Consider the following 65,209-nt stretch of genomic DNA (forward strand, 5'->3'; position numbering starts at 1 on the left):
GGGTATTGAACTCCGGGCTGCCCAGGTAATTGACCCGGGTATTGAACGCCGGGGCTGTCCTGTAATTGGCCTGGGATTTAGGAGCCGCGGTAATGTCCCGGGTATTGACCTGGAAATTGTATGCCAAGTTTGTCTTGTGGTATATTTGAACTGGGTATTGAACTGCTGGTTGTCCTGGAATTTGAGCGCCGGTTGGCCTGGTAATTGACCTGGATATGAAACGCCTGTTTGTTCTGGTAATTTACCTGGGTATTGAGCGCCAGGTTGTCCTGGAATAATACCGTCCGGTTGTCCAGGTAATTGACCTGGGTATTGAATTCCAGGTTGTCCTGGTAGTTGACCGGGATATTGTGTTGCAGTTTGTCCTGGTAGTTGACCGGGATATTGTGTTGCAGTTTGTCCTGGGTATTGAGCGCTGGTTTGACCTGGCAGTTGTGCAGGATATGTTACTTGTCCATTGTATTGCTTGCTCATCTGTCCTGTAGTTTTTTCCGAGAATTGTACTCCTGATTGATCAACCACTTGTCCGGGATATTTTGCCGTTGGTAATCCAGATACATCTGGGGGATATTGTATTCCAGATTGACCCGCTGCATCTCCAGGTACTTTAGAAATACTAGTTTCTTTTACTTGACCTGGATACTGTGTTCCGGCTTGACCCGGTACTTGCCCTATGTATTGTGTTCCTGTTTGACCGGGAACTTGTCCTGGATATTGTGCTCCTGTTTGACCGGGTACTTGCCCAGGATACTGAGCTCCGGCTTGACCGGGAACTTGTCCTGGATATTGTGCTCCTGTTTGACTGGGAACTTGTCCTGGATATCGTGCTCCAGCTTGACCGGGAACTTGTCCTGGATATCGTGCTCCAGCTTGACCGGGTACTTGCCTGGATATTGCGCTCCTGCTTGATCGGGCACTTGGCCTGGATATTGCGCTCCTGCTTGACCGGGCACTTGGCCTGGATATTGCGCTCCTGCTTGACCGGGCACTTGGCCTGGATATTGTGCTCCCGCTTGACCGGGTACTTGGCCTGGATATTGTGCTCTGCTTGACCGGGTACTTGGCCTGGATATTGTGCTCCTGCTTGACTGGGTACTTGGACTGGAATTGTGCTCTTGCTTGACCGGGTACTTGGCCTGGATATTGTGCTCCTGCTTGACCGGGTACTTGGCCTGGATATTGTGCTCCTGCTTGACCGGGTACTTGACCTGGATATTGTGCTCCAGCTTGGCCAGGTACTTGGCCTGGATATTTTGTTTTGCTTGCTTGACCGGGTACTTGGCCTGGATGGATTGTGCTCCTGCTTGACCGGGTACTTGGCCTGGATATTGTGCTCCTGCTTGACCGGGAACTTGCCCAGGATACTGAGCTCCGGCTTGATCGGGTACTTGGCCTGGATATTGTGCTCCTGCTTGACCGGGTACTTGGCCTGGATATGGTGCTCCTGCTTGACCGGGTACTTGCCCTGGATATTGTGCTCCCGCTTGACCGGGTACTTGGCCTGGGTACTGTGCTCCTGCTTGATCGGGTACTTGGCCTGGTATTGTGCTCCCGCTTGACCGGGTACTGGCCTGGGTACTGTGCTCCTGCTTGATCGGGTACTTGGTACTTGGCCTGGGTATTGTGCTCCTGCTTGACCGGGTACTTGGCCTGGGTATTGTGCTCCTGCTTGGCCGGGTACTTGGCCTGGATATTGTGTTCCTGCTTGACCGGGTACTCGGCCCGGATATTGGGTCCCTGCTTGACCGGGTACTTGGCCTGGATATTGTGCTCCGGCTTGACCAGGTACTTGCCCAGGATACTGAGCTCCGTTTGACCCGGGTACTTGGCCTGGATATCGTGCTCCTGCTTGACCGGGTACTTGTCCTGGATATTGTGCCCCTGCTTGACCGGGTACTTGCCCAGGATACTGAGCTTCCGCTTGGCCTGGATATTGTGCTCCTGCTTGACCGGGTACTTGACCTGGATATTGTGCTCCAGCTTGGCCGGGTACTTGACCTGGATATTGTGCTCCAGCTTGGCCGGGTACTTGGCCTGGATATTTTGTTCCTGCTTGACCGGGTACTTGGCCTGGATATCGTGCTTCTGCTTGACCGGGTACTTGGCCTGAATATTGTGCCCCTGCTTGACCGGGTAATTGCCCAGGATACTGAGCTCCGGCTTGGCCGGAAACTTGGCCTGGATATTGTGCTCCAGCTTGGCCGGGTACTTGGCCTGGATATTGTGCTCCAGCTTGGCCGGGTTCTTGGCCTGGATATTTTGTTTCTGCTTGACCGGGTACTTGGCCTGGATATTGTGCTCCTGCTTGACCGGGTACTTGCCCAGGATACTGAGCTCCGGCTTGACCGGGGACTTGGCCTGGATATTGTGCTCCTGCTTGACCGGGTACTTGGCCTGGATATTGTGCCCCTGCTTGACCGGGTACTTGACCTGGATATTGTGCTCCAGCTTGGCCGGGTACTTGGCCTGGATATTTTGTTTCTGCTTGACCGGGTACTTGGCCTGGATATTGTGACCCTGCTTGACCGGGTACTTGCCCAGGATACTGAGCTCCGGCTTGACCGGGGACTTGGCCTGGATATTGTGCTCCTGCTTGACCGGGTACTTGGCCTGGATATTGTGCCCCTGCTTGACCGGGTACTTGGCCTGGATATTGTGCTCCAGCTTGACCGGGAACTTGTCCTGGGTATTGCGCTCCTGCTTGACCGGGAACTTGTCCTGGGTATTGCGCTCCTGCTTGACCGGGAACATGTCCTGGATATTGTGCTCCTGCTTGACCGGGTACCTGGCCTGGATATTGTGCTCCGGCTTGACCGGGAACTTGCCCAGGATACTGAGCTCCGGCTTGACCGGGTACTTGTCCAGGATACTGAGCTCCGGCTTGACCGGAAACTTGTCCTGAATATTGTGCTCCTGCTTGGCCGGGTACTTGGCCTGGATATTGTGCACCTGGTTGACCGGGAACTTGGCCTGGATATTGCGCTCCTGCTTGACCGGGTACTTGGCCTGGATATTGTGCTCCCGCTTGACCTGGATACTGTGCACCAGGTTGTCCAGCAAATTGTTGACTGGTTGGGCCTACACCTCCCACCTGCCCTGGATATTGAGCTCCGGGTTGAGCTCCTACTTGCCCTGGTAATTGTATTCCTGCTTGTCCGGGATATTGCCAACCAGGCTGCCCTGGTATCTGACCAGGCGGTTTTGTAATGCCAGGTTGCCCACTAACTTGTCCAGGTAATAACACACCGGGTTGACGGGGTACTTGTCCTGGGCTGGGTACTTGACCAGGACGTAATGGCGTTCCTGGCGCGGTTCCGGAAGGACGTCCTGGAACAAACGTAGTGGGCGGTTGCCATCCATCTGGACCTGTTAGACGATCCGGTAGTCCCGGTCTTGGCCTAGTATCTTTATCGACACTCACTCCTGGTGGTGCTGCATGGCCTGGTCTGCCATATTGCGCTAGTACTTCCGTGCCTGGTAGTCCTACATATGACATGAAATAATTTTTATAACTAAACAACTTTCATATTTTATTTTGTTAAAATATAAAGTAGATGAATAAAAATAAAGTTTTATATAATATTGCAAATACCTGGATATGCTCCAGGGTAACCTCTGTAGTAGCCATCGTACCCAACACAGTCTGCGCAGCTTCCCGCACTAGATTGACTTTGAGCTTGTCCCATGCCATTACTTCCAGCTATTGAGGAAATACAATTTGGCTAATTTTAGCAATTCGTATATTTGAAATCTGTGGCTCTTATATATATATATATATATATATATATATATATATATATATATATATATATATAAAATCCTCTATATATATATATATATATATATATATATATTATATATATATATGTATGTATATGATTTTTTTGTATTGATAGATGTTAGATGTATGTTTTATCTTACAGACAACTGCCCTGCTGCCTCCGCCATCCAGTGCTTCGGCTTCTGCTTTACCATCTTTATCAGGAGAACCAGCACCGCCGAAATTTAAATATTGGGCTTGAGTTTGGCCACGAAATCTGTGGAAAGCAAAAAATGAACGTGTTTTGGAACCACACTTAAGGTAAGATTTTCTTATTTATTCTTATATATTCTCTCCTGCTAAACGGCTAGTCTAATTTCTATGAATCATTTTGTGTATATCGAACTGATTTTATGGAAAATATTGAAGAAATTGTAATGATGTAAGGGTAAGGGAAAAAATAGTAAAAACGGACTTACTATTGTTTGCCCATGGGAAAAAATCATCATCGGAGTGTATCTCAAATATCAACAATAAACTAGTATTCTATTTACCTTCCTCGACGTCCACTTTGTGCATCAGCTTCTCTCTTCTGTCTGATTGGAGCATTAGTTTTCAATGCAGAATTTTGTGTATCAGTCCTGCCTTCTAATTTTGTTAAAGCATTAGTGTTTCCCACTAAATCTTCTTTATCACTAAAATTCATAATTGATATAATGTTTTGGCCTAAATTGGTCACAAGAGAATTTTACCTGGCGTGTTGATCAGCATTTTCAATACCGAAAGTTGGTTTTTCTTCTTGCAACAAATAAGTTTCGAAACCGAGGCAGAAGTCGACGATTCTTGAACCTGCTATTTCTTTTAACTAGAAAAATTTGTTAGTTAACATTCCAATGATGTAGTTAATAATTTATCTGATGGATTATTATAATTTTTTTTTTCATTTTTTAAGCGATATCTTACTACTACTGTTTTTTACTATAGTCACTTGGGGTTGCCGCCGTTCTGACGATAATTTCAATTATCGTTATACAGTAATATCGTGTTTTTTATCAGTTACTATTCTCAAAAAATTACTGCTAATTAATTTCCAGGTTTTAGTCCACATTTTGTTACCATAAATGCATCATTCTCCAAATTAAAAATTAATGTTGGAACTTGCGAAATGCATTGAAATGAACTTCAATGTATTTTTTGGTGACTGTGGAGTTTTCACAATTATAATAACATTGACGCATTCGTTGGTATTTCGTGTTATCAGTAGCCCTTTGAACGTAATTTTTTACAAGACAAACTTGACCTAATATTTCAGTTTACGTTATTTTTTTACTCGTATAAATTAGGTTTCTAGTTAGCAAAAATGTGAAAGATCAAACAACGTAAAAAATGTAATAAATAAGACACATAGAATTAATGATTTAAACCCTATTTAATCAAATATGTGAAGTATTTTTTAATAATTGTCAAATGATATTTACTTCTGAAATGAAAACTTATACTATTTTTTTATTTAGAAATGTTTACATCTGTTCTGAAATGGACAAGTAAAACTGCAGGAAAAAAATGACTGAAAATACAAAATTTTCTGAATATTTTTAGAGATTTTGAAAATTTATTGTGATCTGAATGTATTAAAACGATTATTAACATGCAATTGAAATAGTTCGATAATTTATAAAAATTACAAAAAATAGTTTTTAGACGTCATTCTGGTTTTTATTTAGATTGAATTATCATTTAAATTCTTTATTTAAACTTTTGGGTATAATATTTTTGGGTGTTCTATAGGTAAAAAATCATTTTTGATTAAATGCCTGAAACATCTGTGAAAATAGTCAGAAGATTTTGTATTTTCAGTCTTTTTTTATCGATTTCAGGACGTTCTTTTGTATAAACAAGTGTCAAAATATTATCTAGATTCCTCACATTAATTTCTTTCCAAATGGCTTCATATCGGTCTCAATAAATAAGTGGCCAAATCGGTGCAACTAGTTATTTAGAAAAAGATCTAAATTTAGCTTACACGCACACACATTCTTTTCATATTTAGTCAAACGATTCAAATTTAGTTGAAACGCTAAAGAAACATATAATTGGCAAATCGAAATTTTTGGAAAACACTTTATATATCTTACGGAAAGTTATAAAATAAAATGACACTGGCTTAATAATCAAGTGGAGGCCAAATCGGTGCAGTAGTTAGTTGCTTAGAAAACGTTAATAAAAGATTCAAATTTAACTCACATGCACACACATAGTTCCTGTAATTTGTCACTCGATTTAGATCGAGTTGAAACGTCAAGGAAACGTAAAATTAGCAAATCAAATTTTTTGGAAAAAACTATTTTATCCCACGAAAAGTAAAAAAAAAACATTGACACATGGCTTCGTATCGGTCTCAACAAATAAGTGGCCAAATCGGTGCAGTAGTTAGTTACATAGAAAACCTTAATGAAAGATCCAAATTTAGCTCACATGCACACATATACTTTTTATAATTTGTCAAACGATTCAGATCGAGTTGAAACGCCAAAGAAACATAAAATTAGCAAATCGAAAATTTTGGAAAAAACTATCTTATCCTAAGGAAAATTGAAAAAAAACCTTGACACATGGTTTCATATCGGTCTTAATAAATAGAAGTGGCAAATCGGTGCAGTAGTTAGTTATTTAAACTTACAGTTAGTTACTTAAATTAACAAATTGAAATTTTTGGAAAAAAACTATTGTATCCTAAAGTTGAAAAAAAAACATTGACGCAAGGTTTCATATCGGTCTCGATAAATAAAAGTGGCCATTTCGGTGCAGTTAGTTACTTAGAAAACGTTAATAACAGATCTAATTTTAGCTTGCATACACACATGTACACACATTTTTTTCTAATTGGTCAAAATGTCCAAAAAACGTAAAATTAGCAAATCGAAATTTTTGGTAAAAAATTTGGAAAAAATGTTATCCTGGGAATAGCAAATTTTTTTTAATAACTGTCTAAAACAACAAACAGCATTAAAATGTATATAAATTTTATAGCAATAGGTGATGTTTTATTTTTTATATTAGTGAATGAAAAAAAAAAACGTTTTGAATCTACTATTTCTATTGAACATCAAATATATTACATCGATCTAATTCTAATTCCCAGCCCTATGAATTATTACTAATCAAACATTGTACATCTCATAACCTAATTAATATCTATCTTAAACGAAATTGAAGATCATTATTATGTATGTTCGTCCAGTTGTCGCGATTTTATCATCATATTTGATTTATTTCCATAATTACCGAGTTCTGATTCTGATTACACAAACTACTACTGTATATAATACAGTGTTGTGAGTATTATGAACGACCCAAATTTAAAATGATACAAGTATTAACTGTTAGTTATTAGGATGATTTACACATGAGGCAAAATGCCACTTGCATCTAGTTATATATATTATCACCTGTATTTTGTTAAGGGGTTCTCCAGCTACATATAAAGTTCTGGTATCAAGGGATGTCTGGGCTTCCATTTCGCTCAACATTTGTTCTATGTAACAAGAACCCTCATGGAGGTCCTTGTAGGCAATGATACCCTAAAAATTGAAAAAAATTATAAATTGAAGGTATTTAGGAGCAAGGAATTAAATTTTGTTTGTATTTTACATTATCGTGGTCAATAATATGCCTCGTCTTGATAAATCCGGCTCTGGCTTCGTGTTCCAATAATTTGATCTTGTCGAATGCTTCCAGATTTAACTGTAAAAATATAAATTATTTTTAATAAAAATTATTTGTTGAATTTTTTCTTAAATATAACAAAATATAAAATTAGCAAATCCAAATTTTTAGAAAAACCTACGGAAAGTTAAATATCGGTCACAATAAATAAGTGGCCAAATCGGTGCAGTTAGTTACTTCAAAACGTTAATAAAAGATATAAATTTAATTTTAGCTCACATGCATACACGCACACACATATTGCTTAATAATTTTTTTTTTATGAATTTATTTGTTAAAATTTGTTTTTAGATAACAAAACATAAAATTTGCAAATCCAAATTTTTAGAAAAAACCTAAGGCAAGTTAAATATCGGTCTCAACGAATAAGTGGCCAAATCGGTGCAGTTAGTTACTTCAAAACGTTAATAAAAGATCTAAATTAGCTCACATGCACACACATATTTTTCTATTATTTGTCAAACAATTCTGATTGAGTTGAAATGTTAAAGAAACGCAAAATCAGCATTCTAATAAAAATAATAATAAAATAGTAATAAAATTATCTTTTATGACATGAACTTTGTTTCTTGAACGTTCGGAACTAAATATTTAGTTTATTGAAATTAATTCAAGTTTTACTATATAAAGCAATTGTAATGTTTCTAAATATGTTTTAGTTATCTAGCAATTTGAAGTTTTTCATGATTTTTGATTGCCCCCCACAAATAATTATTTACCGATAGAAAATGCAAGTTACACTAATATTTATTTTTAAATTATTTGAAACTTAAGTCCCTAGAATATAAATAAAATTTGTAAATATGTTAAGGTTATAAATTCATTAGCAACAATAGAGGTTAATTAAGGTTTTTTTTACTAGCTTTTTTTGTAGGAAAAAATTATAATCTTTTTTCCAAACTTTTGATGAAACTTGCCTACACACTCCAGTACATTTTTTAATGAAGAGTCCTTCAAAGTCGGTCAATTTCGACAATTTTAAATTCATAGTTTAACAAATAATTTAAATTCTAGAAATTTTATGACAATTTTGTCATTATGGTCCTAGGAGTTTTCTTTAAAATTAAGGTTCTAATATAAATTTAAATAAACTAAAATACAATACACCCGAGAAATATTTACAATTTGACCCAAGCCTTAATTTACTTACAAGCTCATAATTTTCATACTGCATGAAATAATTTTTTTCCCATAATAGTAACTCGATAATTTTTGTAGCTTTAGTAATTACTTTCTTATAAAATTTAAAAATACGTATATAACACCTAAATCAAGATATTCACAATACTCTAGGTACTATAACTGTATTTTCTTATTTATTTTTTTATAGTTAATGCATTTTTCTTCGGTTTTAAATAATCATTTTGTAGCTGTTTTAAAAAATCATTACGTCAAAAAATGCGGAAATATAATATTCCTAAAATTTTCGGGTCAAAGTTTAGTCGTAACATCAGCTGATAAGCCAAAAGAATATTACCAGAATTTTTTTGATCAAAAATTTATTTGATTTCTTTATATTGATTAAATTTATGACATGGAAACGTAAGATATTTGTAATTTTAATAATGGATTAAAATTATTTTTTTTTCTTACCTTTGCCCCATTTGATGATACTATAAAAGCACTAACAAGTAGTGATAATACTAAAAGCTTCATTTTTATGTATTAAATAATTATAAATAATTTGCACTTCAGGCAAATTTAAAAACACTTCAATACTTGCATCATGAATTTTCTGACTTTCTTTTAAATTTGAGGTTTATTATTGAATTTCACTCTGAAAAACACAAATATATCAATTTTTTAAATTTTGCTAACTAGATATTTATTAAGTTTTTGCTGTAAATAGATCGATTTGCTAATAATTTTGTTAATAATTAATATTCACTCTGAAAAACACCAAACTGTATATTTAATTTTACAAAGAGTTTATGTTTGTAAATCAAGTATTTGACCCTTTCCACTCGCGAATTCCGAGATTTATATGAATTTTTGTGCGATAATTATTATCGAGATAGTTAAGAATTTATTACTGTTTTTGTGTTTATACAATTTCTATTCCAAATTGTTTTTATAAGGTTTTAAATTAAATTCTCAGTTGCACTCCGTACACAAATTTCTGTTTAAAATTTTGTTTTAAACTCATATTACATTATTTAATTTAGTGACTTTTTTTCATCACATTTTATTTACTTAATTAACTTCAATAAATTCTGTGATTAACTTTATTTGATTGATAGATGTTGTAATTTATAATTTATTTATTTATGGACAAATGCAAAAGATTTGAGAATATTATTGGCTATGAATCGACTTTTAGAGATTTATTGTACTTCTAATAAATTAAATATGTTATTTTTATATATCATTCGAATAACCTGAATATAAAATTTGCTCTTTCTTGGCATAATAAAGTTTTTAGCCTCATTTGTTTTTTTTTATTCTTATGACTAAAAACCTCCAAAGCACATTTTTTATTTTTTAATTTAATCAAGTCACAAAATTATAGCATTTACATATGAATTGGATTTAGAGTAAAACACCTTATTTTTGTTGAAATATAAAATCATTCTCAACAAACTATCAGTTTTTTCATCAAATATGAAAAAATATCAAGGCATGTTTATTAAATTAAGATCATCACTTTAAATTATGAATTTTCTTTTAAACGAGTTGCCAAAAATACGAATTAAAAATTTAATGTAGATGATGAATTATATTTTTATCACATTGCTCCAACTCGTTAAATTTTCTTCCTGAAGCAAAATGAATCTACATCGTCTTATAGTTAAAAAATAAAAATAAAAGAAATAAAAACAGGATAAATTGTGCAATCTGGGATTTATTATATTATTATCAATAAAAGCCAAAATTGTTATTCTTTTAAATCTTTTAACGAATCAAACAAACTTTTTCTTCATATGCTTAATTCATATGCATTTTTTGAATTGCCCAAAAATCTCGAACAGGACGAATGTGCAACCGCTATTTCGCAAAGATCTCAAAAATGTACTTAATTTTTTTTAAAACACTGTAAAATTTAATATCACCTTTTATAGTATCTATAATTTTATTTTTCCGGAAAAAAAAAATTGAGATATAAATTAGGATGTTTTTCCCAATTTTAGTTGTTGGCAAGGCGAAAGATTTTGCCGGACTGATTTTGTCTCTAGTAATGTCCTACGATTTTGTAGAATTATTCAAAACAGTGAGTTCACTGTTTCATTTAGATCTTTTTAACGATTAAGAAGTCTCGTTAAAGACTTGTTATCAGTTACAAGAATTGTGTTACAATAATTATATACGAACGACTGTCAAAGATTATCTGAGGAGTCGATTTTGGAATTGAAATTTCGGGTATAGAAGATGATGTCATTATTATTTGGAAAACGTTTTTTTTTTTTCAATTTAATTTGTAGAAACACAGGACAAATACTGTAGTTACAAACTTTCTGAACAAGTTTGTTTTTGCTAGAAAATCCGATTCGCCAATTTTGTTTTCTCGACGTTTTAGGTCATTCTGAATTCATGTCAATTAGTGATAAGGTTCATGGTGTAACCGAACAACCGAAATTGAGTTTTAGATATTCAGATAAAATTTTCAACTGTTTTTTTCTAAATCTAAACATTGCGGTTTCGAATAGAATTTGCCTAAACACATTTAAATTATATGTAATTTAATTATATTGCACAGGCACGTGCTTGTATGTCTTAAAATTACAGCTTATTATTCCAAATTTTAATAAATTGACATTGTTTGACTTTTGATATCACACAAGCAACTTTTGACACAAATTTTGAATATATTTCTTAAAATCTGATGTTTAAAAAATAAACTACTTGACATAGGGCCGTAATATTTCAGTATGTCCATAAGACTGATAACTAACTTAAAATCGAATCGAAGGCGAATCTTTATAAAAAAACTAATCAAGTCGATTCCAACCAATATTTTTTTTGACTGAAACGTGGACGAATTTTTTTCACTTTTTTGCGTTTTACGAAGAAACGGCTCAGCCGATCGTCGCGTAAAATTAACAAACGCTAGTCCTTATTGAGTTACATCGAATAATTTTTAAATTTTTTAAATCGGTTCAGCCGTTTTTGAGAAAACGTCGACGAAAGGTCAAATTCGTCGACAAAAGGTCCAAAATCGATCTTATTCGGTTCAGAATTGCTTAAAACGTCGAGAAAATATAAAATTAGCAAATCTGATTTCTGGATGAAAACATAAACCTCTCCTTCGAGAAGTTTTGAATTTATTTATTCAATATCCAAGTCTACATTTTTTGTTGCTATAAATAAGAAAATTTTCACTTCACTGTATTTTTAATAGTTGAGAATATCAGATAGATAAATCTTCATCTATTTAAGTTCAATTTTAGTTTAATTTCCGAAAACTATTATTAAAATGTTGTACGGAAATTGCTGATATAAAATAAATTACTATAAAATACATATGTATGTATATATATATATATATATATATATATATAAGCAAATTAGAGCATATGAAATTATTAATGTTTATTCTACTTGTTTAAGTATACACTTTGGTATCCCTTATAAATAAATTAAAATAGATAAATTACAATTAATATTAAATTATATATATTTTAGTATTTCATAAAAAATTAAGTACGAATAATGCCACAATTTCTTGGTAATATAATAGATTTTATAAATACTAACTTATAAACAAAATATTTCTATTATTTTTATATCTATATATTGCTCCATTCCGGCCTTGATAGTAATATTATTAATAATTAATCTAAAATTTATTATTTATGCGAATAAAAATTTTGACTAGCAAGATTGACAAAAAACTGTTTATTTAAAAACATAAAAATCAAACTAAATCTAAGGATTTTTTTTTCATAAATCATAATTTGAGACTAGTCTTCACTCTGTCCGTTCTAAAAAGTAAAGTAAAATTAAAATAAAATAAAATGTTAATTATAATTAATATAGGTATGGATATTTTTGGGGAAAATTTCCGAATTTTGATAAATGTACATTTTAGGTTATAGTAACATAGTAACCTAATTTACTATTTTAAATATAAATCGGGATTTTCAGATATTTATAATTTCAAGATTTGCGTACAAATTTGCAATTAAACTTCTGGTTAAAAAAAAATTACAACGACCGTATAAATATTAATAATTCAAATGTAATAATTATCAGTATGATTTTTTACAAGCTTTCTCGTGAATGTCTTCATTTGTTGAAGATATTTTTTTTTATTTTTAAATTATTTATATTTCTGTTTCTGTAAAAATGTACTCAGTATTGAGGTTTTATTTTATTCCTATTTCTGCAAAACTAATTTTTTAATTAAATTAATTTAATTTAATTTTTAATTATGTTAACTTAAAATCTACAATTCAAAAGACACTTCGTGATCTTGTTGAATTTTTCGAGTATTATAATTAGGCACTTTGGTTTTAGCTGTATGATACTTATATGATAAATATATACTTAATAAATAGACTTACAAATAAAATTAACCATAAATTTATCTCCAGTACTAGAATCTTATCTTAAAATTATAATATCCTTAAATAAATCTGGGTATTAAAAATATTAAACCTATTTACTTTCTAGTTTTACAACGATATTGTTAGTAACTAAATAATTTATCATGAAAATTGTGAGGATTTAAGTACGGAAAATGACTACTATAAAATTATCTTCTTCAAATGTAATTTATAATATATATAATTTTATAGCATAATTCAAATTTTGCTCGTGAAGATTTTTACCGCAAAAATCTATTATAAAATATAATTTTTCAAATTTTGTTTATCCAATTCCATAATGCAAAATTTACTTCTTAAATTTTTTATACTATTCTCTTAAAAATATTTATTTTTAAAATTAATTTTTCTTATTTATAAATAGGCTAATTTTTGGTCCGTTATTCTAAAAGGATTATCACATTGGAGTTTTGGTTCCATTTTTATTTAATTTTAAACAATTCAGTTTTTGGTTCCATTTTTACATTATTTCATATGATTAAATTGTTTATAACTAAAATTTTGATTTTTTTTCCAAAAATTTCAATCTATGAATCCATATCACTAATTAACTTCCCATAGGGTATGTTATTGTAATCATCCCTTGAATTGAAAATGAAAATTTTTGCATATCTTTACGTTTCAAAGGTTTCTGAAAATTTTAGCATACCTTAGAAAAAATTGATGAATGTGTGTATGTGTGGAACTGTGGATACAGTTTTTAGTCAACGTTTTCGGGAGCACAAATCAACCGATTTGAGTAATTCAAAAAACATTCCACATTCTATTTAAAAATTAAGTTATATTTAAAGGTTTCGGAGATATTAAAATCATCAAAAAAATTTAAGTCATGAGTATTTTTTTCAATATTCAAATTTTTCAAATGTTTTCATAAATGTTTAAAAAAACACAATTTTTTTCGGAAAAATCAAACTGTAATTTATACATACATATGCACATACACGTACACACATTCATCAATTTTTTCTAAGGTATACTAAAATGTTCAGAAATCTTTGAAACGTAAAGATATGCAAAAAATTTCATTTTTCTAAATTTTGTATTTGCTAGTTTTTTTTATTATCTGGAAAATTAGAAACCGCTGGACCTATCTAAATTATTAATCAATTGTTAATAAAATATTAACAATTAATAATTATTTACAATTATTAATAAAATTGAAGCACAACGTTCAATATATTGGCTCAAATCTGATTTTTTATATAAAATGTTCATGAGTTAATGAAATTGAATTTTTTATTTCGGATCATAACAAAAACTTACTTCTGGTCCATTCTTATTTTATTCACCAAAAACTGAATAGTTTTGTTGGGCCTTTTGGCATTTCGATATTTGATATTTGATAAATTTTTGATAATTATTTTTGGTCGAGGAATAAATTTTATACACTTGGTTTGCTCGAATATTAAAGAATTTTTTTTTTGCTTTTTTGTCAGTGTTTTTAATTATATTTTTTCTCAAATTTACTAGAATTTTTATTTCTTAAATAATTATGTATATAGCAACTGTTGGGCTGATTTTTGGATTAATTTATCTGTTTTTTTTTTCAATTTTTTAGGGCTTTTTCCACAAATTATTCAGTAGATTATTTCATCTTCTTCATTTATTAGATTTTTTAATTATATTTTGCTTCAAATAATTAGAACTTCTTGAATAAAAATTGCAAACAGTAGCTAAATGGATTAAATTGTTTTGGTCTAATTTTACTATTAAAATATTTATCTAAATATAAGAAACAAGTCAAATTATATCTGGACATCTACTTCAAAACTTTCCTTGAAAAGGTATGGCTATTTTAAAACTGTTTTCCTACAATCTGTATGTTAATTAAAGATCTTTGAAGATCTATTACATAGCAATCTGCGTTTCATCATTCATTTTTAATATTTTGTTTTGTCTCGAATCATTTGATTTGTTCTTAAATTTCTTGAGAAAAAAAATTTAGACAGTAGTTAATGAGTTGATCAAATGAATTTTACTTGTCATCTTGGATTAGACCAAAGTCTAATTTCACTGGCAAAATATTTATCTATTTGTTTCGATTCATTCTCATCAACCTACAAATTTTGTTTGAAAATATGTTGCTTTTCTTAAAACTAAATTTTTTTTTAGAAAATTCAAGATCTATTAAGATTTTTTAAACTGCAATTTGTGCTTTATCCATATACCCACGATACTGTTTCACCTGCAGATTAGACGTCGAAAAATCCATAGGTTCTTCATCCTGGTACCTATTTTCAATCATTGCATTTTCCTCATAATTAAACTCCAAATTTTGGCGTTTGTTGAAAGAAAATACAGCATTTGGAAAATTGCAGTTGTTTTTCTTATTTTGTTGAAGCCGGTTTAAAACTTCTTCGTAATCAGGAGCTTGGCCGAGATCAGAAGTAATTTGGGTATATGGATTTAATATTTTTTGACTTGATGTTTGCTGCTTTGAAAAGTCTTCAGTTGTATTGTTAAAATTTATACTGGTTTCCTTGTATGGATTGTTTTGGGCTCCAAATGTATAATTGGTTTTACTTGGACTTCTTTTGTCTTCTCGTGGAACTACTTTGGGTAGCATTTTTGGACTAACAGTAGTACTCTTGTATTTACCAATTTCAATGAAATTTTTATCCTGGTCAGGCACAAATTGGTGACCCACACCAGAATCACTAGTTTCATTAGATCTTACAAAATTTTCCTGTTGGTTTTCATTTGGCTCATTTATTTCATTTATGTAAGTTGGGCTTTTTGCCACGACCGATTGATATCTGTTCTGTTCCTGGTTTTTGTTTTCATTTTTGGATGTCTGTCTGACACATGACGATTCTTCGTGTTTATACAAATATGATTTTAGAGCAAATGCCTTTCCACATCTGATGCAGACATGAGGTTTGGTATTGGAGTGCGTTTGGATGTGTGCCCTTAGGTTGGATTTGTCGGCGAAGGCTTTGGAACAGACTGAGCATTTGAAGGGCTTTTCACCTAAAAATAAAGGAAAAATCTTAAATTATCATAATAAATGATAGTTTGTGTAAGAATTTGCACTAAAGTAATAATTAGACGAGATTTGATCACGTTTGGTATGGATTAATACACAATCGACATTACGGTAATTGACTTTTCATAGGAGATTATTTTTTTGCAATAACATTGGACTTGCTAATTTTGCTTTTTGGTCACTTCAAAACATTTTGAATCGTGTGAGACTAAATTTGAAAAAAGTTGTATTTTTTAAATTTAAGCTATGTATTGGTATACGATAAGAAAGACTTGCTTTCACTATTTTTTTAGGCTATCGCCCGAGCAATAATTCTTATTTATATATTTTTTTTAATATGCAATTAGCAGAATACTCCTGAATCGATTTAAAAAATTTAAAAACCCTATTCCAAAGGTATCATTTGGCAAATAACTCATTAAGTGTTAGAAAAATCTAGTTTCTTCTATGCAAAAATAATAGTCCTACGAAAAGTACTTGAATTACATTGTTTTTATTAAAGTTTGGAATGATAGTTTGGGCTTTTAGGACATACAAGCTTGTATTTGTACACTATAATTAATAGTGTACAATTATTAATTTTTTTTAGAAAGTTTTTTTATCTAAACAGCTATATCTCATTATTACTGATGTTCGTGCAACAGTTTTAAAGTAAAATACTGCTTTCTGCAAATTTTCTGCAAATTTAAAAGTTAAATATTTTTGATGCACGACAACTTGTTATTTTCAATGCAATAAAGGCACAGAATTATTTTTTTTATATTTAATATTTTAGAATTTTTTCTGCGCTCGCTTTTCATATAAAATCTCGCCTAGATTTCAAAAATATTGATTTCGACATCTACTTATATTTTTAAAATCATGTAGTAATAAATAATTACTCTACCAAAGGAATATTTTACACAAAAATATATCATAATTCTAGCATTTTCAAATTATTAGTATTATTTATTATTTAGTAATTTAGTAATTATTAATTAGTAATAATTTTTCTAAGGTTGTTAAATTTATTCGTAATTTTTCTGTTTCTTTTGAGATACTTTTAACATTAGTGTTGAAATTGTTGAATGGAAATCAGGAAATATTTACGGTGTAAAATATTTCTTAATAATAATACATATTTATAAAAATAATCTCAATGGATAAGATTGTTCTCTTATCTTACAATCTAATCTTAACTGAATAAAATTGTTCTTATCTTACTATGTACTTGTTATTAGAATCAATTTTTTAATTGAAGATATAAGACTGTAAAAACAGTATTTCTTTTATATTAAAGTGAATATCTTCAAATAAATAAGGAAATAGTTTATTCATTTTTCTTCAATTTGCTAATTTTATCTTGAGGTTCCAAGTCTTTCTGAATATGCTGAGACCAAAGTTAAAAACGAAAGTATTTGTGTGAGAATATGAGCCAAAGTTTTTGACCTTTTGTTGAACTTTTTTCAAAAACGACTGCGCCGATTTTCAACGTTTTCTTGCAATTAATTGCTTTTTTTATTGTACTATTTTGATGATAAAATTTATGGTCTTAAAATAAAAACTACTAAAAATGTATGGGCCTAGGAGTCATGTTTTAACTATTAAAATCAATTAAAGTTAGATTATTCCGTCGCGTAAAGGTTTAAAAATTTTAACGTCATAAATTCAAGAATTGCTAAATTGGTTCTAGAGGATTCATTTTCATTTGTGCTTTATTTAAATCAAATGGAACTCTACTGACGAGCAAATTAGATATCTAATTGAAATATAAAAAGGACTCTACTGGCGAGCGAATTAAATATCTAATTAAAATATAAAAAAGATTCTACTGACAAGTAAATTAATAAAAGAATTCTACTGAAAAACAAGGTTAGATAGAAAAGGAGAAAAAGACTCTATAGACGAGCAAATCAAATATCTACAAAAGTGTCTTACAAATCTAAAATAATATCTAGATAATCTAGATAAATTGTGCAAAACTGATCAATAACAAATTAAAGGAACCAATTCTCCAACAAAATACAAATGTTATGGCAACGCCGTGTTTATAAAAATTGGTAGTAAAAACAGACAAAATCCTATGTATTATTTGCCTCAGGTGTTTTCGACACCTGTTTTTTATCCTACATTTGACTATTGTACAAATAATTACTCTCATGATCAACAAATTGCAAATTGCATCTTGGTTTCTTGTTATAGGTAATTTCCTGTTTATGGTAAAACTTTGGTTGGATGCATAACTTATTTCTGAAAACCGTTTTATTTATTTATTTATTTATTTATTTATTTATTTATTTATTTATTATACGCCAATCGGCTATATACAGTTAATTATATAGTAATGTAACATAATAATGTTAAACTATGTTATTTTTACAAACACACATACGGGCATTTATACATACTCTCGTACATACATACGTCCGCACATGCACTTATATGTAGACTCAAACACACTAGTAATGCTAACAAATTCTAATAAGTATTATTTCTTTTGACAATGTTGATAAATGTATTATGTGATGAATTTAGTTTTGAGCACTGTTCATTGACCGCCATTGCTACACTGTTCATTGGACCGTTTAATATATAGTTTTTCGTCGTTTTTGAAGTCTGCACAATACGGTTTGTTCTTAATCCTTGTCTCGGGCATATTAAATTAATTTTTTCTAGAATCTTTTCTTCTAGAAAAAAAAAATAAGATCAGTAATTTGCTGTCGTTTGCTTAGGTTATTGTCCTCGCTTTTCAGTAAAATTTTTTCGTTTTCAACCTTTCCTTTCGCTTTGGACAACTTTCTGCAAAATTTCTTTTACCATTACAAGAATCGATTTCCTGAGACTCTGAGACAACTGTTTTGCAACTTTGGTAACTTTTGTCAAATTGTAAAATTCGTCTATGGAATTTGGAAGGGGAATTGCATTTGTTCGATATTCAGTTTCTACATATTAAAAAATACTCTTCTATCAATTTTTCCACTTACCGGTATGAGTCCTGATGTGTCCCTGCAGCAGCCAAGGTCTGCTGAACCTTTTTCCGCAGAAGGTGCAGGCGCATCCTCTGGCGTGCGTCCTTACGTGCATCGAATAGGCAGGGACGGACACGTAAACTTTGTCACAATGGGGGCACCGCCGGGCTTTGGCGTCGGAGGCGGACCTGTGGGTTTGCCGATGACGGGCGAGGTTGGAAGACGTACTATACCTAGAGGAAAAAGATAATAGATTTAGGTAAAGGACTCTCTGGTGGTTCTGGTAAAAGTTAGTTGTTGGATTAAGCCTCGATCGTTAACTGTTAAGAGTAGTATAGATTAACGTTATGGCAAGGCTATGTTATGAAGAACTTTCCATACTAAATATTGACAAAAGCCGTGTGGTTGCTGTGCAGCCAGGCGTTTTTCTCAGGTTGTAAGATAGAAAATCTAACCTAGATATCGCACAAATGTCAACTAGTTGGTATTGGTATTTAGCCTTCAGGCAAGTTACATGAACTTCCCGATATGCGTAAATAATTAACTTAATCAATAATAAACAAATTAATTTATGAGTGATTAAAAGAATTCCGAGTGGATTTATTACACACAATTGAAAACGAACGAACGCGTTCACTTGGAGTTCTAAAAGCAAATTTTCACAAATCAATTTTTATAATTGAACCAGTTTTAGTAGGACGTTAATGGTTTAGTATGTTTATTAAGACCAAGTAATCTATCGTTATATACCAAGTAAATCATCTAACTTTAATTTTAACAAACGTCAACAAAACTACTCATTTTCTCAATCTTTGACGAATTTTTAAAATTAAACTACTTGTCGTAAGGCCGTAATATTTCAGTAAGTTCTATAAGACCATGATACACATCGCCAAAGAAAGTTTCATAAAAATCGGCTTAAATTTTTTTTCAACAGTTAATTACAGAAAAACGGCTCGGAGGATTTTCACCTAAAACGAATCAGTATCATTCCCAACTAATATCTTTCGAACAGTTTTTGATTTTTTAAAATCGATTCGGTAGAATGAGCTTAAATGTGGACGAGAAGTTTAACACTCTTTTTCAAATTATACAAAAAACGGCTCGGCAGATCAGTCTCACAAAACTGACAAAGTATAGTGCTCATTGAGATACATCGAATGGCTTTTAAATTTCTGAAATCAGTTTAGGCGTTTTTGAGAAACGTCGATGAAATGTCTAATTTTGACAAAAGCCAAAAAAACGATACCAATTTTTGTAAACTTTGACGAATTTTTAAAGCTAAACGAGTTGTCATAGGGCGGTAATATTTTAGTATGATCTAGAAGACCATGGTATCTACCGTCAAACAAAATCATAAAAAACGTCGATTTTTTTTAAGCTTTATTACAAGAAAACGGCCCGGCCGATCTTTACCAAAAACTAATCAGCACGATTCCCAACCAATATCTTTCGAACGGTTTTTGAATTTTCAAAATCGATTCAGAATTGCGGGCTAAAACGTAGACGAAAATTTTTTCACTTTTCTGCAATTTACAGAGAAACGGTTCGGCTGATCGTCGCGCAAAATTTACGGCAAACAATCTGTTCACACACACGCACACACACACACATACTTTTTCCAAACTTGGTCTTCTTCGATTCAGAATGGCTTGAAACGTTGAGAAAACATGAAATTAGCGAATCGGATTTTTTTATGAAAACATAAACTTCTCCTTCGGGAAGTTAAAAAAAACGATGTTAGACAACGTGATCTTTCTGACCCAGCTTTATAACATATGAGTGACGTTGCAATTTATATGTAAAAGCCTGAATGCACAGCAAATACATGACATTTTGGCAGTACTCAGTATGATTCAGTAGCATAATGTATCGAAGTTGGTGCGTAACATGGCCTTGCCATAACATTCGACTGTTGTGAGGCAGAATCGGCATAAAAATACCAACATTGTGCCGTAGCAATTCTAGAAATTCGTATACCCTAATTGTTTTTGATTATGTCAATTATTCACTTACACCTAGTTCTTCTTCTATTTACCTTTTTCCACAATCAGTGCAAGCATAAGCGTCTTCCTGGTGATTCTGGTCTAGTTTCCTAGCTTCATCCCTATCAGAAAAATCGTCTTTTTCGGTCTCGCTCGCCAAATCTGATTTTGAACCCACAGACTCGCAAATGCTTTTATTTTTCCTGGGAATTTTGTCGAAAATTTTATGCTCGTAAGCATAACTACTGCCTGTACTGGTGCTTGCATTGGACGTGTCGTCTTCTGATGATTCGGGGATTGGTGACTGCTGTTGTTTTTTCCATCTAATAATAGTAATAGCAAAATTAATGGTAAAAATATCAGTGATCAATATAGAAATTATTTAAGGGGCACAACTAGTGTGAGATTTTCAAAAAATCGAATTTTCAATTTTTCCATATTTCGATAGGTTATACCTTTAAAAATAACATACCAAAATTTTAAATCGATTTCTTGAATAGTTTTTGAGTCACAGCCATTTGAATAGTATATATATAGTATATAGTATAACGATCATTTTATCTTTATACGCGTTTTTCTCGAAACATCATTTTCCGAATTTGCTGCAGCGATTACTCAAAAACAAATGATCCTATCATTTTTTTTACATCTATATATAGTTCTCCGTATAATGAACTATCGAATTTTTGATTAGATCAAAAATCGAATTTTGGCAGTCCAAAAACGACCAAAATTTTGGGTAAAATTCGACTTTTTTTTTTAAAACGCCGCCATTTTGTCAATTTTTGATTTTTACTTTATCGTAGGTCATTTTACAGACAATATTATCTAGTTAAACGAGAATTTTTTTTCTAAATTTCATCCACGTAGAAGGCCGGAATCACTGCAGCAGTGAAGGGTCTTTTTTTTTCGCGCCGTTGAAGATCGACGATAACTTAAAAAATATTTAATTTTTTTCTTCAAAAATTTTACTATGTATTCTTAAAACATGTGTGAATACATTCTTAAAATGTTGAAGTGATTGATGAAGTAGTTCTTCAATATAAATTCCCAAAAATCACCTTTTTTAGGCGCTTACACTAGTTGTGCTCCTTAAGTGTGTTTATTCATATATACCTATATTTAATAACAGTTGTATTGCTCGTTCCAAAACTTGTGTTCAGGCATTCTTTTTCTGGATTCCTTATACAATCGGTCAATCTAGTTTCTTCAAAACGTTTATCACAAAAAATCTTAGTAAATTTATCCTGTATATCATTTTTTTCTCCATTTATCACTACATCACTTGCATTCCTAATGGGTGCATCTAATTGTGATGCACCAGGATTTGGATTTTTATTATTGGATACATGATCAACAAATTGCAAATTACATCGTACTGGATTTCTTGTGGTAGATAAATTTCTAATGTTTATGGTATCACTTATTTCTCCAAAATTTCTATTATTAGAGTCGATTTCTGTGTTTTGACTCTGAGACAACCGTTCAGCCACTTCGGCCAATTTTGTTAGATTATAAAATTGGTCCATGGGATTTTGAGAATTTGTAGGAATTGCATTTTTTTGGTATTTAGTTTTGGTTTGGTTACGAGATGCTTCAGGAGATCTGGCTTGGGTGTCGTTGGCTATGCTCACATTATGTTCTGGACTCGAATCTGAAAAAATAAATATAATTAAAAATCACATATATTAAGTAGATATTTATAGAAACTACAAAAAAATTAGCGCATTTTTTTGCAAGAAACTGTAAGAAATATGATGATCTTGGATAATGGCTAAGAATTTGGTTAAATTTTATCCAACCAAATAGGACGCGATGATCTCTATATGGACAATATTTTTAGTTTTTTTTTTTTTGAAACGTCCTAATTTGAAATCTCATTCATTAGTTTTTGGTAAAAGCCAGTACTTAATTTTCGAAATAAACAATTGAGAATTTTATACAAAAACTAGATGACCCGACAGACGTTGTTCTGTACCCATGTCTACATCTTTTTAATATAATATACTAATATTTACCGTTTACTTAAAAATAATAATTATTGTTTTTTAAACTGCTCTTTACGCCAAAATGCATATATATTTATAACATGAGCGATGTTAAATGTAGAACTACTTTAAATAAAATGATGAGTCTCAATTCCCACACTATATTGGAAATTGAAGTCTTTTAAGCGGTATAATATAACCATAACCATAACATAACGCTGGTTCTTCATGTTGGATTAAATTAATTTAATTTTTTATTATTTAAGATATCCTAAATTGCATTTTAAACTTCTCCTAACCGATATCGTGAGGGCCGAATTGTATGTATTCATCTTTATTTTCCCATTTGTTGTTAAAAAGTGAAATTTTTACGAATTTTAAAAATATTGTGGAAAGATTTGTAAAAGATGCGAAGAAATTATACATTGAAAAAATACTATATTGAAAAATCAATATCCGAATCTTTTGTTGGCGCCCCCTAAGGCGTGCGCTCGTATTGCATCGCATTAAAGGTAGGACCGGCCCTAATACTTAATTTCATATATTAAGTGAATTAATTTGTCATATTTGTTTATATGTGTATATTTCAATCTGACATACATATTCTGTATTTTATATTATTTTAATATCTGGCACATCTCAGCTGCTTTTTGGCAATAATAATGTAGACATTTCATTTTTTTTATTCATAATTGTGAATTTATTATACATATTCTAATATTGTCTAGGTACATAAGTAAATTGTAATTTTTGGCAGATGATAGTTTTCATTTGTTTTTAATGCAAATAATGACATGTCGTTTTTTGCAATTTTTTCCATTTATTTATACAATATTGCACATACATCACAGTACTTTTTATACACATACATCTTAGAAAATTTCCTTAACAAACGTCAGAAAGATTTATCAAAATCCGAATAATAGTTTAGGAGGAGTTTACAGTTAGTGCTTGTAATTTAATATGAACTTTATATAATAGCAATAAAGCTCAAAATGATTCTACGTTTTGGTTAGAAAACGTTTGCATGTGAAAAAGAAAAGGGCTGTTTTTAAGATTTTCCCGGCAATTATTCGATTTTTTCTCGCCGTAAGAACCATCTTTGGACTTCAGCGAACATTTAAAAAAAAGAATTGGCCAAATTGGTCCAGGCGTTGTTGAGTTATGCGCTTACCAACACATTTTGCGATTCATTTTTATATATAAGATATGATGATATTGGATAATGGCTAAAAAGTTTTGTTAAATTTTATCCAACCAAATAGGACACGGCGATATCTATATGGGTAATATTTTTAGTAATATAAGTTTTTTCTGAAACGTGCTAATTTGAACTCTCTTTCATTAGTTTTTGGTGAAAGCGAATACTTCATTTTCCAAATAAACAATTGGAAATTTTAACTGAAAAACTAAATCCTATAAGTCGATTGTTAGTATACTTGGGGCAAAATGCTACTTACACCTATTTTTATAATCTGCTAAGCAATTTTCAAAGACTTATCCAACAAAATCCCTACATTGTTTGTTGCCGAATTTTTTAATTGCATTTTCCGTTGTCTGAAAATGCGCACGTCATCCGGAGGAAAAGTCTAAATTCGGCCCAACGTCGTCCGTCCGTCGACTTTGTTCATGAGAATGCGGAAAGCAGACGTCATGCATCGTCTTCGTTTTCGTCCTACCACCTGTCTGTTTATCATCGTAAACATCACATGACGAATCTTATATTCGGACATTTAGTCAAGTCGAGACAAGTCAAGTCAAAATCCAATCTCTATTAATAAATAGATTCAAATGCAACAATTGTCTTTCAGAAGAAATAACGTCTGGTCGGTAGTAAAATAGAACCAAGACTATCAAAGATCAAGGAAATGGAATTGTCTTTAAAATTTAACAATTTGTCTTTAAATTTCAACAATTGTTTTCTGAATTGTTGAGTGGACAAACGTCTGGTCTTCAATAGAATAGAACTTGGTACACCATAAAAGAGGACAATCCACTTGTAGAGCATGGCATCGTACCTTAAGGCAAATTGCAGGAACAACTAGTATCGAAAATTAAATTTTTTATCTTAGTGGTGCATGGCATCGTGTCTTGAAGGCAAATTGCTGAAACTTTCTCTACTAAAAATTAAATTTTTTAAAAAGGCTTTAGAAGGATTTTTGAAAACTCTGAAATTTTTGAGATAACTTGTTTTTGTTGATTTTTTTTTATAACATTTTGATTTTTATTTACTTTTTTCAAAGTAGAAAGCTGCGAAAAAACAAAATATCGAAGCGCGATAGCGCCCGTTGCAGTCTAGAAAAAAACATTTGTACCGAACCTACAGAAATGTAAACGAAATTTGCACTTATTATTAAAATCTCTAAAAAAAATATCTGATTTGATGTGCTTATGTCTAATGATCAATTTTGACCGTTATTTTTTGTTTTTATTGGATCTCCAAACCGGCTGGACCTGCTTTTGCCAAAAACTAATCTGCACGTCTCCTCATCAATACGAATCGAATGCTTTTTTTTTTAAATTATTCAAATTGGTTTCGGAAAATTGGTAACCGCACACACAAACACATTCATTTTTTTTAAGGTATGACAAAATGTTCAGAAGGATTTGAAACGTAAAGATATATTAAAAAAATATTTTTGACTTTTTTGTGGTTACTACAACTTACCCTATGGACAGTTAATTAGAAAATAGAATTTTTATCCAAAAATTACCAGGAAAATTTAATGACAGGAAATAGAATTCTTATCCAAAAATTACCAGGAAAATTTAATGACAGGAAATATAATTCTTATCCAAAAATTATCAGGAACATTTTATGGCCATTGAAGTTGCTTATATTACTGATTTTTAAACATAAACATTATTTTATGAAAATTTTAATTAATAAATATTTCTGATAATTAAAAACGTATAGAACAACAGTACATGTTTTTGTGCCATACTTCCACCTATCATCAAAACAATTGATAAATAAATTTAAATATTATTATTGAACGCGTTGTTCACTGAGATATTTTATAATAAAACTAATTTTTCAGATTCTATTATGGTTCGATATTTAATTAATATTTTTGAACGAAATTGCCAGAAATTAATCATTGTTTTTTTTAGCTGTCTATTGTTATTATTATCTATATATTTATGCAAATACAGCAAATATAAATATTACTAGGTGCCTCCAGTCTAAAAAATCCACTTAATCCACAAGAATTGACATTGAGCTGTAATTATTAATTTTCGCTTTCACGAAAACTTAGCCCAAGTCCAAGTTATTAGTACAATTGATCGGGAACCTTATCACGAGATATTCGACAAAAACAAAGTTTTTTACGCAATTTTAAGGATGACCACTAGGTTGCCTTTTCATATGAAATATATTAGATACTAAATTTACACTAAAAATGTTTTTATTATAAATTATCATCAAATTTAGTACAAATTTTCATAAATTAGAAAACGTACCAATGGGTGGTTCTCTAAAAATATTATACGTCTCTCTATTAAATCCTAGATTAATTACTAAATGTCTTCTAATTATAAGACAGATTGTAATTTGAATAAAAAAAATTTGAATTGTTAATATTAGTCGAAGCGATTTTACACTACAAAGTGTATTTGTTTTTTTTTTTATTAGTTTTCATGCCTTTTTCGAATAATTCAAAAACTGTTCATTCTACATCAATAAAATTATATTTCATTCTCGTTATTGAGAAATAGTCGAAGAAAGAAAGCCTTACGACTTGTACTTGTCGTAGGGCTGCAATATTTTAGTATGTTTTTTAAGACCATACATTCCCAAAAAAATCGTCAAATTTTTTTTAGTAATATTGAAATTACGAAGAAACGACCAGGCTGATCTTTACCGAAAACTAGTCAATTTGAAATCGATTCAGAATTGTAATAAAAAATATTATTGAACATTCCCTCTCTTTTGTTTTTACTGTGCATCTATTTAGGTTCAATTTTTTATCAAAATTCTTTGATGCGACTTTTTTTATAAAATTAGGCATACTTTCAAAATTTTATATTTTGTTTAGGAATCCAATAATTAAATTTGTAATTCAAAGGAACTTTAAATAATTTGAAACTACATATATCTATAATATATCAAATATCATGATTGAAATATTATAATTATAATTTTTATCTATCTTTCTATCTATTCTTCGAATTTTTTAACATCTGCTTCACCTAACACTTGTTCACGAAATGGTATTTAGTGGGTTGATGAGTAATCAGTGAAATTTGCCAGTTGGAAGAAATATTTATACTAAAGTCCACTTGTTGCTCAGAGAGTCTAAAATACGACCAGTATTTTAGATTTATTACACAACACCACACTTGTTTTATGACTTGTGTAGCTAACTAAGCCAAAAATTTTAATTTAACTACACTAAATTTGATGCCTCATAAAAGTAACGATGGTTTGATAAATTTTTCCACGAGGAAGAGGAAAAACAAGTGGAAGGGTTTATGCAGATTGGATAGAAAATTAATGCAAAAATGTAGTTGACGAAAAATTTTTCATAAGACGAGTGTGATATCATTTTGGCCAAAAATAGTTCCATCACCATAAAAAATACGGAAGGCGTTAGCGATTCAGCAATGTTATCCAGAAGTGTATGGACCAACTGTTACATTTTGGTTATAAATATATAAATGTATAACTTATACATACATTTTCCTTCTGGCATTTGAATGAGTCTATAGATTTATTTATAAATCCCGACCGGCCGAATTTGATGTACGACCGACAAGGCTTTCAGAGACGTCCAATCGGATTTTGAGTTATATCGGTACTGTTTTAGTTATAGTTATAGTTAGTTATATCCGCTGTCAATCTTAGAAATTATACAAACTTTGGGACAACGATACATAATACGAGTTTAAAGATATTTCATTACATTTAACACACGCAAATAAAATTGTAGAGGATCATTTTGCATGAAATTTTGGCGCTCTGAGTGGTTCTCGTCAACATGGTAATAATATTTTTGCATTTTGTTTTTGTTTGGTTGATAAAGCTATGGACTTCAAATTGGTGTATTCAGGTTTGATACATGTCTCGGACAGCCTGATATCGAGCAGTACTAACATCAGAAAATATAGATAGCAATATATTCACAAGTGAAAGTAGCCCTATATTGGCCTTGTTGTATTAATAAAAAAGTCATCAATTTCACAAAAATTGTAACTATATATTCATCACAGCCATTTGGGTTGCTATGTTTATAAAAAACACGTTGTTTAAGAAGTCACTTCATAATCGTCGTTTATAGAACTCGTTAAGCTCCTTATAAGAATGATAAAATTCTAGTGAATTTTTACAATTTTAACACATGTTTTGAGAATTTTTCATTTGTCACATTTCACATTTTATCGATATTTCTAAATACCTAAAATAAACGATTGCTCCTTTTGTAATGAAAATGGGTGTAATATGGATTATATATGTAAGGTATATTTTTCAACTATCTAAATGCTCTTGTAATCATTTGTAAACTCTTAAAAGCTTCAATTTTTTTTTGAAAATTTCAACAATTATTTTTTTTGGGAATCTTAGTTGTATTTCATTTTTTTTGTTGCATAGAAGTCGCAGTTGTATGTCTTGGTACAGAAACCCAAAACTTTCTACTTATTATTGAAATTTCTATGAACTATCTGATAATTTGATGTGCATATATCTAATGATCGTTTTTGAATGGCGTTTTTTATTTATTTTTTTCATTGGATCTCCGAAACCTCCTCTGCACCTGCTTTCCGAAAATGTAATCAGTTCTTCATTGCATCAATACAAGTGAAATGTTTTTTGAATCATTCAAATAGGATGTTCCGTTCTCTCAAAACCTAAACTGCAATTTTTTTTGCGCCTATCTAGGAAACGGCTGGACCTGCCTTTGACAAAAACTAATCAGCACGTCTTCCTATCAATAGGAACACATATAGGCTTTTTGAATAATTCAAATCTTTAATTCAAAACGTTGTTAGTTTTTTCTTCTGAAAACTCGTGAAACGCAACTTGTTTTCTGGCTTACGTATTTTAACACCGTCAGCTCAATTAAATCTTTGCATCTGGTGTAAATATTTAGCTAATTATCTCGATCTTAAATGAATATGAAAGAGATTCTTTGGGTTTTTGGCAGAATTCTCAGGAATTCGGATGGTTATTTACTCGAAATTTTAAGACTTCATTAATACAAAAACATTACATAACCTTTAGAAAAAATTTTGGGTAGATATCAGTACAAAAAATAGATTGATAATATGGGATATGTGAAAAAGACTTGTGGTCCGACTCTGCCTCATAACAGACCTATGTTATGGCAAGGCTATGTTATGAAGAACTTTCCATTCTAAATATTGACAAAAGCCATGTGGTAGTTGTGCGTTTTTCTCAAGTTGTCAGATAGAAGACTTTACCTAGAAACCGCATAAATTGCAAAAAATGTTAAATAACAGGGTCTTTCTAACCCAGCTTCATAACATACGGGTGACGTTGCAGTTTATGTGTAAAGCGCCTGAATGCACAAATACAAGACATTTTGGCAGTATTCAGTATGATTCAGTAGCATAATATATGGAAGTTGGAGGCAAAATCGGCCACAAGTCTTTTTTTTTAATTAGAAACAGTCATATCTTGTTTGCTCTCTTAGTTCCCACTCAGGAAAAATTTGAGCCTCACGCGATTTTGGTATTTATAATTTTTCCGCGAATTTTATAATTTATGTTCATTCACTAATCGTGATTTAGTCGAATATAATAATTATAAAAATACCGTATGACGCCACTTGAAGAATTTTAGATGAATCTTGATGGGAGCACAATGACGAGAACAACTATGTGTTGTGCCGACAGAAATAGATCGTTGGAAATGTTAGGAAAAAATATGTTATTGATACTAAAACTATTGCGCATATTACGTTTTAAAATTGCAGAAAACCGAAATAAATGAATTAAATATTTTTAATTAAAGAAATTTAATGATAGATAGAAAAACGAGCTTAAGCGTCATAAAATTGCAAACGATAAGTGCACTAGTAAAAAAATGATCAACATAGTAAAATATTTAATCAACATTTAATAGGTTTTCATATTTTATTTTCATAAAACAGTTTTACAACATTTTCTTAGTATGTTTGTTCGAACAAGTTTCTATTATTGCATTATTATCAGTAGTCTAAAGTAAGTTTTCATATCTAAACAATTGTTTGTATATTATTTAAATGATTGAAAGTGTATTCAAATTGCCAAAAAAATTAAAGGCCACAAAAATTGTTTAAATAATATATTTATTATAAATAAAATTTCATATTGAAGTGCTAAATATTAGCAAAACAATTATAGTAAATTCGTTCAAAAACTAATTTCATAAATCTAATTTTTTTTTTACTTTCGGCTTTTTATTAATAATTAATATAATTTTTTTTTTAATAGACTCACTAAAGTTCTGAATAAACCTGTTGCTTATAGGAAATATAAGTGTTTTTTTTATATAAAAGATAGTTAAATATTAACAATGCAATTATAATAAATTCATCTAAAAAATAATTTCATAAAATTGCAGATTTTTACTCCAGGCTTTTTATTAAATAAAATAATTAATTATTACTTTTTTAATAAAATCACTAAAGTATAGATAAACTTGTTGCTTATAAAAAAATATATATAGGATTTCAATATAAAAGTTAGTCTATCAATTTACTTTCTAAAACCTTTCTAAAACAAAATTTATACAAAATGTTGAAAAAAAACACGTGTTATTCCATCCTCAATATTATTTATTTTTTTTAGTTTAATATTAATTAAGCCATTAAAAAATTGGGCTATTAGGCAGTATACCATAATTAATAGAATTCAATATTGAGAAGAATATTTTGTATATACGGTATACGGCTATATTTTGTATAGCCTTGAATATACGGTTTATATGGAAATAATAGCTAATAGCTAAAAAATAATTTCATAAAATTGCAAATTTTTCATTTTAGGATTTTTTTTAGTAAATAATTATTATAAATTTTGTTAATAGAATCACTAAAGTATTGCTAAATTTGATGCTTTTGGAAAAAATATACAGGATTTTAATATAAATGGTAGTCTACTAAATTACTTGGTAAAATCTTTAACGAAAGTTATTCAAAATTTAAAAAAAAAAACGTGTTAGTCCATTTTTAGAGTAATTTAATTATTTTGAATTTAATATTGATTAGTCCATTAAAAAATACAAAATATGTGCAACTTGCCAATAGGCAGGATACTTAATAGAATTAAATATTGAGAAGAATATTTTGTATTAAAGCTTTGAATATTATACGGTTTATACGGAAATTATAGCTTTTTTGCCTAATTTAGTATGTTGTTTTTTACTAGTGCCCTTATTGTCTTACTTTTCCAGAATAAGTACAGTATTACTTATAGTATATCTAAACTTGATACTTGTAGAAAAACTAAATATTATTTCTGTATAAAAAACTCTCCATTAAACTTCTTCGATTTATTTATACAAAATATTTTTGAGGTAATAATAATTAGGCCATCTAGACTTAAAAAAACGTAAAAAAAATTGTGTGTACCCTGCCAATAGGTAGCATGCCATCATAAATAGTGTTTGTAGAATCTTGTAAAGTTTTATTGTTTTCAAAAATAAATTTTATCACCACATGTTCGGACGATTTGAGAAAGAGTATTTTTATCGACCGTCGGCAAGTGGTCGATATATTTCAAGTGTCTGTTCTTGTTTTAATTCCTATCGAATGAGATGGAAATTCTTGGTAGAGTGGGCAGTAGTTGTTTGTCTATTTATAAAAATTACTAATATTACAAATCATTGCCTAAAAAGTTATCTGGGAAAAATCATACCACTGAAGAAAAGATCTTCTATCGAAGTATAGAGGATCATCTACCTCTTTTATCTATTGAGATGGAAATTCCTGGTACATTGGGCAGTAGTTGTCTGTCGATTTATAAAAAATTCTATTACTACAAATCATTTCCTATTTTTTTTTGTAAAAGTTATTTGGGAGAAATCGTATGCCACTGAATGGCACGTTAGAAGATCCTCTATAGAAAGATCATCTACATCTTCTATCTATTGAGATGCAAATTCCTGAGTAGTTGTCTGTCTATTTATAAAAATTATAAATCATTCCCTAAATTTTTGTAAAAATTATTTGGGAGAAATCATACCACTGAATGGCACGTCAGAGGAAAGATCCTTTATCGAAGGATAGAGGATCATCTACATCTCTAGGAAATTACTGGTAGAGTGGATAGTAGTTGTCTGTCTATTTTTAAAAATTACTAATTGCACAAATCATTCCCCAAGTTTTTGTAAAATTTATTTGGAAAAAATCATACCATTCAAGCACACGACAAAGGAAAGCTCTTCTATCGAAGGATACAGGATTCATCTACATCTTCTATAATGATAATATAACGATAAGATGGAAATTCCTGGTAAAGTGGGTAGTAGTTGTCTGTCTATTTATAAAAATTACAAATCATTCCCTAAATTTTCGTAAAAGTTATTTGGCAAAAAATCATGGCACTGAATGGTACGTCAGAGAATCCTGTATCGAAGGATTTGAATCTTCTATCTATTGAGATGCAAATTTTTGGTACGTTGGGCAGTAGTTGTCTGTCTATTTATAAAAATTACAAATCTTTCTCTAAATTTTTGTAAAAGTTATTTGGGAGAAATTTCTGGTACATTAGGCGTTAGTTGTCTATTTATAAAAATTCCTATTATTAAAAATCATTTCCTAATTTTTTGTAAAAATTATGTCACTGAAGGACACGTCAGAGGAAAAGTTGACAATGACGACAGATCGAGGACAATTGTCTGTCAATACGATTATAGTTTTTGACAGGATTGTATCTTTGGTTCAAAAGAAATATTTTTAGATCATCTGGTTTCGTAAATTTGTGACCAGAACTTATCATGTATCATTTTGTAGTCCATTAGTAAAAATTAATTGATAATTGTTACTTTGTATCTGGTGCCCATTTATGGGCTTTGAGTAGTATTTGCGAGTTTTTATTTGCTAAGTTTGTATTTTGGACATATAAAACAATTGGGGTGATCCTACTTAAATTATTTACTTAATAAATTTACTTAATTTTTTTAAATTGACTTCATAGCATTTTTTTTTAAATATGCATATTTTTCAAGTGATTTTTTTATGTAAGAATATTTTTATACTGAAATTCAAATTTCAGGTAAAATAGAAAGGCTTCCATATATTTGTTTCTTCGAAAACTTTCGGATATTCCAAAATTTTAAAAAGTAAATAAATAATAATATGCGCTTTGTGATTTTATAAAATAAATTAGTAGTTTTTAAACTACTTAATGGAGAAAATCAGTGGGAAATCGGATTATTTTCATAAATCCAGAATGAAATAAAATGAAAGATTTACATTCACTACAGATTTTTTAAAACTTGAAGCTTGTTTTTAGAAAATGTTTTTAAAAAAACATCAGTCTTGTGAATTAAAGTACATAGATTTTTTGAAAATTAATTATATAAACTTCCTATGGGCATTTATTATTATTTAATCCTCAAACAATAATTATTTTGTTGAAAGCTTAATATAAACTATATAAAATGTAAGACTTTCTTTTAAGTTTTAAAAGATTTAACATAATTATTGGCACCTTTTCACAATTATTGGCATTCTAATTTTTATTTTACTGTTCGAAATTATAATTAAACTTAAGCAAAATATTAATTAAAATATATAAAGTAATGTAATATATTTTTAAAGTTTTCAATTTTTCTCTTATATTCTTCTTTTAGATAAATTATTTTTTTGCAATAACTTTTTATTTTTCACAGAAAATAGTTTTTTTTTTCAAAAAATTTGTACTGTTACAAATTTAATTATTGTCTTCTCCAAAAACATGTTTTACAAAAAATATACTAAGTTCATAATTAATACACATTTTGTAATTTTTTTGAAGAAGTTTTATTATAATTTATTAGTTAATAATTAATAATTAATTAATTTAAATTCAAAATCAACATATTTTTTAAAAGTTTTCAAATTTCAAAACAGTTTCTGAAATTTTTAAATTGGTTGGTCTAAAACATGTGAGAAAAATAGTGCACTTTTTTACTAATTATAAAAAAATCAGATTGATATACACACATAATGTGAGAGTTTCTGAAATTTTTGAATTGATTTGTCTAAAACCTGTGGGAAAAATATTGCACTTTTCTACAAATTATATAAAAAATAGGATTGATATACACACATAATGTTATAAATTTGGGACGAAACAATTCAGAATGACTTGCAACGTCGAAAAAACATGAAAATAGAAAATCGGTTTTAAAATTTCAAAATTGTAACTATTTCCATTTGCTAATACCGAGATTTATATGAATGCATCCGAGAGGTTAAATATTGTATTTTTTACTATTAACTATAATTTTTTTTTAATTATTATAAAACCTAGACGGAGGTATTAACGTTTTAATGTAAAAAGTTTATTTGTTTAAATCACAAATTAATATTTTCACACAATAAAATTATTTTTTATGAAATCCAAACATACATACTATCTTATGCGGACTTATAATAATCTTAAATCTTTATTAAAAAAATACCAATAAATATATCTATTTTTGAAATAATATTAACCCTTTCGACTCGGATGCTGCTGCTCCGGCGGCAAAATTCATATGAATTCGCGAGTGGAAAGTGTTAAATTAACACTGTTAATATAGTATTATTTTTTAAGAAAAATATAAAAATACATATGTATTATTTTTGTTTTTGTCACAGCTTTAAACTGTCTTGTTTTTATTTTTTATTTATTTTTTTTTCTTATTTTTTATATTTATTAGCGTTCTTTTATATTTTAAATCGTTTTACTATTTTACATAAGTACTTGCATAATACCTGAACAAGGTATTCAGATTAAAAGTAGTAATTTAAATTTAAGGATCAATATAATCTTTATGAAAATTACTATAATTAATAAAAATATTCTATTCTATTAATGAATATATAAGTAAATTATAAAAAACAAAACTATATCTTTTTTTCAAACACTTACCTCCGTAAAATCTATCAAAACTTCTTCGGTACCTCTGAAAAGCTCTCGGCATTTTTTACTTGCAAATTAAACTTTAATTCAAATTTAAAAACACTAGAATTGTCATTACACATTTATAAACAATTTAAATCTTTACTTTCTTGGTACACATATGAAACTAGATTTGTACGTGTCTAGAAAAATGCACATTGATAAATAATTTATTTAGTTTTTATGGGTTGTGTATCGTAGGTATTTGTTTAAATATTTCTCTATTTAATTTAAATTTATTTCAATAAGTTTTCACTACTAATTTCTAATTCCAAAGTTTTTGTTTGTGTTTGTTTTATTCAACATGTGTTTTACGTTCGGCCGACGGTTTCGAACTAATCCTTGTGCAGCTTCCGCCACTGATTTTATATTTGGAATATATATTTCTACTCTCGTCTTAAGGAGCAGAAAAGACGTGTGTGTTGAAGAGGCACACTTGGGGAAAAAATCTAACACATTGGGTATAAAAACTTTTTGAGATTAGTATAATATTTGTATTTTTTAACCCAGACTGGGTCTTTTGTCTGGGTGTGTCGGGCTCAATTACAAACTTCCAGTAATGGTAATTTGTTTTTGCTAAAAAATCCGATTTGCTAATTTTATGTTTTCTCGACGTTTCAAACCACTCCGAATCCAATGAGACCAAATTTGAAAAAAATGTATTTTTTTATACCAGGCTAGGTCTTTTGTCCGGGTATGCCGGGTTCAATTGTTAACTTGAAGTTTGTTTTTACTAAAAAATCAGATTTGTTAATTTTAAGTTCTCTCGACGTCTCAAGCCACTCCGAATCGAATGAGACCAAATTTGGAAAAAATCTATTTTTCATGCCAGACTGGGTCTTTTGTCTGAGTATGTCGGTTTGTTTTTGCCAAAAAATTCCATCTGCTAAGTTTACGTTTTTTCGACATTTCGAGCCATTCTGAATCGAATGAGACCTAATTTGTAAAAAATGTATTTTTCATCCCAGACTAGGTCTTTTGTCTGGGTATGCCGTGCACAATTACAAACTTCCCGCATAGCAGTTTGTTTTCGCCAAAAAATCCGATTTGCTAATTTCTTGTTTTCTTGACGTTCCAAGCCATTGTGAATCGAATGAGGCCAAATTTGTAAAAAAAAGGAAGGGAAGGAAGGAGAAGCTTGTTTTTGCTAATAAATCCGATTTGCTAATTTTGTTTTCTAGAATTCCAAGCCATTCTGAATCCTATGAGACTAAATTTGAAAAAAAAGTGTTTCATTTATCCCAGACTAGGTCTTTTATCTGGGTATGTTCGGACTTAATTAGAAACTTCTCTAACTTCTAATTAGAAACTTCTCTTGTAAGTGAAAGTTAGTTTGCTAATTTTATGTTTTCTCGACGTTTTGAAAAACGAAAGCAAATTTGGAAAAATGAATTTATTATCCCAGACTAGGTCTTTTGTCTGGGTATGACGGACTCGATTCAAACTTCTCGCAGGGTAAGTTTGTTTTCGCCAAAAAATCCGATATGCTATGTTGTTTCGACGTTTTGAAAAACCAAACCAAATTTGAGATAAATGTTGTCTTTATCCCAGACTAGGTCTTTTGTTTGGGTATGTCGACTATCGCAGTTAGTCACTTATTTATGGGGGGAGGATCTAGAATGCCATGATTATCTCTATCATAAACTTTCGTGCAATTGTTAATTAACACGAATTCTTTAATGTTATTACATTTATAATATTATTATTATTATTATACAAACAATTATGATGTATTCTGCGTTTTCTATATATTACTCATTCACGTTTACATTGATAATGAAAATTAATTAAAATAATGAGTCATTCAAACATTTTATCAGCAATAATATTTCTCCAATGTTTGCTGAAAACTTTATGATAAAATTTATGGTAAATATCAACATTTAGAAAACAACTCATAACATTATTTTATTTTAATGTACCATTTTCCAGGATAGAGACCACTTTTTGTACGGGTTTATATAGATTATTATTTGCAGAAAAAAGATAGTAAATAATTTTTTAAGTTTCTGTTACAAATGTTTCTAATATTTCGAAGTGTATCATTTCTTCTTTAAAAACTTAATCGATACAAAATTAAGGCCTGAATTATTTTAGGATGTTCCTTGAGACCATGAACTTTTGCTTTGGAACTATATCTTTCGAACAGATTTGTAATATCGTTGCAACGAAAAATGTTACTATTTTCTGTTAAAAATGGTTTGGCCGATCATCTCGCAAAACTTATCAACATTAGTCCTTATCTAGTTACACTGAATGGCTTGTAACTTTTTAAAATCGATGCAGCCGTTTTTTATAAAATGTCGTCGAAACCTGAAACAACAAAGGGATTATTTCATAGACTTGCGTTGCATAGAAAAGAGCTATTGCTACTAACTAGTAATAATGTATAATTATTATAGAACAATCTAGCATTCCAGCATTCTAGATCCTCCTTCCCATAAATTTATGTTTAACTTCGATTCTGACCGTTAATGACATGTAACATGAAATAAATTATATAAATTGTTTAGTGTTTTTTTTTTGCACTTTTGCAAACGTTTCGAGGTTCTAATCCGTGTCATAATCTGTTTCAATATAAATAAATTTTGATGCATTTTTTTTTATAGCTTATGGATTACAATGGCAGATTATTTTTGTGATCAAGCGTTTTGTGAATACTCATACACTAATTTTAAGTACTATATTTTATCTCCAGTCATAATTTTATTATTAGTAAAGTGCGGTTTGAGAAACAACTGTCGTCGTCCTCTCACTATGGGGGCGCGTGCCGATTTCTACGAAGACATACAAATCAGTTCTATTTTATTTCAGCCTTCTGGTGGTTGTTGTGGTGACAGAAAAATGAAATTTAATAGTCGAACATTAATGTCATTGACTTTGAAGAGAAGGAGTCATTCTTTTTTTTTAGAGCTTTGCCTTTTAAATAGGAGACGATGAAAATGAGTTTAAGTGTAGGTACCCATAGATTGACTGAATTTTATCAAACAAATTTTTGTCGCTATTATTTTATTATTACCTTATTAGTAGCTTATTTTTGCCAGAAAATCCGACTTACTAATTTTATGTTTTCTCCACGTTTCAAGACATTCTGAATAATTTGAGACCCAATTCCCGTTTTTTTTTTATTAAGTGGATTATTTTTACGCGTTTGCAGTTTTGTTATTAATATTTTTTGTTCAAAACTATTTTAAAAAAAAAGTGGTTACAATATTATTACTTTATCATTACTTTGTTTTTGATACTAGTACTTTTTATTTGAAATGATTTTGTAGTAAAATACTTCATTTATTTTTGTTTATTATTTTTTAATATTACTTCATTAGTTATTACGTTATCATTTATATTTTATTTTTTAGTATTTGGTTGTATTACTTTATCATTCGTATTTATTTTTGCTATTAGTTGTTTGTTTTAAATTCTCTTTCTACAAATTACATTGTTTTAGTTATAAATTTTTTTATTTTCACTTTATTTTTTTATTTAATTTTATGACTTATCATGATTATTTTATTATTGATGATTTTAGTAATTTTTTACTTTTTTCTTTGTTGTGGTTGTTAGTATTTTTTTTGTTAAAAAATCTCTCCTTAAAAATTGGATTTTTACAAAAAAAAATCGTGCCTCCTAATTTTGTTTTATCGACGTTTTATGTCATTTTGAATCGTTTAAAAGCTACTAGATTTCTAGAGATAAAATTGTGAATTATAAGAGTCAATTTTTTTAAGATTTCTTTCAATAATTACAAATTGCATAGGAAAGCATTTAGTATTTTTAGCTTTTTAGTATCTTAAATGTTAAAATGTTACTCAACTGTGAACATTCTGAATTTGATTGGGGATATTGTGAAGAACAATTAAATTTTATGTACTTATAAACTAGCTAAGTCTAGGTATATTAAAGTATATTGTCTATTTAATTTTCTGGTTCTAAAAATCGTGAGTTTTAATTGATATCTTTCAAATACATTTAATATTATTTTAATTATAGTGCACAAACACATGTTTGTATGTCCTAAAATTGTTGCTTATTCCAAATTTTAATGAACTTATATAATTCAACCAATTTTCATAGGACTGTTTAGTGCACGAACATTTTTTAAGAAACTTAATAAATTATTTTGCAAAATATTACGTTAAGAAATAGATATTATTGAATAATTTAAATCAATGGTAACATTTTTCACACAACTAGAGAAGTTTTGTAGACTGCTCTTTAGGTAACACAGATATAAAAAATCTAACTAGATAAATATTAATTTTTGTGAACAATGCACAAATCCATGAACTAAAGATAGTAAAGATTTTGCTGGCAAAAATTTTGAAAACTATTGAAAAAATGCACTTCTTTGCTGGATTTCAAGTTTGTGAAAATTGTTCAATCGTTTTAGAGAGAATGTTGACGAAAATCAAATTTTCACTATCATTTTTTTTATGTGTTCTTAGAACTAAGCTACACACATGCACATACACATACATACAAACATTTCTCAAACTTGATCTCATTCGATTCAGAATGGCTTGAAACGTCGAGAAATAACAAGACATATAATTAGCAAATCGGATTTTTTGGTGAAAACTTGAACTTCTCCTTAAGGATGTTAAAAACTAATTATAATCTTTGTCCCTAGTAAGAATTTATATCACTTCATGATTTGGCACGTGCCTTTATGTAGCTCTTAATATGGCAGGTTGTCGTATTAAATCATTAGCTACTATACTGTTCTTCTGGCACGAACGCATGTTTATATATATATATATATATATATATATAATATATATACATATATACATATATATGTACATATGTAAAGGCTTAAAGAGCATCTGCCCTCACACTAAGAAAAAAGCAAGTCTAAAAACGTACGCAAAATGCACTAACGCACCAACGCTTCACTGAAATCTCGGTTTAAAGGGAGTTTATTTTTATAACTTATAACCCCGACGAATAATGAAGCAACAACCCGTGGATCCATCTGTTTGTATACATATATACATATTATATTATACACATTTATGTACATACATATAAATCAATTGTATACACGTGAAATGCTTGCTTGTTAAAACTATACTACATCTATTTTTACTATACTTACCCATTTTTACTATACTTAAGTAGATTAAACTACTATCACTTGTGTTCTAAGTGATGATAGCTGATAAATTAAAAAAATACATAAAACACTGCAATTTACAGTTGATACACATACTCATTATAGAAAAAAATGACTATATAATAAATAAAATAAATGTGTAGACAATTACCAATAAGTTCGTTTTTGCTAAAAAAATCCGATTCGGTAATTTTGTTTACTCGACGTTCGTAAAAACCAAACCAATTTCTAAAAAATGTGTTTTTTATATCCCAGACTAGGTCTTTTGTCTGGGTATGTCGGGTTCAAGTCAAACTTCCCGAAGAAAAAATTGGTTTTTGCCAAAAAATCCAACTGACTATTCATCGTTCTTGTCACAAAGTTTTAGACTAACTCACAACTGACAAATTGATAACTTCTAACTTTAAAAAATTATTACTTCTTTAAGACCTACACTTCATGCCCTTTCCTAGGATCTTAGATATTAAATGAATTATTTAATGTTTCAAAATATATTAGTTACATTAACTATCAAAATTTACTCTAAATTAATTCAATAATCACACATCTCATTTATTCTATGATCAAACAATTTACAAATGAATAATATCAACTATAATAAGAATAAACTAGTGGTGTATGGCATTGTGCCTTAAGGCAAATTGTTGAAACTTTCTATATTGTAATTAAGCATTCGATTAATTGAATAATCAGTAATCAATGAAAATTACTGAATAATTATTAATTGTTTCAAATATTTTCAAAAAAAAAATATTACTAGCTAACTACACACGATGTGTCATTACAAGAATATAATATATTATATAATATTAACATTATAATCATATATGCATAAATAAAACCTACTAATCGAGACGAAATAGAATAAAAGCATTCGTGGACCTTTTGTCAAAAAAATGAGATTATTTGTTTTCTAAAAAAATATTTTACATAAATTTATTCTAGGGTATGCCAAAATGTTTAGAAACTTTGGGTTATGCAAATATTTACATTTTTTGCGATTAATATAACTTACCCTTTTTGATAATAAATTATTACTATGAGAACAATTTACTGAAGCCGAAAACTTGATCATATCGAAGTTTTGTCCATATGATGTTTCTAAAATAAAATTTCAATTTTATAATATTGATTTAAATCAGATTCATAGATGAACTTTAAAACTAAATATAAATTCTTTTACACACATATTTATTACATTAAATATCAGTCATTACCCTATACTCGTTATATTAATTTGTTAAATTATAATTATCACTTCCAATAATCCGTACAAATTTATCAACCTAATTTTCAAAAAAAAGCCCTGTATGACCTTATACCCTTACACAGTTATCGATTTGTCACGCTTTCATTAGAATCATTGGAATCAGTGGTTGTCGATATTTTTTTCAACGATTTTTTTTCCAATTTTTTATCGATTTTTTTCCAGTCTTTAAATCTCTCACGGGTTTAACTTTTAAACAAATACGACGACGCTCTGGGAAAAAGATATCTCACCGTGGTGGTGGTGGTATAAAAAAAATGTTTTAGATTTTTTTTTATCTGAATTTTGTCGTTTAAAAAACATTTGAACTCGATACGGTTTGTCTCCTGCTTCGAATAGGCAACTTGTTGGTATGGACCTACGGGAATTTAAATCTACGTGTGGTAATTAGAAATATATTTAATATATATATATATATATATATATATATAATATATATATATATATATATATATATATATATATATATATTTTGTATGATTCTGAATTTGATGTTGACATATGTATTAACAAAGTCTAATAATCGGGCATAACATCAATAAAAAACATGAATTTTTTCAAAAATTTATTTTAAATCCATACGTTTCGGCTATAATCCTAGCCTTCATTCAGTGGAAAAATTAGTAGATCTTAGTGTTAAATTGGAAAAGTTTAATAATCCATGGTATTAGGATATGGTAATGCACTACACTATGTATTATAAACATTAACTTGAAATTACACAATATTTTCACAAAATACTGATTTGAAAAAATCACAAATGGATAGTGTGTTATTCGTAGACTGGTTGAAGATGTAACATTACATCTTCGTTACATTGATCATCATCTGTCAAAAACGTTTAACATTTCACGTATTAGCCGCCGTTCATTGTTTTATTCAAATTATGCTTCTACAAAAATTTTCAAACTAAAAATGTAAAGTTTCTACGCGATTTTTAAATAATATCTCACCTTTCCGAGCATCTCTGGATTGGCACGGATTTTTCAAGACTATGGTTGGCCATTTTTATATATAAGATATATTATACATTATATATAAAAATTTTCTTTACGGGTGTATGATTTGATGTATCTCCTAAACGGTTATTGGGATTTTGACAAATTCTTTTTAGAGTTTGTCAAAGGAAATTAAGATTTAATGAACGATAAAACTATAGTAATATTGTAGAAATAAATGGCAAAAATTACAAAAAGCCAAATTGATAATCACAAATTATCATTGTTTGGCATTGAAAACATTTGAACTATTATCTGCTAGAAATGGCAATTCACTTGAAATTTGAATTTAGCTGAAATTATGAGCCGAGATAATATTTAGAATATAATATACAAGAAAAATGTAGTGCCTACATTATTATAGCCAAAAAGCAGCTGAGATGTGCCAGAAATTTAAAAAAATGTAAGATACAGTCAACAGTATATAGTTTGGAAGATGAAATTGCATAATTCAGTTTACTAAATAACGCAATAAGTCCAAAATTGCATATACATTATTTTTTTAAACTAATGCATGTCGCATTTTGGTTTACTTTACTAAATTATTTAACAAAACAACAAAATATTTTTACTTATTAGAAAAATGATTTAGAATTTAGTTTCATGTGTCAAAAATGCATTTGTTTGGCATTGGATATGGAATATTTAGTTAGTTGATCGTAGATTGAATAGTGCACATACGAACTAGATTTTACAAATTAATTCACCTAAGATTTGAACATAAACAATAATGTTTATTAATTATTAGTAAGAAAAATGTACTTTATAAATTATAATTGCCAAAAAGCAACTAATAATAGATACATTCCAAGAATTACTTCTGCATCCTCTTTCAAGGGATTCCTTTCCCTCGACACCTCAACGTCAGTTTCTTGCTCGTCGTCTTTAATTTGATCTCAAAGTGTCCATTTCTAAATCCGTCAGTCTTCGTCGAGTTTTCCTTCATAATAAGAGTTATTTTGAGAAAATTCTACCACGGGGGATTGTCTAACATGAGACGCACACTTGACCTTGCGTCTCGCACATCAGGAGACATTTTAGAGATAAATGAAGGAACTAGTAGTGTATGGCACTTACACACACATTTTCCAAATTCGGTCTCAGTCGATTCAGAATGGCTTGAAACGTTAAGAAAACATAAAAACAGGGTGCCTGTAAGGTTCATACGCGATTGATGTAAAATTTATTTGCTACTGTACAAGATGGCATTTAAGTGAAAATAAATACATCATATAACAATTTTTAATAATGTTCATCAATAATATGGTAACACTCGTGATGCACACATTTATTAGTGTCAACTATTAGACACATTTATATAATAATAAATTATAAATCATATATTTATAATAGCATTAAAAATATGTACAATATTTAAAAACAACAATGTAATTAAAGTCATACTTAAAATATGGCATGATTGGTTTGTCATTGTAATTAGCATTTAGAAATGAACCTTCATTAGAGAAATGAAGTAATTGCTGATTGATAATTTCTATAACATTCGTTCACACAGTGGATTACGTTAAACAACGCCAAAACAAATATTGTTTTCGCAACTTCACTCATCATGTAATTGTATTTGAAGAACTTCATGTAATCAAAATTAACATACATTCATTGACTGCTTGTATTTTTTTTTACTTTTTTGCTGGCGATCTCATTCTCTCTTCATTCTCATTCTTTAAACAGCTGTAATATCTGTCTTGCTTAAAAAATATTTTCCATTTTAATAACTTCAAAGATTTACAGAAACTACGAATAATATAGTAATAATTTCTAATCAATAAACTTACGTTTAGTACACAGCAAAATGTTTAATTTGTTTTTATTATTTTCAAGGAACTCGGTAAAATATTCTGATTCAGGCGTTTTTCGTTAAATCAAGATTTGTACTACGATGTAACTTTAAAATGTTTATTTATCTATGCCGATTTCCTTGACGATATCTATATCTATAAGTCTCTATTCACATACACGAAGACTAATCACAATCAACTCGTATAGAATTGATCTCATCGAGAGCGAATGACGAACAGTTCGGGCGTAACGCACTTCCGTTGCATTTGTACGGATTTACACCCTAGTCGCGTCTAAAGAAGTTTTACTTCAAAAAATTACCAAATCATTTCATCAAACATTTTCTTCTCCATATGGCCTACGTTGGTCGATTTCCGTCTAATATTAGATTCCATACATACTGGATCGTACTACATCTGGACTTCTCCTACTCTCCTCTTGGTGTTTCGATTGCCGGTCGATCGGGTTCAATAAATTTTTAATAAAACAAATAATAACGTCATTAACCCGCCTGTTTTAAAGACCACATGTACAAACACCGGCCGGAACACCACGCCGAAAAAAAAAATAACAAACGGGCTTTGAGAGCTTAGAATAGCTTCTGGTACGTACTATATGAGCTGCAGAACCACCTTAGAAGATACAAAGTACTAAATACAAACAAGGTGTAGTGCATTGAAGATTGTATGTATTTTGAAATGAAAAGAAAAATTTGGAAAAAGTATGTGGAACAGATTTTTACCTTAAACCGACGTTTTTCCAAAAATGGCTGGACTATCGTTTGTCAGTTTCGTCCGACGATCGGCCGAGCCGCTTCTTCGTAAATAGCAAAAAAGTGAAGAACTTTTTGTCTACGTTTTAGCCCGCAATTCTGAATCAATTTTGTAAATTAAAAAACCGTTCGAAAGATATTGATTGGGAGTCGTGCTGATTAGTTTTAGGTAAAAATCTACCGAGCCGTTTTCTTCTAATTAACTGTTGATTAAAAAATTAAGACGTTTTTATGGAACTTTTTTTGGCGATATATATCATGGCCTTATAGAACTTACTGAAATATTAGGGCCTTATGACAAGTAGTTTAATTTTAAAAATTCATCAAAGCTTGAGAAAATGAGTAGTTTTTTGGCATTTGTCAAAATTAGACCTTTCATCTACGTTTGCTCAAAAACGGCTGAACCCATTTGAACAATATACATAAAACAATGATATATATGTAAGAGATAGTGTAGATATTATGTAATTTAGTATATGGCTAATGTATCAGTTTATAAAGCCAATAAAATAATAATAAAAAAAAAAAAAAACCATTTGAAAAATTTAAGCCATTATGAGATGCATCTTAATGAGTACTATCGTCTATCAATTTTGCGCGATCAGCCGAGTTGTTTCTTAGTAAATGAGTCAAATTTTCGTCCACGTTTTAGCCAAAAATTCTGATTCGATTTTAAAAACTCGAACTATTCTAAAGATTATTTGGGAATCGAGCTGATCAATCTTGGACAAAGATTGGCGGATCCGTTTCTTCGTAATTAACTGTTGAAAAAAAATGTTCTGATGATTTTTTTATGTTAATATAGTCTTTAAGAACATACTAAAATTTTACGGCCCTATCGAAGGTAGTTTAATTTTAAAAATGCATCTAAGTTTAAAAAAATGATCAAATTTGTGTCAAAATTAAAAAAATGGCTAAATTTGTGTCAAAAGCCTCTTTTGTGCTGGATGAGTTAAAATTTGAATATCATCACATATTTAAAAGCCATTTTTTTCGAATCGACGGAAAAATAAATCTACAGAACTAACTTCTCTAATTGTGTAAAAAATGTTACCATTAATTTAAATAATATTATTTTGGTATATTTATTATTATCTGTCACTTATTGTTTTTATTCTACTTTATTGGTTTTCTAGTATTACTTTTATTATTCAGAAATTTTATTTATTTTATTTAATAATTTCATCATTATTATTACTTGCTTTTATTTTACATTAAATGAACTTACTACGGATATCATTTTAATGGAAATTTTATCATTTATTTTGTCCTCTTTTATGTAAATTTATGTTATTGTTCATTATTATTACTAGATGTTAAATTATTTAGCAGTTGTAACAAGTATAGTAATTAAAAAAAAACTAATTTAAATCATTAAATAATATCAAGAGCTACGTACATATGTGTATGTGCACAGTTGACTAATTTTATCTAAATATCTAAATCTTGATTTCGGTTGATTAAATCAATTTGTACACACTTCGGGAAGTTTATGAAACTTACCTTAAGGTAAAATGCCACTTTCAATTAGTTATTTTTAATTTTGAGCATTTTTAGTCACTTACTACATTACATAATATTCTACGCAATTTCTCTATATTATTCATAATACACATGGTGCAATAGTTATTTACGAAGAAACTGACCATTCGATCTTTATAAGATTAAATAAGATGAATACGACAAATCAACGATCATCATAAGGAAATCCTAATCAGAGTGTAGATTAACAGAATAACTATTAATTTATCTCTTGGACCAAAATTTTTCCAGATTTATCATTTAATTACAAAGAAAAACCATTTCTCTTATTATTACCTACATGATTGTTCCAAGACTTTTGAAGCTCATTTCGAAAAGCAAAAAAATTAATGAACGTAAATAATTACCACACACCTACCTACACCATATTTTAATAATATCCAAAACAAAACGAACGGAAAAAAATTCTTCTGAAAAGAAAACACACGTCTGCTTTGTGGTGATCCAACGGAGTTAGTTGCCTTCTATTTCTATATTTAGAGGTAATGATTCGAAAAGCCTGCCTAAACTAAATGCACTTTCTGAAGTAACGAGCAGCAACTAAAAACACAGGATGCAGGATTTTAAAGATCCCGTGTTTAGAGTTTTTGGTTTACTGCCACAGGATATTTATTAGTGGAAATTATTGTAGGCACGAGGTCGAAGACATTATTACATACCGTTGAGAGAAATACGAAATTATCGAGACGATTGTTGGGAAAATGACAATTTTTGAACAAACTAACGTTTCAGAGGTTTCTGAACATTTTGACATACCTTAGAAAAAATGGATGTATGTTTCTGCGGATACAAAGTTTTGTCGACTATTTCGGGAACACGGGTCAACTGATTTGAATAATTCAAAAAACATTCGATTCGTATTGATAAGGAGACGTGCTGATTAGTTTTTGGCGAAGGCAGGTCTAGCCGTTCCGAAGATAAGGGGCAAAAAGTGCCAAAAACGGTAACTCAGTTTTTAAGATAACGGAGCGTCCGATTATAATAATTCAAAAAACATTTTACTTGTATTAACAAGATCAAGAATTGATCAAATTTTCATGAAGGCAGGTACAGCGGTTATGGACTCTCAATAAAAGTAAGTTCAAAAAATGTCATTTGGCGGTCAAAAATGTTTATTGGACATATGTACATCAATTTATCAGATATTTTATAAAGATTTTAATGTGTACACGTTTTGTGTACATTTTTTTGGGTTCCATACCAAGATTTTTAATTACGATACGGAAAGTTCCAGCAATTTGCCTTAAGGCACGATGCCATGCACCCCGCTAGTTACATGCCGTTGAGAGAAATACGTAATTATCGAGACGATTGTTGAGAAAATGAAATTTTTTGAACAAACTCACGTTTCAGAGGTTTTGAACATTTTGGCATACCTCAGAAAAAATGGTATGTGATAAAAAATACCATTTTTCATCGACGTTCTTGTCGAATCAATCGATTTGAATTATTTAAACATAAGATTCCTATTGATAAGGAGACGTGCTGATAAGTTTTTTTACCAAGGCAGCTCTAGTCGTTTTGAAGATACGAGGCAAATAGTGCCAAAAATTGTAATTTAGAAACGAATCCTGCCCCACAACAGACCAATGTTATGGCAAGGCCACGTTACGCACCGACTTGCATACATTATGATACTGATTCATACTGTCAAAATGTCATGTATTTGCTGTGCATTCAGGCGTTTTACACGTAAACTGCAACGTCACTCGTATGTTATGAAGCTGGGCCAGAAAGACCCTGTTATCTAAGATCGTTTTTTTGACATTTGTGCGGTTTCTAAGTTAGGTTTTCTATCTGACAACCTGAGAAAGACGCCTGACTGCATAGCAACCACATGGCTTTTGTCAATATTTAGTATGGAAAGTTCTTCATAAAACAGCCTTGCCATAACATTGGTCTGTTATGCGGCAGAATCGGTCCATCAATTTTTGCTAAGACAGGTCTAACGGTTTCAAATATCCAATAAAAATAAAAAATGCCATGTGGGGGTTAAAAATGATCATAAGACATAAGCGCATCAAATTATCACATTTTATAGATATTTCAACCCTTTCCACTCGGATACCGCCACTCCGGCTGCAAATTACATACTTTCGCAATTAGCAAGTGGAAAGAGTTAATACCAAATTTTGTTTACTTTTGTATAAATTCTGTACCAACATTTATAATATTTAACCTATACTGCGATGTAGCGCTTACGCGCTCCATATAACGTCTATGAAATTATATATTTTTCAAAGTTTTTAGAAAACTGTGAAGCTTTTAACAATTTTAAGTAACGATACGAGAAGTTCTTGCAATTGACTTAAGGCATTACTAGTTCTATTTATTAACTTCCGAACGAAAGGTTTTTATTTTCCCTAGAAAATCGATATGCTATTTAATTTCTCCGAGTTTCAAGTCATTTCGAATCGTTTGATATCAACCTTGCAAAACGAGTATATATGTATTATATATACATTTGTATGTTAGGCGATTTTTTATCTTTTAAATTTACTACCATTTGAGGGAACTCGAAAAGGAGTCGTGTTTGCTAGATGATTTATATATCTTTACGTTTCAAGACTTTCTGAACATTTTGGCATACCTTAGAAAAAATGTGAGTATTCGTGTATGTATGTGCGGATTCAATTTTTTGTCGATTTTGAGAACAAGAATCGACCGATTTGAATGATTTAAAAACCATTCGATTTTTATTGATAGAGTTGTGCTGATTAGTTTTTAGCAAAGGCAGATCCAGCCGTTTCGAAGATATGGGGCAAAGAGTCCGATTTGAATGATTCAGAAAACATTTTATTTGTATTGGCAAAATGAAGAACTGAAGAAACTTTTGGAAAGGCAGGTCTAACGATTTCAGAGATCTAATAAAAGAAGTAAAAGAAAAACCATTTGGCGGACAAAAATGATCATTAGATATATGCACATCAAATTATGACATATTTCATAGATATTTTAATAATAGATACAAATTTTGTTAACTTTTTTATGGGTTTCGTACCAATGTTTATCCGTCATATCGCGACGCAGATTGTTATATAAAAATCCAAAACTTCCAAAATATTTCAAAGCATAAAAAAATGGAATTTTTTAAAAAGAACAATTTTTACCGAAAATTTTAAGTCTCAAGTCTGTTTTCCAAAGTTCTAAAACAAAATTTGTATCTTTTTCAAAAATTTTAATTTTGTACGGGAAGTTCTAGCAATTTGCCTTAAGGCACGATGCCATGCACCACTAGTTTATTCTATGTCTAATACATCTCATATGCATAACTTCCTATGTGTTCCAGCAGTTTGCCTTATGGCACTACTAGTTCAAATTTTACCGTTTTTTTTTTTAAATGATCTATGATAAATTGTGGCGCCAATGACATCGTACATTTTTGTCAAATCTGGCAACACCTAGATAAGGAAAACAGGTATTCGAAACTATTTTTAACAATTTTTACCGAAAACATCGGTAGGCATTCTATACAACTTCCTATGTGTTTCAGAAGTTTGCCTTATGGCACTACTAGTTCAAATTTTACCGTTTTTTTTTTAAATGATCTATGATAAATTGTGGCGCCAATGACATCGTACATTTTTGTCAAATCTGGCAACACCTAGATAATGACAACAGGTATTCGAAACTATTGCAATTTCATCAGTCATCGGTAGGCATTCTATACATTATATACATACACCACTAATTTATTCTATACAACTTCCTATGTATTCCAGAGTTTGCCTTATGGCACCACTAGTTTAAACTGACCGTTTTTGAAAATGATCCACAGGTTGTGGCGCCAATGACATCGTACATTTTTGTCAAATCTGGCAACACCTAGATAAGGACAATTGATATTCGGAACTATTGCAATTTCATCAGTCGTTGGTAAGCAGTCGAAGTGTTCGGATCTCTTCCATCGGGTTTGTTTTGGGTTTTGCAAGTGCCCTTTTGTCGGCGTCGAAGGTCGTTCGTCGATTACGCAATTTTGGGCAAACCTCGTGCGAATAAAATGGTGAGTGAATTATATTATAGGCATTGATTGTTAAACTGAATTGTAAGGTGATTATTTTATTTATCTAGATACAATTGCAATTATTTTCATCGGTAATAATTATGAAATATTTGTCGAAAGTTAGAATGGAAAGATAGCTTACCCGGTGGTAAGCCACTACGTTCTTGAACGAATATTCATACATTTTTGTTTTTATAGAAAGTCTTTGAGCACCTAGCTTAATATTTAATATTAGTTTTTACAAGGAAAGCCTTTTGGTTTATATTTGTAAATTTTGTTTCATCCTAAAATTAAATGGCGTTATAGAAGCATAACTGAATTAAATTATAATCGTGATAGTGGATTACGCAATATACATGCAAATGGCGTCTTGCCTTTGGGCAAGTTGCATGATAGGTGCAAATGTCCGTCTTAAGCAATAGGAATTATTTAAGTATTTTATACAGTTTTGAACTGTTTATTCCGAAAGTAAAGTTTTTGCTTTCAATCAAATCTGAATATTGCGATTTTTTCAATGCAATTATTGCGACGCATCACACACCCATACATACATACACCCATACATACATACACCCATACATACATACACCCATACATACATACACCCATACATACATACACCCATACATACATACACCCATACATACATACACCCATACATACATACATACATACATACATACATATATACATGCATACAATTAGTTGAGACATATATACATGCATACATATATACAATTTTTAGATTTTTTTATTATTTGTAGTAGAATTAAATGACGTTCTAGAAGCATAACTAATAATTCAATTATGATAGTGGATTACGCAATATACATGCAAATGGCGTCTTGCCTTCGGGCAAGTTGCACATAGGTACAAATGTCCATCTTAATCAATATGAATTATTATTTAAGTGTTTAAATACAGTTTTTAACTGTTTATTCCGAAAATACGGTTTTTGCTTTCAATCAAATCTGAATATTGCGATTTTTATCTAAAACTTATCAAAACACATTTAAATTATTTGACGAAAATTTGTATTCGCACGCACACACACACATACATACATATATACATACATGCATGCATACAATTAGTTGAGACATATATACATACATTCATATATACAATTTTTAGATTTTTTCATTTTTATTTGTAGTAGTATTAAATGAGGAAACATAACTTCAATTAAATTTTAATAATGATAGTGAATTACGCAATATACATGCAAATGGCGTCTTGCCTTTAGCGACTTGCACGAACTTCCCTATAGGTCTGAATTTACAATATAAATTGTCATTTAGCTATTTAGATAAAAATTTCAACTGTTTATTCCGAAAGTAAAGGTTTTGCTTTCAATCAAATCTGAATATAGCGATTTTTATGTAAAACTCCTCAAAACAGATTTAAATTATTCGACGAAAATTTGTATTCGCACGCACACACACGCATGCATACATACATACATCCATACATCCATACATACATACATGCAATTTTTAGTTGAGACATTTATACATGCATACATATATACATACACATATGCAATTTTTTAGGTTTTTTTGTTTCACTTTGGACATATATGCATGCATACATTTATATACATATATATAATTTTTAGATTTTTCTGTTCGGCGTTGAGACATACACACATATATACAATTTTTAAATTTTTCTGTTCGACGTTGAGACATACACACATATATACATACAATTTTTAAATTTTTCTGTTCGACGTTGAGACATACATACATATATACCTACAATATTTAATTTTTTTTGTTCGACGTTGAGACATACACACATACATGCATACATACATACATACATACAATTTTTAGATTTTTTTGTTCGACATTAAGACATATATACATGCATACATATATACATACATACATAAGTACATGCATATATACATACATATATACAGTTTTTAGATTTTTTGTTTGTCGTTAAGACTTATATACATACATATGTACAATTTTTAGATTTTTTTTTGTTTGACGTTGACATACCCACATACATACATACAATTTTTAGACTTTTTTTATTCGACGTTGAGACATACATATATACAGACTCATACACATATATAAGTTCCAGCAATTTGCCTTGATATACGATGCCATACACCACTAGTTCAATTTTTGTCTAATTATTATTATTTTAGACCATAAAACATCATTTTTTTACATTTTCTTCTGTATCTCCGAAATCGCTAGACCTGCTTTCACAAAAATTTAATCAATGCTTCCTTTTGCATACTGATTTTTATTTTTACAATTTTAATATACATATTTTTATTATTTTTATTTCATATTTTTATTTTTGCGCGTATTAATTTAGTCGTTCTTTTTAATACTTATTTTTCAGTTCTTTCATTAATTTTCATTGTTTTTATTTATTTATATTTACATTTATAATTTATATTTGCTTTATATACACATACTTTATATATACATACATGCATACAATTATTAAATTTTTTGTTCGACGTTGAGACATGTATATATACATAAATACATACATATATACAATTTTTAAATTTTTTTTGTTCGACGTTGAGACATGTATACATACGTACATATACATATACATATATACACACGCATACACATATATACACACATACATACATTCATATATGCATATATACAATTTTTAGATTTTTTTTTGTTGAGACATATATACACATACAAATATACATACACATACATATATACATACATGCATCCATACATCCATACATATATACATATATACAATTTTTAGATTTTTTTGTTCGACGTTAAGACATACATACATACATACATACGCACATACATACCTACACATAAGCACATGCATAAGCACTTATCATGCATTTTTTCCAAAGTATGCCAAAATGTTCAGAAACCTCTGAAACGTGTAAAGGCATATAAAAATTTTCATTTACGATTTTTTTGCGATTACTATAACTTACCCTACGGCATGTTGATTATATTAATTATAGTGCACAGACATGTCCGAAAATTGTAGCTCATTATTCCAAATTTTAATTAATTTATATAATTCAACCAATTTTTGTGAAACTTTATCGCCATGTTAAATTTCGTGAAAAACGTCGACACTTCTTAGGAAACTTTAATGAATTATTTTGTGAATTTAGTCCTTAATATTATCATTATCATTTATTTTAATAAGGTTTTTTCTCTTTGAATTTATACCAATGGCTTTTAAATCTGTAAAATTCAAATTTTGACTTATCACATCACAAAAGCGAATTTTGGCACAAATTTTGCTTGTCATATTTTTTCAAACTTTGATTTTTTAAAATTGAACCACTTGTCGTATGGCCGTGACATTTTAGTATGTTCTTTACGGCCGTGATATCAGTCAATATAAAAAAACTAGTGGTGTGTGGCATCATGCCTTAAGGCAAATGCTGGAACTTCCAATAATTGAAATATCAATAATAGTAATAATTGAAATGTTTAAAAAAGATGTAATTTTGCTTTAGAACTCTGAAAAAGTTTATTTTTGAGATATTTAAAATTTTTGAAATTGTTGCAAAATTTCATTTTAATACTTTTAATACATATTTTGAACTTTTTTCAAAGCATCCATTACATATACATCCATTTTTTCTAAGGTGAAAGATTTTTTTTGCGATTTCTATAACTTACCCTACGGGAAATTAATTATCTATTTTTTTCAACAATTATTTACAAAAATTGCTGTTTTACTAAAAACTAATTAGCAAGATGTCCAATTAATACCATTTGAACGGTTTTTGAAATTTCAAAATCTAACTATAACGCAGGGGCGTCGCGTGCTTTGGCGGGGCCCCGTATCAAAATTTGTTTGGGGCCCCTTAAGAAGGATAATTTTTTTCATATGCATAAAATTTAAAGGATATTTATTCATCATCTAATTATCTCTAATTTTTTGAAATTTTTATAAATCATTCCAAATATATTTTCTGACTTTTCAGTTTTTCAAAAAACTGAAATATTGAGCGATCTTTAAAATTTCTGAATTTTCTATCTCGAAGTCTTTTCTACGCAGCTAACGTATCGCGATTGCTTTGAAAAAAAAAAAGTTCAAAATTTCCAAAACATAAAAAAGATTCAATGTTTCAAAAAGGTCAAATACTCACAAAATTTTAAAAATCTCAAAGAACTTTTTTTTTCAGATTTCTAATACAAAATTGAATCTTTTTTAAAAATTTTAATTTTGGTACGGAAAGTTCCAGCAATTTGCCTTGGGACACGATGCCATGCACGACTAGTTTAATTAAATTTTTATCATATACTATATTATAATTATATGCATTGAATTACATTTACTGTAACTGTTGGCACTTATCAAAATATCTCTGAGGAATTTTTACACTAATTTTGCTAATTACAAAGAAACGACTCGAGATACATCAAATGGCTTCTGAATCTGTTTATACACACATACACACATAAATGCACACATGCACACATACATACATACATACATACATACATACATATTTTTTCCAAATGTTTGTCTCATTCGATTCAGAATGGCTTCAAACGTCGAGAAAACAAAATAAGCAAATCGGATTTTTTGGCGAAAACATCAACTTCTCCTTCGGGAAGTTGATAAACTAATTATATAAAATTCTAGTTATCTTTTTGTCTTATCTCATAGAAAAATTCCATCCATCCATCCATCTCCCTTTCTAGTCGTCTATCAATTTTCTCCCGTGTTGACCGGACGTTTGTATTTCTTTTTCCTCCAACAAGTAGTCAAAGTCGGAGTGTGTTTTGAGCATATGCTCAATGTTACTTACATGCGTTCAGTAATATTTATAATGTGCGTGTAAGTTGTTGTAAGCTTCGGCTTAGGCTCAATGAACGCAATGAAGGAACGCCGGCCGAGCTATTTTTGTAGCCAGGCCGTCTCGGCGCGTGCCGGCGCAGCTGCCGCACAACTCACCTGTAGAATTGCATTGTAATCGGGCGGAATTCGGTGGTTAATTACAGATTGGTAATTGTTTTGGAATTATAGATAGATTTTATTGAAGTAGAAATAGAAATTTATTCAACTTCCCGGAGAAGTTACTAATTATGTTGTTCGGACGTCTTTTCGTTTTATTATATTGGCCATGAAGGTGACAAAACTTCAGGGCATTAAGGGGCACAACTAGTGTGAAATTTCGAAAAAATCGATTTTTGTTTTTTTTCATATTTCGGTGGATTACACCTTTAAAAATAATATATAAAAATTTCAAATCGATATCTCAAATAGTTTTTGAGTTACAGCCATTTAAAAAGTATATGTATAGTATATAGTACAACGATCATTTTATCTTTAAACGCGTTTTTCTCGAAACAGCATTTTCCGAATTTGCTGCAGTGATTACTCAAAAACGAATGATCCGATCACTATCAAATTTTTTTTACATGTTCTTTATATAGTTCTCCATAAAATGAACTATCGATTTTTTGATCGGATCAAAAATCGAATTTTGGCAGTCGAAAAACGACCAAAATTTTATGTAAAAATCGCGTTTTTTTTAAAAAAAAACGCCGCCATTTTGTCAATTTTTTATTTTTTTCATCGTAGTTTATTTTACAGACAATATTATCTAGTTTAACGAGAATTATTTTTTTTTTATTTTATCCACGTAGAAGGCCGAAATCACTGCAGCAGTTAAGGGCCTTTTTTTGTCGCGCCGTTGGAAATCGACGATAACTTAAAAAATATTTAATTTTTTTCTTCAAAAATTTTACTATGTATTCTTAAAACATGTATAAATATATTCCTAAAATTTTGAAATGATTGATAAAGTAGTTTTTTCAATATAAGCCTTTTTTTAAGGCGGTTTCACTAGTAGTGCCCCCCGGTAGAGGTGGTAGCGGAGTGTTTTAATTGAACTAGTTGCTTCACTTCTAAAAGTAAAGTCCGTTTAACAACATGTAAATAACCAATAAAAATAAATAAATCTTCTTTCATTATAACTTAGTAACAAATCAGTGATTGTAATTAGAACTGCAACAAATACATAATAGACAAACAAATCAGTGCTCAATACAGTCCACAGCTACAATGGTTAAATTATAACCCAACTACCTGATTTATCGAAAGAGATTTTTAATAAATTCTATAACTACGTAACAACTTTGAACAACGTGCCGACTTTTGAAGTCACTCTGAATCGAACGAGACCAGGAAAAAGAATTTCGAAAAACTAAACTAGTTAAAAGTGGCATTTTGCTTTAAGACGAGTTGCATGAACTTCTCGAAATATGTAATAATTGACTTAATCAAACGAAATTGAGATTTTGATAAATTTTCAACTGTTTATTTCAAAAATAAAGTGTTTGCTTACAATTAAATCTAAACATTGCGATTTCGAATAGAATTTTTTCAAACACATTCAAATTATCTGTAATTATATTAAGTTGCACAGACACGTGCTTGTATGCCCATAAGTTGTAGATTATTATTAACTTCCCGTAGGGTAAGTTATTGTAATCGTCCAAAAATCGAAATTGAAAATTTTTGCATTTCTCGACGTTTTGAAGGTTTCTGAACATTTTGGCATACCTTAGAAAAAATGGATGTGTGTGTGTGTGCGGATACAAATTTCTTGGATTTCTTCAGCAAACCATTATTGAATATTATCTTAATTTGCACAATCTATTCAAAAGATTACTTAATAAAATGATCGATTTTATTCACTATTATTGAAAATGTCATTTTCTATTCGTATCTAAACTAGATCCAATATTAATGATACTAAATTAGAATTGTTTATTATCTTTATTAACTATTATATATTACATTACAATTTCATGTATGGCATCTTTACGTTTTGAAGGTTTCTCAACATTTTGACGTACCTTAGAAAAAATGTGTGTGTTTGTGTGCATGCATGTGTGTGTGTATGTGGATACAAATTTTCGTGACGATTTGTTGAAAACGGGTCGACCGATTTGAATAATTCAAAAAGCATACGATTAAAATTTAGTTTCAGATAGACTTACAAAGAGTAATCAAAACTTACTTTTACCTTTTAAATTTCAGCTCTGCAAAAAAATATGTGTCGACAATAAGAATCAAGTAATTGACTTACAAAAATAAGTCAGCTCTGGAATGAGAATCCTGTATTATCTTACTACTGTTTTCTTGTGCGGTAAGATCAGAAAAAGCATTTCTTATTTCATAAGATACAATTGAGTTCTCATGGAAACCTAGAGAATAATTATGCTTTCTAATATACACTTACGAAATACTGCAAGGACAATATCGATGCATTGTTTTTTTTAAAAACATACTACAAGCTTCAACTGTTGACTACTATAATACTTACATTTCAAATAATATAAGACCATAAAATTATTTATTCATACATTTATCTATTTATATGTTAAATAACTGATATGAAAATTTGTTGAATCAAGATAGTAAAATATTTTTTTACTATTTTTTATTATTAAAATTACTTTTAATTATATTGATAATTATCTAATCGGATCAATTCGAATTTAGTTCCGCACGATGTCATTTTTGGCGCGTGTCAAGTGGCTCCGCCGGCGACTTGATGGCAAACTAAGTCTGCGTGGTTGTCAACTCGTTCATTTATATGATGGGCAACAAAGCAAGAGGACCTCCAGGACCAAGAAAAGACCCAGGGAAGTACCCAATAATAATAAGTTGGTTATGAGAACGCAAGCAAAATCAAACAAATCATTGAGAGTTCTCTCATTCATTCATTCATTCATTTGCTTTTGCTTGTATTGTATTTTAGTTTTGAGCAATTTTTTTAACAACTTGTGACGCCGACGGGAGAACGGCATACGTAATTTGGCGCAATCCTATCTATTTAACATATGTAAATTCCTGCGATATAGCATTCAATTTTTTTTTTTAATTCTACTTTGTTAACAAATTATCAATTATGTAATGCCTTGATTCAGATAATTACTTGCATGCTAATGTAGTAGTTTGGGGTAGTAGTAAATTATATAGGTAGCATTCGTAGTTCTAGTTTTGACTGACACACTAACACAATAATCCACTATTAAACAACAATGTAATAATCTGAATCATTTGACATTATGTATTACTCAATTATATAATTATTAAACTATCGTGATTTATAAACAACTGCCGCCGTTTGCAATCCGTATAGCATTACGCCAATTTATGGAGAAATATTCTAATATGCATAAATTTTTACATTGATGCATCGATTTTTTTTTCATCATTGTTGGAGTTCAAGTATCCATCAGGCGGTCTGTATTCTTTATCAAACATTTTAAAAAGTGTTCTAATCTTTTGTTTTTTTTTTATTTCAGATTCAATCATTCACTTCTGAATCAACAGCCTCCATCAAACCGTAAGAACTTATCAAGTATCTATCAGGCAGTCTGTATCCTTTATCAAACATTTTAAGAGAAGTGTTCTAATCTTTTGTTTTTTTTTCTGATTCAATCATCCACTTCTGAATCAACAGCCTTTAATCCATCAAACAGTAAGAACTTATCAAGTATCTATCAGGCAGTCTGTATCCTTTATCAAACATTTTAGAAGACATGTTCTAATCTTTTGTTTTTTTTTTTCAGATTCAATCATCCACTTCTGAATTAACAGCCCTCATCGCCTTCAATCCAACAAACAGTAAGAAGTTATCAAGTATCTATCAGGCAGTCTGTATCCTTTATCAAACATTTTAAAAGACGTGTTCTAATCTTTTGTTTTTTTTTTTCAGATTCAATCATCCACTTCTGAATCAACAGCCCTCATCGCCTTCAATCCATCAAACAGTAAGAAGTTATCAAGTATCTATCAGGCAGTCTGTATCCTTTATCAAACATTTTAAGAGACGTGTTCTAATCTTTTGTTTTTTTATTTCAGATTCAATCATCCGCTTCTGAATCAACAGCCCTCATCGCTTATAATCCATCAAACAGTAAGAACTTATCAAGTATCTATCAGGCAGTCTGTATCCTTTATCAAACATTCTAAGAGACATTTTCTAATCTTTTGTTTTTTTATTTCAGATTCAATCATCCACTTCTGAATCAACAGCCCTCATCGCTTATAATCCATCAAACAGTAAGAAGTTATCAAGTATCTATCAGGCAGTCTGTATCCTTTATCAAACATTCTAAGAGACATTTTCTAATCTTTTGTTTTTTTTTTCAGATTCAATCATCCACTTCTGAATCAACAGCCCTCATCGCTTATAATCCATCAAACAGTAAGAAGTTATCAAGTATCTATCAGGCAGTCTGTATCCTTTATCAAACATTTTAAGAGACGTGTTCTAATCTTTTGTTTTTTTTTTCAGATTCAATCATCCACTTCTGAATCAACAGCCCTCATCGCCTTCAATCCATCAAACAGTAAGAAGTTATCAAGTATCTATCAGGCAGTCTGTATCCTTTATCAAACATTTTAAGAGACGTGTTCTAATCTTTTGTTTTTTTTTTCAGATTCAATCATCCACTTCTGAATCAACAGCCCTCATCGCCTTCAATCCATCAAACAGTAAGAAGTTATCAAGTATCTATCAGGCAGTCTGTATCCTTTATCAAACATTTTAAGAGACGTGTTCTAATCTTTTGTTTTTTTTTTCAGATTCAATCATCCACTTCTGAATCAACAGCCCTCATCGCTTATAATCCATCAAACAGTAAGAAGTTATCAAGTATCTATCAGGCAGTCTGTATCCTTTATCAAACATTTTAAGAGACGTGTTCTAATCTTTTGTTTTTTTTTTCAGATTCAATCATCCACTTCTGAATCAACAGCCCTCATCGCTTATAATCCATCAAACAGTAAGAAGTTATCAAGTATCTATCAGGCAGTCTGTATCCTTTATCAAACATTTTAAGAGACGTGTTCTAATCTTTTGTTTTTTTTTTTTTCAATCATCCACTTCTGAATCATCCACTTCTGAATCAACAGCCCTCATCGCCTTCAATCCATCAAACAGTAAGAAGTTATCAAGTATCTATCAGGCAGTCTGTATCCTTTATCAAACATTTTAAGAGACGTGTTCTAATCTTTTGTTTTTTTTTTTCAGATTCAATCATCCACTTCTGAATCAACAGCCCTCATCGCCTAATCCATCAAACAGTAAGAAGTTATCAAGTATCTATCAGGCAGTCTGTATCCTTTATCAAACATTTTAAGAGACGTGTTCTAATCTTTTGTTTTTTTTTTTTCAGATTCAATCATCCACTTCTGAATCAACAGCCCTCATCGCTTATAATCCATCAAACAGTAAGAAGTTATCAAGTATCTATCAGGCAGTCTGTATCCTTTATCAAACATTTTAAGAGACGTGTTCTAATCTTTTGTTTTTTTTTTCAGATTCAATCATCCACTTCTGAATCAACAGCCCTCATCGCCTTCAATCCATCAAACAGTAATAGTTATCAAGTATCTATCCGGCTGTCTGTATCCTTTATCAAACATTTTAAGAGACGTGTTCTAATCTTTTGTTTTTTTTTTCAGATTCAATCATCCACTTCTGAATCAACAGCCCTCATCGCCTTCAATCCATCAAACAGTAAGAAGTTATCAAGTATCTATCAGGCAGTCTGTATCCTTTATCAAACATTTTAAGAGACGTGTTCTAATCTTTTGTTTTTTTTTTTCAGATTCAATCATCCACTTCTGAATCAACAGCCCTCATCGCTTATAATCATCAAACAGTAAGAAGTTATCAAGTATCTATCAGGCAGTCTGTATCCTTTATCAAACATTTTAAGAGACGTGTTCTAATCTTTTGTTTTTTTTTTTTCAGATTCAATCATCCACTTCTGAATCAACAGCCCTCATCGCCTTCAATCCATCAACAGTAAGAAGTTATCAAGTATCTATCAGGCAGTCGTATCCTTTATCAAACATTTAAGAGACGTGTTCTAATCTTTTGTTTTTTTTTTCAGATTCAATCATCCACTTCTGAATCAACAGCCCTCATCGCTTATAATCCATCAAACAGTAAGAAGTTATCAAGTATCTATCAGGCAATCTGTATCCTTTATCAAACATTTTAAGAGACGTGTTCTAATCTTTTGTTTTTTTTTTTCAGATTCAATATCCACTTCTGAATCAACAGCCCTCATCGCTTATAATCCATCAAACAGTAAGAGTTATCAAGTATCTATCAGGCAGTCTGTATCCTTTATCAAACATTTTAAGAGACGTGTTCTAATCTTTTGTTTTTTTTTTTTCAGATTCAATCATCCACTTCTGAATCAACAGCCCTCATCGCCTTCAATCCATCAAACAGTAAGAAGTTATCAAGTATCTATCAGGCAGTCTGTATCCTTTATCAAACATTTTAAGAGACGTGTTCTAATCTTTTGTTTTTTTTTTCAGATTCAATCATCCACTTCTGAATCAACAGCCCTCATCGCTTATAATCCATCAAACAGTAAGAAGTTATCAAGTATCTATCAGGCAATCTGTATCCTTTATCAAACATTTTAAGAGACGTGTTCTAATCTTTTGTTTTTTTTTATTCCAGATTCAATTATCCACTTCTGAATCGATCGACTCTAATCAGACTGTAAGCGCTCATGAAGGATCAGTCGACAATCAACTGCTTGGATTTTGGAACACTAATTCTTATAAATTTGCACAAGTGGTTCTTTTTGTAACTGTTTAGTCTTGCATGCATGTTCTTACCAGTAGTCTTACTAACTCATTAACAATACTAACATTTTAATAACGTAGTTTGATCAGTTACAATAACAACCACTTGTTGCAGTTCACTTAGGAAGACTTAATGAAACGGCTCAGAAGAAAACACTTGGTGAGTTACATTTTTATAATGTATTATAGTAGTCGGAATTATTATTAATTCAATGATTTTGTTTACAGGGTAAACAATGACCGATTCAGGATGCTCACACACCGGCCTGCATTGGACCTATCTTGCTGTCAGAAACAACATGCTACGTTCAATCAAGGGTTATGATTTGGATACTTATAATATATTCATCTAATTATTAAATAAATACATTGTTGTATTAATTCAATTTGTTGTTTTAATTTCCATTAATTATTTACTTATAAAATAATTTAATTATATTACATAAATATTTAAACCTATTTTAATGTTATAGGTGTGATAGAGGAATATCATCCGTCAGTTGTGATCAATCAAGACAATGTGAAGTGAACAGCAACCGAATGGCTCCATTGTGAAAACTGCATATACAAAAGTTTCAATATTAAAACGTTTGTTGTGCAAACAAATATAAGTATTAGAATATTTTTATACTTACAATTGAGAATTCTGTTAAATAATAATTTATTGATTAGTTTTATAGACGTATTTGACATAACTTCAGGCTTTCCTCTGACTTTTCCTCAAATGTCTTGGATTTTGCTCGAATGGCCTGCGACCTCGTCTATACTTGTACCCTGGTGTCTCTGTACTTGTACTTTTACCCTGGTGTCTCTGTACTTGTACTTTTACCCTGGTGTCTCTGTACTTGTACTTTTACCCTGGTGTCTCTGCACTTGTACTTTTACCCTGGTGTCTCTGCACTTGTACTTTTACCCTGGTGTCTCTGCACTTGTACTTTTACCCTGGTGTCTCTGCACTTGTACTTTACCCTGGTGTCTCTGCACTTGTACTTTTACCCTGGTGTCTCTGCACTTGTACTTTTACCCTGGTGTCTCTGCACTTGTACTTTTACCCTGGTGTCTCTGCACTTGTACTTTTACCCTGGTGTCTCTGCACTTGTACTTTTACCCTGGTGTCTCTGCACTTGTACTTTTACCCTGGTGTCTCTGCACTTGTACTTTTACCCTGGTGTCTCTGCACTTGTACTTTTACCCTGGTGTCTCTGCACTTGTACTTTTACCCTGGTGTCTCTGCACTTGTACTTTTACCCTGGTGTCTCTGCACTTGTACTTTTACCCTGGTGTCTCTGTACTTGTACTTTTACCCTGGTGTCTCTGTACTTGTACTTTTACCCTGGTGTCTCTGTACTTGTACTTTTACCCTGGTGTCTCTGCACTTGTACTTTTACCCTGGTGTCTCTGTACTTGTACTTTTACCCTGGTGTCTCTGCACTTGTACTTTTACCCTGGTGTCTCTGCACTTGTACTTTTACCCTGGTGTCTCTGCACTTGTACTTTTACCCTGGTGTCTCTGCACTTGTACTTTTACCCTGGTGTCTCTGCACTTGTACTTTTACCCTGGTGTCTCTGCACTTGTACTTTTACCCTGGTGTCTCTGCACTTGTACTTTTACCCTGGTGTCTCTGCACTTGTACTTTTACCCTGGTGTCTCTGCACTTGTACTTTTACCCTGGTGTCTCTGCACTTGTACTTTTACCCTGGTGTCTCTGCACTTGTACTTTTACCCTGGTGTCTCTGCACTTGTACTTTTACCCTGGTGTCTCTGCACTTGTACTTTTCCCTGGTGTCTCTGCACTTGTACTTTTACCCTGGTGTCTCTGCACTTGTACTTTTACCCTGGTGTCTCTGCACTTGTACTTTTACCCTGGTGTCTCTGCACTTGTACTTTTACCCTGGTGTCTCTGCACTTGTACTTTTACCCTGGTGTCTCTGCACTTGTACTTTTACCCTGGTGTCTCTGCACTTGTACTTTTACCCTGGTGTCTCTGCACTTGTACTTTTACCCTGGTGTCTCTGCACTTGTACTTTTACCCTGGTGTCTCTGCACTTGTACTTTTACCCTGGTCCCTTAGGCCCCTGCATTTGCCCTCCTATGGTTTCTCGCCCCTTGATTTGTTGTATTCATGTAAATTGTTGACTAATGTTTTGTTCAAATAGTTTTATATTTAGTTTGTAGTATTATAATTATTGTACTATATTTTTTTATTACAATATTAATAAATCTTTCTTACAGGTTGTATGGAATTGCTAATTTGACTAGTACTGCTGATCGTGCTGTCCCAAAACACTTGTCAAGATTCTGCTATGTGTTGCATTGAGAAGCCAATGCCAAGAACCTAAATGTTTGTAATACATTTATCTAAATATTGAATACAATTATTGTTAACCTTCTAAATTTGTTGTTTTATTCATACCATTAATGTTTTCTTTCATTGTGAGTACTCAGGCACTTGATCATTTGCTAGAGATACAAACATATTAACTCATTTGCTCATGTAATTTTTTTTATTCACCACTCACTGAATTACATAAATATTTATGTCTTTGCCTTTTATAGGTAATATGGGAGAAAATCATTTATCAATTCTGAGGAATTAAGACCAGAGTGAAGTGACCGGCAACCGATGAACCTCATTGTCATGATTGGATGTCATAAACTTCTGCCTCTGATGACTTCGATGTCTTTTGTAATTAGAAAAATGAAGACAAAGTGAAGTGAACAACAACCGATTGGCTTTACATATATTATATATATTGAGTATATATTTAAGAATTAGTTGATTTACAAATTTACAATTAGAATTAATTATTTAACATATTGACTCGTTTAATCATGTAATTTTTTATTCATTATTTAATAAACCATGGATTTTTACTCAATATAAAGATGTCAAAAGCACACATTTTTCCTTTCATTATTTAATGTCTAAGTCATGATTTGAATTTTTACATGTTTATATAATAGTAGTAATCATAATTAATAATAATAATGTTTACAATAGTAGCAATTGTAATTAATATTTGTAATAAGTAAAAATTATTAATTATAAA

General features: G+C 30.4%; 1 protein-coding gene and 1 long non-coding RNA gene across 2 annotated transcripts; one reads left to right on the top strand and one right to left on the bottom strand.

The window, feature by feature from the left end:
* Positions 1–15,166: 15,166 nt before the first annotated feature.
* Positions 15,167–35,054, bottom strand: LOC113389593 (zinc finger protein with KRAB and SCAN domains 7). The gene is made up of 5 exons (XM_026626612.1): positions 35,003–35,054; positions 22,065–22,602; positions 21,002–21,271; positions 18,979–19,196; positions 15,167–15,999 (listed from the first exon to the last, which is right to left on the bottom strand). The coding sequence occupies exons 1-5, from the start codon at positions 35,052–35,054 to the stop codon at positions 15,167–15,169; spliced, it is 1,911 nt and encodes a 636-aa protein (XP_026482397.1).
* A 15,352-nt stretch (positions 35,055–50,406) lies between these two features.
* On the top strand, positions 50,407–58,322 carry LOC113389421. The gene is made up of 3 exons (XR_003368266.1): positions 50,407–50,530; positions 57,572–57,680; positions 58,037–58,322. It is a non-coding gene; the product is annotated as an uncharacterized LOC113389421 (long non-coding RNA).
* The last annotated feature ends 6,887 nt before the right edge of the window (positions 58,323–65,209 follow it).

Source organism: Ctenocephalides felis, unplaced genomic scaffold, assembly GCF_003426905.1.
Source record: "Ctenocephalides felis isolate EL2017-DRISC unplaced genomic scaffold, ASM342690v1 CF-g0.4_SCAFFOLD_03573, whole genome shotgun sequence".
NCBI lineage: Eukaryota > Metazoa > Arthropoda > Insecta > Siphonaptera > Pulicidae > Ctenocephalides > Ctenocephalides felis.

Bases quoted from the DNA above. Each gene is read 5' to 3' on its own strand.
- LOC113389593 (XM_026626612.1), bottom strand. From the start codon at position 35,054: ATGCCGAGAGCTTTTCAGAGGTACCGAAGAAGTTTTGATAGATTTTAC. The intron at 19,197-21,001 runs GTAAATAGAAGA...TTTTTCCTCTAG, and splicing joins TGCACTGATTGTGGAAAAAG to GTATAGTACGTCTTCCAACC. The intron at 16,000-18,978 runs GTAAGTGGAAAA...CTTTATTTTTAG, and splicing joins ACACATCAGGACTCATACCG to GTGAAAAGCCCTTCAAATGC.